The sequence below is a fragment of the Nicotiana tabacum genome, chromosome 15 (assembly GCF_000715075.1).
Source record: "Nicotiana tabacum cultivar K326 chromosome 15, ASM71507v2, whole genome shotgun sequence".
NCBI lineage: Eukaryota > Viridiplantae > Streptophyta > Magnoliopsida > Solanales > Solanaceae > Nicotiana > Nicotiana tabacum.
This window is the reverse complement of record NC_134094.1, coordinates 102564713-102636801: the sequence shown is the minus strand read 5'-3', so window position 1 is coordinate 102636801 and position 72089 is coordinate 102564713. Positions and strand designations below refer to the sequence as shown.

The window sequence follows — 72089 nt, the reverse complement described above, 5'->3', positions numbered from 1 at the left end:
TCCCCCGGCTCCCCGACCCAAACCTGTTATTCGTCCTACACCTCCTATTCTTGATAGCGATAATAGTTTATTACAATTTACCGAGAGTTAATTTTGCCATAATATTGCACCGGGTGGATAATTAAACCATGAATATATTAATATTCTTTATGGTAATCAAACTATTGATGAAAATGATGATGAAGAAATAGATTTTGATGAAACGTAATCGGATGACGATACATCGACTAGTCCTGCTCCTGAAGTTAACCCTCCTGTTACTGCCCCTACTTTTTCTAGACAACCTTCTAAACGGGCAGAAACATCTGTTGTTTAGCCATTGTTTACTCAACTAAGAGAAAAAAATAGGGCTAAGTGTAAAACTTGTGGTAAAGAGTTGGTTTTTAAATATGATGGAAGTCGGGGGGGAGGGGGAGACGGGAAGTTTGACTAGACACATATTGCTATACCCTCAAGATAAAGCTAGATATTTTCGTATGAAACCTTTGGCCGAGGGGACAAGTGCACCTAATCAAGCTGACCTTAGTACCGGCTCAAATCAATTTCAATTGGGAATTAACACTGTTACCGGTGGTATTTTATATTATGATCCAAAAAAAAATCGGGAAGAATTGGCAAAAATGGTTACTGTTATGTGCTTACCCTATAGTTTTCCTTCTAACCCTCACTTTGTGAATTATATTAGAAAAGTTTATAATCCTACTTATAAAGGTTTTCCTCGCACAACCGTAAAGAGCGATATTTATAAATATAAACATGAATATGAACAATATTTGCGCTATTTATTTACTCATATAAATTGTCGTGTTTCTATTACAACTGATATTGGTAGAAGTGGTAATGACTGTGATTACCTTACTGTTACCAGTCATTAAATTGATGAGGATTGGATAATGTAAAAATGCATTATTGATTATAGAATAATTAATTCACATCACACATGACAGTTTATTTCTAGCACGGTTACGAATATTTGTAGATATTTTTGCATTAGTGATAAAATAATGTCAGTTTCAATAGATAATGCTACTGGTAATACAAATGTTGTAGCCTTGCTTACCACTACACTAAGTCCTACATTTAGTAACATTTTTCATGTTAGATGTATTTGTCATATTTACCATTTAATTGTGGGTGACGGTATGCGAATTTTAAATGTTGAAATTAAAAAGGTTAAAATGGCTCTTAATTAGCTTTTTTATTCAAACCGTAGAAGTAGACTTAGAGAATATTTTAAAAGATGCGATGAATTTGGACTAAGAGAAAGAAAGGTTCCTAAACCTTGTCCAACTAGATAGAATTACATGTATGAAAGTTTAGTTGTTGCATATGAATATAGAAACCCCATAAACTCAATGTTTAATGCTCATGTAAGTGATGATGATGAGCACCTTACAAATGCGGATTAGGATAATGTTAAAATGCTTGTAGATTTTTTAGAAAACTTTCATATTGCTACAAATGAAATTTCTGGGAAATATTATCCTACTATTTCTAACTGTTTAGTTTATATTGTAGAACTTGCAAATTTGTTTGATCATTTTTCAGAGGGTGGAGAAATTTATCAACTTGCTATTGATTCTATGAGAAAAAGTTTAAAAAATATTTTTTTCCCTATTCCCCCTATTTATGGTGTTGCTGCATTGTTAAATCCTACTATGAAATTAGGAGGTCCTCAATTTTGGTATGAAACTGTTTATAATGATTTAAACTGTTTCTTTTTCTTCTCAATGGTGGTATTAGCACCTTGTTGTGCTCGTTCCATAGGGGGAGGAAGACTAAGAAAGATATTGCCATATTTTTTTAATGGTATAATAAAATTATAACGCATTGCTTTGAATCTCTTTAAAATATTTTTGTCTTTAAATTTAAATTAAAAAATTTAGGTCACAATTCTATAATATAATTTACAAGGAATTGCCTTAGATATTGTTATTATCATTTTTTTTCTAACTTCTATAAAAACAAATTAAAAAATAAAAAGTATCCATTGGGCCCACATAGGCCCACTTAGGCTCGGAACCGACCCACTTAACCCGGGACCGTTAGTTCGTGGTCCCGGTCCCGGGCCGGTTCCAACAAGAAGCCCGCGAAGACCGGGACCACTTAGGATCGGCCCACTTAGGACCAGCCCATTTAGGATCGGCCCACTTAGGACCGGGCCCACGAAGCCCACTTAGGACCGGGCCCGCCCCACATGCCACCCTTACTCAGGCACCACGTGCTCCACCGGGTCCTCAGGCTATGGTTACAGCACCAGCTACCACCCCACCTGTATAGCCAGCTCGAGGTGGAGGTCGGATAGGTAGAGGTCGCCCTAAATGGGGATGTCAGGCCAGATATTATGCCTTTCCTGCTAGGACAGAGGTAGTTGCATCCAATTCTGTCATCACAGGTATTGTTCCAGTCTGTCATAGAGATGCATCAATCTTATTTGATCCAGGGTCCACTTATTCCTATGTGTCATCTTATTTTGCTCTGTATTTGGATGTATCCCATGATTCTCTGAGTTCTCCTGTCTATGTGTCTACACCCGTGGGCGATTCTATTATTGTTGACCGTGTGTATCAGTCGTGTTTGATTTTTCTTAGTGGTTTTGAGACCAGAGGCGATTTATTATTGCTCAGTATGGTGGATTTAGATGTTATTTTGGGCATGGACTGGTTGCCGCCCTATCACGCTATCCTTGATTGTCATGCCAAGACGGTGACGTTGGCTATGCCAGGTCTACTGCGGCTAGACTGGAGAGGTACCTTAGATCATGTTCCTAACAGGGTTGTCTCATTTCTAAAGAGTCATTGGATGGTTGAGAAGGGGTGTGATGCGTATCTGGCATATGTAAGGGATGTTAGTATTGATACTCCTACCATCGAATCAGTTCCGGTAGTGAGGGACTATCCAGATGTATTCCCAGTGGATCTTCCGGACATGCGGCCCGACAGAGATATCGACGTTGGCATTGATTTGTTACTGGGCACTCAGCCCATTTCTATTCCACCTTATCGTATGGCCCCAACAGATTTGAAAGAATTAAAGGAATAGTTGCAAGAGTTGCTCGATAAGGGCTTCATTCGGCCTAGTGTGTCGTCTTGGGGTGCTCCTGTCCTGTTTCTAAAGAAGAAGGATGGTTCTATGCGAATGTGTATTGATTATCGTCAATTGAACAAGGTTACAGTGAAGACCAAGTATCCATTGCCACATATTGATGACCTATTTGATCAGCTTCAGGGTGCCAGAGTGTTCTCTAAGATCGACTTGCGTTCAGACTATCATCAGTTGAAGATTCGGGAGCCAGATATCCCGAAGACAGCTTTCAGGACTCGGTATGGTCATTACGAGTTCCTTGTGATGTCTTTTGGGCTGACCAACGCCCTAGCAATATTCATGCACTTGATGAACAATGTATTTCTGCCCTATCTTGACTCTTTCATCATTGTGTTTATTGACGACATTCTGGTGTACTCCCGAAGCTGGGAGGATCATGAGCAGCACCTGAGGACTATGCTTCAGACCTTGAGAGAAAAGAAGCTGTATGGAAAATTTTTGAAGTTGTGAATTCTGGCTCGAGTCAGTAGCATTTTTGGGTCATGTAGTATCGAATGAGGGGATCAAGGTAGATCCGAAGAAGATTGAAGCAATGGAGAGTTGGCCCAGACCGTCCTCAGCTACGGAGATCCGGAGTTTTCTTAGTTTGGAGGGGTATTACCGTCGATTCGTAGAGGGTTTCTCATCTATTGCAACACCTATGACCAGATTTACCCAGAAGCGTGCTCCATTCAGGTGGACCGAGGAGTGTGAAGAGAACTTTCAAAAGTCCAAGACTGCTTTGACTACAACCCCGGTGTTAGTATTGCCTACTGGTTTGGGGTCCTATACGGTGTATTGTGATGCGTCGTGCATTGGTCTCGATGCGATGTTGATGCAAAAAGGTAGGGTGATTGCCTAAGCATCTAGACAGTTGAAGGTGTATGAGAAGAACTATCCTATCCACGACCTTGAGTTAGCAGCTATTGTTCTTGCCTTGAAGATCTTGTGGCACTATTTGTATGGTGTCCCTTGTGAGGTTTTTACATCTATCACCGGAGTCTACGATATCTGTTTAAATAGAAGGATCTTAACTTGCGGTAGGTGAGATGGTTGGCACTGCTAAGGATTATGATATCACCATTTTCTATCATCCCAGGAGGGCCAATATGGTGGCCGATGACTTGAGTCGTAAGGCGGAGAGTTTGGGCAGTTTAGCATATCTACCAGTAACAGAGAGGTCTTTAGCCTTGGATGTTCGGGCCTTGGCCAACCAGTTTGTCAGATTGGATGTTTCCGAGCCGAGCAGAGTTTTGTCTTGTGTGGTTTCTTGGTCCTCTCTTTATGATCGTACCAGTATGATGACCCTCATCTTTTTGTCCTTAAGGACATGGTTTAACATGGTGATGCCAAGGAGTTCACTATTGGAGATGACGGTGTATTACGGATGCATGGCAGGCTATGTGTGCCCTAATGTAGATGGGTTGTGTGAGTTGATTCTCCAGGAGGCTCACAGTTTGGGGTATTCCATTTACCAAGGTGCCGCAAAGATGTATCAGGACCTGAGGCAGCATTATTGATGGAGGAGAATGAAGAAGGACATAGTGGAATATGTAGCTCGGTGCCTAAATTGTCAACAGGTGAAGTATGAACATCAGCGACCGAGTAGATTGCTTCAGAAGTTAGACATTTCATAGTGGAAATGAGAGTGGATCACTATGGATTTCGTTGTTGGGCTCCCACGGACTCAGAGGAAGTTCTATGTAGTTTGGGTGATTATGGATAGATTGACCAAGTGAGCTTATTTCATTCCTATGGTTACTACTTACTCTTCGGAGCAGCTGTCACAGGTTTACATTCGCGAGATTGTCAGGCTTCATGGCGTACCACTATCTATCATCTCAGACCGGGGTACACAGTTTATATTGCGGTTCTGGAGAGCCATACAACATGAGTTGGGTACTCAGGTGGAGTTGAGTATAACATTTCACCCTCAGACGGACGGACAGTCCGAGAGCACTATTCAGATATTAGAGAATATGCTTCGCGTGTGCGTGATAGATTTTGGGGGTGCTTGGGATCAGTTCTTGCCACTTGCGAAGTTTGCCTACAATAACAGTTATCAGGCGAGCATTCAGATGGCCCCGAATGAGGCTTTGTATGGTAGACGGTATCGGACTCCAGTGGGTTGGTTCGAGTCGGGCGAGGCTAGTTTATTGGGTACAAACTTGGTTCAGGATGCTTTGGAAAAGGTTAAATTGTTTCAGGATCAACTTCGTATAGCCCAGTCCAGGCAAAAGAGTTATGCGGATCGAAAGGTTCGCAACGTTGCATTCATGGTTGGGGAGCGGGTCTTGCTTCGGGTTTCGCCCATGAAGGGTGTTATGAGGTTCGGGAGGAATGACAAGTTAAGCCTTAGATATATCGGGCCTTTTGAGATTCTTGAGAGGGTTGGAGAGGTGGTTTACAGACTTGCACTACCACCTAGTCTCTATGCAGTTCATCCAGTATTCTATGTTTCCATGCTCCGGAAGTATCAAGGCGATCCGTCTCATGTGTTAGACTTCAGCTCAGTCCAGTTGGGCAAAGATCTATCTTATGTTGAGGAGCCGGTGGCCATTTTGAACAGGCAGGTCCGAAAGTTGAGGTCAAAGAACATTGCCTCAGTGAAAGTTCAATGGAGGGGTCATCCAGTCGATGAGGCGACTTGGGAGACCGAGCATATATGCGTAGCCGTTATCCTCATTTCTTCACCAATTAAGGTATGTCTCTATACTCATTCGAGGAGGAACATTTATTTTAAGAGGGGGAGGATGTAACGACCCGGCCGGTCATTTTGAGAGTATTAGCCCGAACCCCTATTTATTTCTCCTCTATTTCATTTTGGGCTTTGTGACTTATCGGGAGAATTTGTTTTTGGTTTCTGAGTAAAATAGGACACATAGTCCTTAAAATGGAAGATTAAGTCGCAAGAATTGACCGTAATTTGAATTGTGCGAAGACGACTCCGAGATGGAGTTTTGACGGTTCTAATAGCTCCGTAGGGTGATTTTGGTCTTAGGAGCGTGTCCGGATATTGATTTGGAGATTCGTAGGTCATTTCGGCGTCAATTGGCGAAAGTTGGAAAATTTGATGATTTTTGGGAAGTTTGACTGGTAGTGCACTTTTTGATATCGGGGTCGGATTACGATTCCGAAAGTTGGAGTAGGACCATAATGTCAATTATGACTTGTGTGCAAAATTTGAGGTCAATCGGACTCGATTTAATAGGTTTCAGTGTCAGATGTAGAAGTTGGAAGTGCTAAAGTTCATTAGGCTTGAATCGATGTGCAATTCTTGATTTTAGCATTGTTTGATATGATTTGAAGGCTCGACTAAGTTCATATTGTGTTTTAGGACTTGTTTTTAGGTTTGGTTGAGGTCCCGGGGGCCTTAGGGTGGGTTCAGATGGTTAACAGATCAAGTTGAAGCTTAAAGAATAGCTGAAGTGCAACAGCTCTGGTGCAACCGCAATTGTGCAAGTTTGACCGCAAATGCGAGCCCGCAGAAGCGTGAGGCCAAGCGCAGAAGCGGAACTGAAGAGGGTGGTCAGTGGTCCCATATGCGACGTGGAGTCCGCAGAAGTGGAGCTGCTTCTGTGGAAGGATGACCGCAGAAGCGGAGAGTGAGGGAACTGAGGTGGCCAAGGTTTCTGCAGAAGCGAGCGACCGGGTGCAGAAGCGCATCCGCAAATGTGGATGGATGTGCGTAGGTGCGATATCTGGGAGTTTAAGTGAGCTTCGCAGATGCGGAGATTTCACAGCAGAAGCGGATTTTGGACCGCAAAAGCAGAAGTGCTGGGCAGAATGGTTTAAATCGAGGGTTTGCCATTTTCTTCATATTTTGAGATATAGAGCTCGGATTGAGGTGAACTTTCGAGGGTTTTTCAGAGGAAGCATTTGAGTAAGGACTTTTGACTTGTTTTTGATTAATCTCCATTAAGATATCATGTATTCTTCATTTAATTAAGGATTTGGGTTGAGAAATTTGTGAAAAAGGTGAAAACATCCTTTGGCCGAATTTTGCGGTTTTGATCGAGAATTTTGTATCGGATTTGAGTAATTATGGTATGGGTGAACTCGATATTGAATGGGTGTTCGTATTTTGTGACTTTTATATGTTTCCGAGACGTGGGCCCGGGTCAACTTTTTGGGGCGATTTTTTGATTCTTTGCTATAGTCGTAGATTTATTATTTAAATTAGTTTCTTGTAGTTGTATTTATAGTATGTAATTGCTTTTGGCTAGATTTGGGCCGTTCGGAGTCAGAAAGTTGAGGGAAAGGCATTCTTCTCAATTGATTGAGCGAGATTTGAGGTAAGTGACTTATCTAACCTTGTGTGGGGGAAACTCCCCTTAGGTTTTGGTAGTGTTATGATATTTGAAATATGTGAAGGCTGCGTACGTGAGGTGACGAGTGCATACTCGGGTTGAATGTTAAAAAATTCGGTTCTTGCTGAGTAGTTTTCTTAATTTCCTTAACGGAGTTGTTCTAGCCTGTGTAGTTATCATGTTTAGCATAATGCTGCATGTCTACGTGTCTTAACTCTTACTTGCAATTTGTGCAATAAAATTAGTTGAATTACCTGCTTCCTTGATCTTGTATTCAGTCTTTAACTGTAGGATTCATTGTTGTAAATTCATTGTTCCATAGGTTATGAGTGCATATTTACTTTTGGGACTACGAGGGGGTATCTCGGGAGCGCCCCTATTGCATATTTACTTTGGGACTATGAGGCAGTACCTCGGGATCCCCCCTATTGTGTATTTACTTTTGGGACTACGAGGCGGTACCTCGAGAGCTCCCCCTGTTGTGTATTTATATTTGGGACTACGAGGCAGTACCTCGGGAGCACCCATGTTGTTTTACCTCTATTTGTTTTGTTGTACCTTTCTCTGATTTCTCATTGTTCAATTCTCAGCCATTTCATTATATTATTATATCTTCTGCCTTGTTTCCTTTTTAATCCAGTAGGGCCCTGATCTGACCCCGTCACTACTTTATCGAGGTTAGGCTTGGCACTTACTGGGTACCGTTGTGGTATACTCATACTACCTTCTATACATCTTTTTGTGCGGATCCAAGTTCTTCCTACCAGGCCAGATACCAGTGAGATAGCCGTGCGTGGAGACTTCAAGGTACTTCTGCCAGTGTCCGCAGACCTCGGAGTCCCCCTATATCTTTACTATGTCGTTTTCTTTCTTATTTTCCTTAGACTCTGATGTATAAAGACACTTACACTTTGAATGGGTAGAGTAGACATAATTTCTTAAGATATAATGTGATAAAGCAATTGCTTAGAGATGAGAATTTTTTCATACATATAATGTGTAGTCAAAAGAGGATTTGGCCGATCCTTTGACATACAAGTGAAACATCGAGGGGTTGAGACTTTTGCCAATTTGAGATATATCAACAATGATGGTAACCCAACATATGTGATTGAAAATACCATGAAGTAGGTTCATATGGGTAATAATAAGTCATTAGTTGATCAAATATGCACTATAAAATTATGTGTCTTCCTATGGTATGTGTATATAGTGCAAGACTGCAAGGAATGTGAGGCTGAGTTATGAAACTCTTAATCCAATAATTCATAGCCTTTTATAGGTAGTGTATTGCACTGTAGAATACACTTGATGGATGGACCTATATGAGTATGGAGTGGGGCCACTCCTATGAAATTTATGGCAGAATTTCTAGAGCACTCATAAAAATCATACGCACATGGTCTTTTAGTGCAAAATTGCGATAACGACAAAGATTGTGCTAGTATAATATGATAGATAAGACCCTAGGCTTACAAAAAAAATTTTGGTTCATAGAAGTTCTAAACTTCACCAATCGTTCTGTAAGCTTAATCTTATTTTTTTAAGGTCTGGTTCATAGTCTACCAGACACCAGATTCGATGCATTGTACTCATATATAGAAAATCCAGCAAAATATTCTATCCTTCTTTTCCTTTTGAGATATGTGGGGGATTGTTAGAAAAATAGTGGATATGATATCTCAAAAGAAAGTATCCAGATTCATATTTTCTGAAAGTGTCTAGGTTCATTTTATTGAACATTTAGTGTCTTTATTATTTCATAGAATAATAAATCATTATTCCACATTTGTAACCGTTGAACCATTACTCACCCACCATGACCTCTTGATTTTCTTTACCTACATATGCATACATTCTTCCCTTTTGTGAGTGAGACTAAGTATACAAAAAATACTCTCCTTCCTTCTGCTGGACTTTCTACTAAGAATAAATCTTTTCGAGTTTCTGTTCCTAGTTTTATACTAAAAGAGCTTGTTGAATCCAGGGGGATACACCCAAACCGGGTGAAATATTCTTAAGGATAGTGTCTTTGACATGCCTCAAGCTTTGAAGAATTTCCTACAAGTTTCGCGATCAAATATTTTCCGTAAGATTTACAACACCACCTTCTTTTATTTTTCTTCAAATTATATTTTATATCATAGTAGAAGGCTTCTTTTTGTCTATACTATTGTATGGACAAAGATAAATGGAGGACAAAAAGAAAAAGAAAAGTTCACATTCAATTTTCCGCATTTACACAAAAATAAACTTGAAAATTCAAAAACAACCTTAAGGTGGTATGTCATTCGAACAACTTAAATTTCACACTATACATATATAATACCCATGTAGAAAACAAAAATAGAAAATTTGGTCGAACTGTTCGAGTTTAATTATATGTCTAGAGCAATTTACAGTTAATGTAGATCAACCTAAAATTAATAGCTCGTATTATCTGAAAGATAAAACATATATATTGAGACTTTAGTTCTCTTGTATCTAAGAAAGCACTTAATTTGTGTGACTAGCTAGCGGTCAATGAAACTAAATGACACCAGTAAAGATAAATAACGGTCATTGATCTAAGGAAGTACACAGCCGATTAATCGAGCTACGTACAAACTAATTTGGACATCACCCTTACAGAAGAAAGAACACTACATTTATATGACAATACACTTCTTTATAAAGAGAAAGCTATAAAAGTTCATTACAGAATCATTTCATTACAGAATCATTTCAAGTTCCACAGCTAGCTTTCTAGGTTCCACTTAACCTTATTCTAATACATTACTTCTTTACGTCTATACTGGAAACCTAGAAAATTGTAAATAATAGCGTATTCTAATATTAAGTTAAAGAAATGTAGGAAAACAAGATATACGATTTTAAAAATTATTAGTAGTACACTACTCATTTCTAACGTGGCTCTTGCAATTGTTGAAACTTGAAAGTTGTGCATTCACACCCCCAACCCGGCTCTTCCCCTCCCCCCCACTCCTCCCCCTCTTCTTTTCTCGAGTAAAGCTCCGAGATGTACCAATTGTTGGGTTTTATTAATTAACACAAAAGAGGTGTGAATGGAAAAATAGTGGAAAAAGAAATGGAGGGAAATTAAATTTTGAACTAGTCCCTTTTACAAAGGAACTTTGTCCCTCATTGAATAAAAATAGAAAAATTCTTGTGGTTATATATAGAAGCACTTCTTTTAGCTCTTAAAGAGTTAAGAAACGAGCAAGACTCGCGCCGTCGACGTCGTCGCTTAGAAATTCAAATTTTTTGTCGAATAGATACCTCTTCAAACGAACAGACACATTTGCACATGTTGGGATTCAACATTATTGGCTATAAATAGAGAGGCTCAGCCTCATTTTATCACCACCGAATCTGAAAAATTTCTCCCCTCTATCTTCTCTATTGTTTTTCAAAGCAAAAATGTAAGCATTTTGTGTGATTTGCTCCGCCATTTGTTTTTCAAAGCAAAAATGTAAGCATTTTGTGTGATTTGCTCCGCCATTTGAGTTCGCCGAAATTTTGTGATTTGAAGTGGCGCTATCACATAATAGTTATTTCGTTCTATCCTAGGAGGAATTAATATGAAACCTTGGGAAACTATGAGGGGATTAAATTCTTTAAGGACACACAAGAAACTTGTGGGCTCGAAATTTTCTGTTTTTATTTTCTTAAACTAACGTCTTCTATTTTTTTAGTTTTGAATAAAGAATAATAACAAGTTTAAGGAATTTAATATTTATTTCTGTGTTCATCTTACTTTCTGATTTGGGAGACTAAAATCCTAGCGATTTTCTACTCCCGTTTTGGAGATTAAACTCTTCGAATTTTCTATTCCAGTTTGAGATTAAAGTGTAACGATCCGGCCGATCGTTTTGATTATTATAACCCCGTTACCTCATTATTGCTCAATTTATATCTTGCAATTGATTTATAACTTATCGAGTTAGTTGGTTCGGATACGGAAGGAACTCGAAGTGAAATAAGATACTTAGTCTCATAATTGAAAATTTAAGTTAGGAAAAGTGGACCGAATATGGACCTATATATAAACGACCTTGGATTTGAATTTTGATGATTCCAATAGTTCTCTATGGTGATTTTGGGCTTAGGAGTGTATTCGAAATATTTTTTTGAGGTCCGTAGAGAAATTAGGCTTGAAATGCCGAAAGTTTAATTTTTGAGAAATTTGACCGGGGGGATTAACTTTTTGATATCGGGGTCAGAATCCGATTCTAAAAATTAGAATACCTCTGTTATGTCATTTATAACTTGTGTGCAAAATCTGAGGTCAATCGGACGTGATCTGATAGGTTCCGGAGTCGTTTGTAGAAATTAGAAATTTTAAAGTTTATTAGGCTTGAATTGGGGTGTAATTCATGATTTTAGCGTTGTTTTAAGTGATTTGAGGGTTTGACTAAGTTCGTATGATGTTTTAGAACTTATTGGTATATTTGGTTGAGGTCCCGAGGGGCTCGGGTGAGTTTCAGGTGGTTAACAGGTTGGATTATGGACTTGGAACTCTGCTGGAATGTTTCTGATGCATCATCTGGTTTCCTTCATCGCATTCGCGAGTGGAGCCTCGCGTTCGCGAAGAGGAACTAAGAGGCTGGCAGTATTTTCTCTTCGCGTTCGCGAAGGGTGGACTGGGTGTGCATCGCGAATGCGAGAGGTGTTACGCGTTCGCGAAAAAGAAAGGAAGCAGCTGAGGACCCCATGCAATTGGTCTACGCGTTCACGTAGGGGGTGTCACATTCGTGTAGTGAGGGGAAATGAAGATCGCGTTCGCGATGGGTTGAACGCGTTCGCGTAGAAGGAATTGAGGCAGAGGAATTTTTTGCTTCGCGAACGCGAGGCACAGACCGTGTTCCGAAGAAGAAAAGCCTGGGCAGTGAGTTTAAGTTCTGAAAATGGGACTTAGTCCCATTTTCAGTTTTTGACGATTTAGAGCTCGGATTGAGGCGATTGTTTGGGTGATTTTCAGAGGAAAACAATGGGGTAAGTGTTCTTAAATCAATATTGGTTAAATTACCCGAATCCATAGTTGTTTTTATCATTTAATTGGCGAATTAAGTTGGAAAAGTTTTAAAACCCTCTTAGTTTAAATTGAAGATTTGAGGGTCGAGTTGGGGTCAGATTTTGATAAAATTAGTATGGTTAGACTCGTGGTTGAATGGACTTTCGGATTTTGTAACTTTTGTCGAGTTCCGAAACATGGGCCCCATAGGCGATTTTTGAGCAAAAATTCAAATTTTTATGGAAAATTTGCATTTTCTTATGAAGTTAATTCTAATAAATTTTATTGACTGAAATGAATTATTTGTGACTAGATTCGAGGCATTCGGAGGCCGCTTTGCGAGGCAAAGGCATAGCAGAGTAAAGAATTTCACGCTCTGAGGTAAGTAACAGTTTTAAATCTTGTCCTGAGGGTATTAAATCTCGGATTTTGGTATCATGTGATTATTTTGGAGGTGACGCACATGCTAGGTAACGGGCATAAGGACGTGGACCGAGAGGATTGTGACTTGGTTCGTTCCGGGAAACTGTAAAGTAGAATAATTTGTTGTTAGCTATATGCTCTCTATGTGTTGATAAATATTTGACTGTAAATCATATTAGAAATCATGCTTAAGCTATGTGATAGTACTGTTGGGACCCACAGAGATCGCGTACTTGTTGAATTGCCTGCTAAATGCTATATGTACTCAGTCTCAGCTTTTACTTGCACATTTTATCTCAGTCTCTGTTGTTATTATTGATACATCATATCATTGTTGTTTGGGCTGATTTCATGATTATTAAGTGCCCGAGAAACTGGAGAGATTTATGACTGAGTGAGGCCGAGGGCCTGATTGTGAGATATTGATACTATAGCACGTGAGTTGTCCGTACAGCACGTGAGTTGGCCGTGCAGATCCTTATATTATACTATAGCACGTGAGTTGGCCGTGCGGATCCTTATATTATACTATAGCACGTGAGTTGGCCGTGCGAATCCTTATATTATACTATAGCACGTGAGTTGGTAGTGTAGCACGTGAGTTGGCCGTGCGGATCCTTATATTATACTATAGCACGTGAGTTGGCCGTGAAACACGTGAGTTGGCCGTGCAGATCCAGATATTTATATTATGGCACGTGAGTTATCCGTGCAAATTATAGCTCTTGGGCTGTAGGAGCCCCTCCGGAGTCTGTACACCCCCAGTGAGCGCGGGTACCCATTGAGAGTGAGTGATGAGGGCTGGGAGCCCAGAGAATGATGAGGGCTGGGAGCCCAGGGAGTGATGAGGGTTGGGAGCCTAGTGAGTGATTGTTGTCCTAAGAGGTTGTACTTGATTTCCATTTGTTGTTGCAATTAGTTGCTATCTGTCATTGTGGTGAAATCTCAGAAAGATTGTTGATATATGGATTACATGAACAGGAACTGTATAAAAATTAATTTGACATTAAACTGCCAAATTTGATAGCATGTCTATTCTTTGCTGGAATTACTTGAAATGAACCATAACTGTGTAGCTCGTTACTATCTTCAGTTCCTTATTTATTATTGTTACTTGTTGAGTTGGTTGTAATCATACTACACCCTGCACTTCGTGTGCAGATCCAGGTGTTCCCGAATATAGTGGGTGTTGATCCTTTCGCGCGGTTGATTTTTAGGAGATTTTGAGGTGGTTGTCGTGTTCCACAGACCTTGTATCTCCTTCTCTATCTCTTTGTTTACTGTATTTGGTCTCAGACTATTATGGACTTTATTTTCCAAACTTGTATTCGTATTAGATGCTCATGTACTCAGTGACACCAGGTTTTGGGGAGGGTTTGTATTGTATTTAAATATTATATTTTCAACCTTAAAGAGAAGTTTTGGTTTATTGAGATTATCGGCTTGCCTAGTATCGAGATAGGCGCCATCATGACAGGTTGGAATTTTGGGTCGTGACACTCATTATCTGGATATGACCTATGAGTCCTTAGTTTCACCTGTTTGTGTATCTACACTGGTGGGCGATATTATTACTGTGGATCGTGTGTATCGGTCGTGTGTGGTAACTATTGGGGAACTGGAGACTAGAGTTGATCTCTTATTACTGGGTATTGTTAATTTCGATGTAATCCTGGGTATGGATTGGTTGTCTCCATGTCATGCTATTCTAGACTGTCACGCAAAAATCGTGACGTTGACAATGCCGGGGTTGCCAAATGTTGAATGGAAGGGTTCTCTAGATCTTGTTCCTAGTAGGGTAATTTCTTATTTGAAGGCCCAACGTATGGTTGGAAAGGGATGCTTGTCATATTTGGCCTTTGTGAGAGATGTTGATGCAGATACTCCTATTATTGATTCAGTACCAGTTGTGTGAGACTTTCCGAATGTATTTCCTGCAGACCTGCCGGGTATGCCACCCGACAGGGATATTGATTTCGGTATTGACTTGGTACAGGGCACTCAGCCCATTTCTATTCCTCTGTATCGTATGGCACCAGTTGAGTTAAAAGAATTGAAAGAACAACTTCAGGAACTCCTTGAAAAAAGGTTTATTAGGCCTAGTGTGTCGCCTGGGGTGCACCGGTTCTGTTTGTGAAAACGAAAGATGGTACTATACGGATGTGCATTGATTATAAGCAGTTGAACAAAGTTACAATCAAGAATAAATATCCATTGCCGTATATTGATGATTTATTTGACCAGCTTCAGGGAGCGAGGGTGTTCTCCAAAATTGATTTGAGGTCTGGGTATCACCAATTAAAAATTCGAGATTCGGATATTCTAAAAATGGCATTCAGGACTCGTTATGGCCACTATGAATTTCTTGTGATGTCTTTTGGGATAACCAATGCCCCAGCAGCATTTATGCATTTGATGAATAGTGTATTTCAGCCATATCTTGATTTATTTGTCGTGGTATTCATTGATAATATTCTGGTGTACTCATGTAGCCAGGAGGAGCATGTACAACACTTGGGTATTGTATTACAGAGGCTGAGAGAGAAGAAACTTTATGCCAAATTCTCTAAGTATGAGTTCTGGCTTAGTTCAGTGGCATTCTTGGGACATATAGTGTCCAGTGAAGGAATTAAGGTGGATCAGAAGAAAATAGAGGCAGTTCAGAATTGGCCCAGACCATCCTCAGTTATTGAGATTCGGAGTTTTCTTGGCTTGGCCGGTTATTATCGTCGTTTCGTGGAAGGTTTCTCGTCTATTGCATCGCCTATGACTAAATTAACCCAGAAAGGTGCTCCGTTCAGGTGGTCGGATGAATGTGAAGATAGCTTTCAGAAGCTCAAGATAGCTTTGACTACACCTCCAGTATTGATGTTGCCTATAGGTTAAGAATCTTATACTGTGTATTGTGATGCGTTGCGGATTGGTCTCGGTGCAGTACTTATGCAAGACGGTAGGGTGATTGCCTATGCGTCCAGACAACTAAAGGTACATGAGAAGAATTATCCAGTCAACGATCTTGAGTTAGCAGCTATCGTTCATGCCTTGAAAATTTGGCGGCATTACTTGTACGGTGTCCAGTGTGAGGTATATACCGATCATCGGAGTCTACAACATTTGTTTAAACAAAAGGATCTTAACTTGCGGCAGCGAAGGTGGTTGGAGTTGCTTAAGGATTATGATATCACCATTCTCTATCATCTTGGAAAGGCCAATGTGGTGGCTGATGCCTTGAGTCGTAAGGCAGAGAGTTTGGGCAGCTTAGCATACTTACCGGTAGCAGAGAGACCTTTAGCCTTGGAGATTCATGCCTTGGCTAATCAGTTTGTTAGATTGGATGGTTCCGAGCTGAATCGAGTTTTGGCCTGTGTGGTTTCTTGGTCTTCTTTATATGATCACATCAGAGAGTGCAGTATGATGATCCACATCTTCTTATCCTTAAGGACACGATTCAGCACGGTAATACAACGGAAGTCACTATTGGAGATGACGGTGTATTACGGATGCAGGGCAGGCTATGTGTACCTAATGTTGATGGTTTGTGTGAGCTGATTCTCCAGGAAGCTCACAGTTCGCGGTACTCTATTCATCCAGTCGCCGCGAAGATGTATCGGGATTTGAGACAACACTATTGGTGGAGGCGGATGAAGAAAGATATAGTTGGGTTTGTATCTCAGTGTTTAAATTGTCAACAGGTAAAGTACGAGCATCAGAGACCGGGCGGATTGCTACAGAGACTTGAAATTCCGGAGTGGAAGTGGGAGCGTACTACCATGGACTTCGCAGTTGGACTCCCATGGACTTTGAGAAAGTTTGATGTTGTTTGGGTGATAGTAGATCGGTTGACCAAATCTGCACATTTTATTCTAGTAGGTACTAATTATTCTTCGGAGCAGTTGGCTGGGATTTATATTCGCGAGATTGTTCGCCTACACGGTGTGCCGGTGTCCATTATTTCAGATCGGGGTACGCAGTTTACCTCATAGTTTTGGAGGGCAGTGCAACGAGAATTGGGCACACAGGTTCAGTTGAGTACAACATTTCATCCTCAGACAGACGGACAGTCCGAGCGCACTATTCAGATATTGGAGGATATGTTACGCACTTGTGTCATCGATTTTGGGGGTTCTTGGGATCCATTTCTGCCACTCCCAGAGTTTGCTTACAATAATAGCTACCAGTCAAGCATTCAGATGGCTCCGTATGAAGCTTTATATGGGAGACGGTGTCGGTCTCCGGTGGGTTGATTTGAGCCTGGTGAGGTTAGACTATTGGGTACTAACTCGGTTCAGGATGCTTTAGAGAAGGTCAAAGTAATTCAGGAACGGCTTCGCACGGCACAGTCTAGACAGAAGAGTTATGCCGACAAGAAGGTTCGTGATGTTGTTCATATGGTTGGGGAGAAGGTTCTGCTCAAGATTTCACCCATGAAGGGTATGTTGAGGTTCGGGAAAAACGGCAAGTTGAGCCCTCGGTATATTGGGCATTTTTAGATACTTAAGAAAATTGGGGAGGTGGCTTATGAACTTGCTTTGCCACCTAGTCTATTAGGTATTCATCTAGTGTTCCATGTATCCATGCTCCGAAAGTATGTCGGGGATCCGTCTCATATTCTGGGTTTCAGTACAGTACAGCTGGACGGTAATTTGACTTATGATGTGGAGTCGGTGGCTATTTTAGACCGGCAGGTTCGAAACCTGAGGTCAAAGAACATAACATCAGTAAAGGTGCAGTGGAGAGGTCAGCTAGCTAGAGAAGCTACTTGGGAGATTGAGCAGGAGATGCAGAGCAGATATCCACACTTATTTGAGACTCCAGGTATTATTCTAAACCCGTTCGAGGATGAACGTTTGTTTAAAAGGGGGAGAATGTAATGACCCGGCCGATCGTTATGAATATTATAACCCCGTTCCCCCATTATTGCTCAATTTAAGTCTTGCAATTGATTTATGACTTATCGAGTTAGTTGGTTCGGGTCCGGAAGGAACTCAGAGTGAAATAAGACACTTAGTCTCATAATTAAAAATTTAAGTTAGAAAAAATGGACCGGATATGGACCTATGTGTAAACGACCTCGGATTTGAATTTTGATGAATCCTATAGCTCCGTATGGTGATTTTGGGCTTAGGGGCGTGTCGGGAATATTTTTTGAGGGTCCGTAGAGGAATTAGGCTTGAAATGCCGAAAGTTTAATTTTTGAGAAGTTTGACCGGGGGGTTGAATTTTTGATATCGGGGTCAGAATCCGATTCTAAAAATTGGAATACCTCTGTTATGTCATTTATGACTTGTGTGCAAAATCTGAGGTCAATCGGACGTGATCTGAGAGGTTCCGGAGTCGTCTGTAGAAATTAGAAATTTTAAAGTTCATTAGGCTTGAATTGGGGTGTAATTCATGATTTTAGCATTGTTTTAAGTGATTTGAGGGTTCGACTAAGTTCGTATGATGTTTTAGAACTTGTTGGTATATTTGGTTGAGGTCCCGAGGGGCTCGGGTGAGTTTCGGGTGGTTTCAGACCATTTCGATTATGGACTTGGAACTCTACTGGAATTTTTCTGATGTACCATCTGGTTTCCTTCATCGCGTTCACGAGTGGAGCCTCGCGTTCGCGAAGAGGAACTAAGAAGTTGGCAGTATTTGCTCTTCGCATTCGCGAAGAGAAGGACGCATTCACAAAGGGTGGACTGGGTGTGCATCGCGAACGCGAGAGGTGTTACGCGTTCGCTAAGAAGAAAGGAAGCAGTTAAGGACCCCAGGCAATTGGTCTACGCGTTCGCGTAGGGGGTGTCGCGTTCGCTTAGTGAGGGGGAACGAAGCATCGTGTTCGCGATGGGTTGAACGCGTTCGCGTAGAAGGCATTGAGGCAGAGGCATTTTATGCTTCGCGAACGCGAGGCATTGACTGCGTTCGCGAAGAAGAAAAGCCTGGGCAGTGAGTTTAAGGACTTAGTCCCATTTTCAATTTTTGACGATTTGGAGCTCGGATTGATGCGATTTTTGGGTGATTTTTAGAGGAAAACAACGGGGTAAGTGTTCTTAACTCAATATTGGTTAAATTACCCGAATCTATGGTTGTTTTTATCATTTAATTGGCAAATTAAGTTGGAAAAGTTTGAAAACCCTCTTAGTTTAAATTGAAGATTTGAGGGTCGAGTTGGGGTCGGATTTTGATAAAATTGGTATGGTTAGACTCGTGGTTGAATGGACTTTTGGATTTTGTAACTTTTGTCGAGTTCCGAGATATGGGCCCTACATGCAATTTTTGAGCTAAAATTTGAATTTTTATGGAAAATTAGCATTTTCTTATGAAGTTAATTCCAATAAATTTTATTGACTGAAACTAATTATTTGTGACTAGATTCGAGCCATTCGGATGCTGATTTGCGAGGCAAAGGCATAGTAGAGTAAAGAATTTCACGCTCTGAGGTAAGTAACAGTTTTAAATCTTGTCCTGAGGGTATTAAACCCCGGATTTTGGTATCATGTGATTATTTTGGAGGTGACACACATGCTAGGTGACAGGCGTATGGGCATACACCGAGGGGATTGTGACTTGGTCTATCCCGGAAAACTGTAAAGTTGAATAATTTGTTGTTAGCTATATGCTCTATATGTGTTGATAAATATTTGACTATAAATCATGTTAGAAATCATGTTTAGGCTATGAGATAGTACTGTTGGGACCCACAGAGGTCGCGTACTTGTTGAATTACCTGCTAAATGCTATATGTACTCAGGCTCAGCTTTTACTTGCACATTTTATCTCAGTCTCTGTTGTTATTATTGATACATCATATCATTGTTGTTTGGGCTGATTTCATGATTATTAAGAGCCCGAGAGACTGGAGAGATTTATGACTGAGTGAGGCCGAGGGCCTGATTGTGAGATATTGATACTATAGCACATGAGTTGTCCGTGCAGATCCTTATATTATACTATAGCACGTGAGTTGTCCGCACGGATCCTTATATTATACTAGAGCACGTGAGTTGGCCATGCAGCACGTGAGTTGGCCGTGCGGATTCTTATATTATACTATAGCACGTGAGTTGGCCGTGCAACACGTGAGTTGGCCGTGCAGATCCAGATATTTATATTATGGCACGTGAGTTGTCCGTGCAGCACGTGAGTTGTCCGTGCAGATTATAGTGCTTGGGCTGTAAGAGCCCCTCCGGAGTTTGTACACCCCCAGTGAGCGCAGGTACCCATTGAGAGTGAGTGATGAGGGCTGGGAGCCCAGTGAGTGATTGTTGTCCTAAGAGGTTGTACTTGATTTTCATTTGTTGTTGCATTTAGTTGCTATCTGTCATTGTTGTGAAATCTCTGAAAGATTGTTGATATATGGATTACATGAACATGAACTGTATAAAAATTGATTTGACATTAAACTGCCAGATTTGATAGCATGTCTATTCTTTGCTGGAATTACTGGAAATGAACCATAACTGTGTAGCTTGTTACTATCTTCAGTTCCTTATTTATTCTTGTTACTTGCTGAGTTGGTTGTACTTATACTACACCCTGCACTTCGTGTGCAGATCCAGGTATTTCCGGACATAGCGGGTGTTGATCCTTTCGCGCGGTTGATTTTCAGGAGATTTTGAGGTAGCTACCGTGTTCCGCAGACCTTGTATCTCCTTCTCTATCTCTTTGTTTATTGTATTTGGTCTTAGACTATTATGGACTATATTTTCCAGACTTGTATTCATATTAGATGCTCATGTACTCAGTGACACCAGATTTTGGGGAGTGTTTGTATTGTATTTAAATATTATGTTTTCAACCTTAAAGAGAAGTTTTGGTTTATTGAGATTATTAGCTTACCTAGTATCGAGATAGGCGCCATCACGACAGGTTGGGATTTTGGGTCGTGACATAAAGTCTTTGTGACTTTCTACTCAATCCTAGATTAAAATCCTTGTGATTTTCTACTCGGTTGTTTGTATTTGGTTTGAAGATATAAAAACTTCACCGAGATACTAATTCTGTTTGTGTCAATTTGTTTTACATGACAAAAAGTACTGAACAACAAAATGGTTATGTTGGGACAACTACTGCTGCAATGACTACTGCTTCTTCAAGTCGAACAACGCCTGCGCCGGCGATGGCACTGGTAGAAAAGCCCGAAAATTAACTTCAAGCACTGGCAGCAAAAAATATTCTTCTACCTGACCATTCTCAGTTTGAAACGCATTATCAGCGAGGAAGTTCCAATCTTGGGAGAAGTAACGCCGGCTAATGAGCAATTTGTGGTCACGGAGGCATGAAAGCATTATGACTTCTTGTGAAAAAACTTATATATTGAGTTATTTGGAAGATGGTTTGTACAATGTTTACAGCGTCATGAAAACTTTGAAAGAGTTATGGAACTCTCTTGAAAAGATGTACAAGACGGAAGATGTTGGACTTAAGAAGTTTGTTGCCGCAAAGTTCTTGGACTTTAAAGTGGTTGACAATAAGTCTGTCATAACTCAAGTTCAAGAACTGCAAGTCATCGTTCATGACCTCCTGGCTGAAGGTATAAATTGAATCAATATTTTTATTGTGGTATTGATTATATTATTAGTTCTAAATTTATGATTGTAGGTATGGTCATAAATGAAGCGTTTCAAGTTGCGGCATTTATTGAAAAGTTGCCTCAAATGTGGAAAAACTTTAAAAACTACTTGAAATATAAGCGCAAGGAGATGATGTTGGAAGACCTTATTGTTTGCCTAAGGATTGAAGAGGACAATAAGGCTACAGAAAAGAAGTCAGGTGGAAATTCAAAAATAATGGATGAAAATATTGTTGAGGAAGCTTCAACGAGCAAAAAGAAAAAGAAGTTGTCTGGACCAAAGAATTACCCAAGTAAAAAGAAGTTCAAAGGTAATTGCCACAACTGTGGAAAGGTTAGATACAAGGTTGCTGACTGCCGTGCACCAAAGAAGGACAAAAAGAAAAGCCAAGTAAAAATGATTGAGAAGAATGACAAAATAGACCACTTGTGTGCCATTCTTTCTGAATGCAACATGGTCAGAAATCCTAGAGATTGGTAGATTGATTCTAGGGCCACTCGCCATGTTTGTGCTAACAAGGATATGTTTACTTCTTATGCTCTCGCTGGTCCCAACAAGACAGGTTTTATGGCAAATTCTGCTACTGCATAAATTGAAGGAACGAGCAAGATAGCTTTGAAGATGACTTCTGGCAAGATTGTGACTCTAAACGATGTCCTTCATGTTCCTGAAATGCAGAAGAATTGAGTCTCGACATCACTTCTAGTCAAAAATGACTTTAAGTGTGTTTTTGTTTCCGACAAGTTTGTAATTAGTAAGAATGAAATGTAAGTAGAAAAATGTTACTTTACTGAGGGCCTTTTCAAACTCAATGTAATTGCCATTGATATGAATAAAATTTCAGCTTCTTCTTACTTTCTTAAGTCAAATAATTTATGGCATGAACGTTTAGGTCACGTCAACTTTAAAACGTACAAAAAATGATTAATTTGAAAGTATTGCCTAAATTTTAATACAATAGCTCGAAATGTCAAATGTGTGGAATCAAAGTGTGTTAAATATCCTTATAAGTCAAATGAATGAAATTCAAATCCTTTAGACTTAATTCACACAAATATTTGTGACATGATGTCAATACCATCTCGCGATGGAAAAAAGTATTTCATAACTTTTATTGACGACAATACTAGATATTGCTATATTTACTTACTTAATAGTAAAGATGTAGTAATTGATGCATTCAAGAAATGGAAAAATGAAGTTGAAACGTAACTAAACAAAAAGATCAAAATGATAAGAAGTGATAGGGATGGCGAATATGGATCTCCTTTTGATGAAATATGTTTGGAACATGGCATTATTCAACCAACAACTGCCTCTTACTTACCACAATCTAATGGAATTGCGGAAAGAAAAAATAGAATGCTAAAAGAGATAATGAATGCCTTGTTAATAAGTACTGGTTTACCTCAGAACTTGCGGGGGAAGCTATTCTTACAACTAACAGAATACTCAATCGAGTTCCCCATAGCAAAATGCAATCCATTTTATACAAAAAATGGAAAGGAAGGAAACCTAACTTAAAATATTTTAAAGTATGGGGGTGTTTGGCTAAAGTGAAAGTCCCTAAACCCAAAAGGGTAAAGATTGGATCAAAAATCGTTGATTGTGTTTTCATAAGATATGCAACAAATAGTATGGCATATCATTTTCTGGTTTATTAATCAAAAAATCCCGACATTCATATTAATACGGTAATTGAATCAAATAATGCTGAATTCTTTGAGAATATTTATCCGTATAAAAAAGGAATGTGATTCGTCTATTGAAAGATCTAAGTGACCTTGGGAAGAAGCAAAGGAAATTACTTTTAATGAGGAAAATCCAAGACGTAGTAAACGTCAAAGGACAACTACTTCTTCTGGACCAGATTTTCTGGCATTCTTGTTGGAAAATGAGCCTCGAATATTCAAAGAAGCAATGTCTTTCTCGGTAGCACAATATTGAAAAGAGGCAGTCAATAGTGAGATAGAATCCATATTAAGTAATCATACTTGGGAATTAGTTGATCTTCCTCCAGGAAATATATATTTGGGTTTTAAGTGGATTTTCAAAAGGAAAATGAAAGTCGATGGCACTATTGGCAAATATAAGGAAAGAGTAGTTGTTAAAGGGTTTAGACAACGAGATGGTCTTGATTACTTTGATACATACTCGCCGGTAACGAGGATTATATCTATCCGGGTGTTAATAGCATTAGCCACCATATATGGCCTTCAAATCCATCGAATGGATGTGAAGACAACCTTCTTAAATGGAGATTTGGAGGAAGAAATTAATATGGAACAATTTGAAGGGTTCGTAGTTCCCAAAAAAGAAAAGAAGGTGGGTCGACATGTTAAGTCACTATACAGACTAAAACAAGCACCAAAATAATGACATGCAAAATTTGACCAAACAATGTTGTCAATTGGTTTCAAGATCAATGAATGTGACAAATGTGTTTACATTAAGAATACACCAAATTAAATAGTCATTGTTTGTTTATATGTGGATGATATGTTGATATGTTGATATTAAAGATTTAGGAGTTGCTGATTTAATTTTGGGAATTAAGATCCGTAAGACTCCTCAAGGTCTAGCTTTGTCTCAATCTCATTATATTAAAATGGTACATGAAAACTTCAAATATTTGGACTTTAAAGTTGCAAGAACGCCAATTGATTTAAACCATACTCTTAAAAAGAATAAAGGTCAAAGCAAGTCTCAATTGGAATATGCTCGAGTGTTGGGAAGTTTGATGTACATTATGAATTGTACACGACATGATATAGCTTGTGCGATAAGTAAGCTTAGTCGATGTACAAGTAATCCCGACCAAGCTCATTGTATAATAATGAAACGAGTTTTGGGGTATTTGAAATATACCCAAGTCTATCCATTACATTACAATAATTATCCCGCAGTTATTGTGGGGTATAGTGATGCAAATTGGATCACCGGAACAACAAAATCAAAATCCACACGTGGATACGTTTTTACCATTGGTGGAGAAGCATTTTCTTGGAAGTCGTCCAAACAGACATGCATCGCCCGGTCTCCAATGGAGTCTAAGTTTATAGCTTTATACAAGGTCGGTGAAGAAGCTGAATGGATCCGGAATTTCTTGGAAGATATTCCATTTTGGCCCAAATCTTTGGCACCTATATACATACGTTGCGACAGTCAAGCGGCAATATGAAGGGCTGGGAGTGTTATGTATAACGGGAAATCTCATCACATACGACGAAGACATAATACCATTAGACAACTACTCTGTAGTGGAATTATCACAATTGACTATGTAAAGTCAAAAGATAATGTATCGGATCTGCTTACAAAAGGCCTAACTAGAGAGGCAGTTAAGAAGTCATCAAAGGGAATAGGACTATGGCCGAGGACAAGTCACTGTGGCGGTAATTCTACCTAGAAGACTAGAGATCTCAAGATCTAGGTTCAAGGAGATCAAACAAAGTCATTAGTGACGGTTCAACATTGTCGAATAAAATTTGGTCCATTCTCATGATAAAGACAATGTTCAATAACAAGGATAAAGCGTTAAGTCTTTTTAATGGTTTCTAAGTTTGATACAGGGTATATTAAATAGTGTATCTACGGGATAACACACTTAGGAATCACCTATGTAAGTGTGAAGTGTAAGCCGTTTCAAGGATAATTTTGTAAGGCCAGTTCTCTACGCACTTATGAAACCAGGCAGTGTTCATGGCTGAAACGAACACAACAATGAGAACCAAAGACGATTAAGGGTTGATTATGTGACATATTGCTGTCTAGGTATACACCAAAGTTCGACAGTTCAAAGATATCAAATCTACCGATTGATCGAGTATATCCAACATATGTTCACTACGGAAAGTTCAAAGGGAAACCTACTTATCTAGATGCAATTAATCCTTACTTGCGAATCACACAGTTATTTTTTCATGCATATTTTTTCAGATAGCCATTCCCCATTCATGTGGGGTATTATTGAGTTTTATTAATTAACACAAAAAAGGCGTGAATGGAAAATGGTGGGAAAAAAAATGGAGGGAATACAATTTTAAATTAGTCCCTTTTACAAAGGAACTTTGTCCACATTAGATAGAAAGAGGAAAATTCTTGTGCTTATATATAGAAGAACTTCTTCTAACTCTAAAAGAGTTAAGAAGAGAGCAAGCCTCGCGCCGTCGTTGTCACTCGTTCGGCTCGGCTTTGGATTCAGATTCGAATTTGGATTTGAATTTGGTCAATTGATATGATTGATTGATAATTTTCCAACAGTCAAATTCGCGACCAAATATTCCGTTTAACAGAAATTCAAACTTTTTGTTGAATAGATACCTCTTCAAACGAACATGCACCTTTGCATCTGTTAGGACTCAACATTGTTGCTATAAATAGAGAGGCTCAGCCTCATTTTAGCACCTAGGAATCTCAAAAATCTCTACCCTCTATTTTCTGCATTCTGCATTGTTTTTCAAAACAAAAATTAAGCATTTTGTGTGATTTGCTCCGCCATTTGAGTTCACCAAAGTTCTGTGATTTGAGTGTCGCTATCACAGAATAGTTGTACCGTTCTATCCTGTGAGGAATTAATCTGAAACCTTGGGCAACTGTGAAGAGATTAAATTTCTTAAGGACACACAAGAAACTTGTGGGCTAGGAATTTTCTGTTTTTGTTTTCTTAAACTAACGTTTTCTAATTTTCTGGTTTTAACAAGCTTAAGGAATTAAATATTTATTTTTGTGTTCATCTTACTTTCTGGTTTAAGAGACTAAAATCCTAGCGATTTTTACTCCCGTTTTAGACATTAAAATCTTCGAATTTTCTACTCCAGTTTGAGGTTAAAGTCTTTGTGACTTTCTACTCAATCCGAGATTCAAATCCTTGTGGCTTTCTACTCTGTTGTATGTATTTGGTTTGAAGATATAAAAACTTCACTGAGATACTAATCATGTTTATGTCAATTTCTTTACAGAAAAATGACAACAAGTACGAAACAACAAAATAGTTCTGTTGGGACAACTATTGTTGCAATGCCTACTGCGTCATCAAGTCGCACAATGCCTGCGCCGGCGATGACATCGGCAGAAAAGTTCGAAACATTTTCTGGCATGGACTTCAAGAGCTGACAGTAGAAAACGTTCTTCTGCCTGACCACACTCAGTTTGTAGTGCTTTATCAGTGAGGACGTTCTAGTCTTGGGAGAAGAAACGCCGCCTGATGAGTAATTTGTGGTCACGGAGGCATGGAAGCATTTTGACTTCTTGTGCAAAAATTATATATTGAGTTGTTTGGAAGATGGCTTGTACAATTTTCACAGTGTCATGAAAACTTCGAAAAAGTTGTGGAACGCTCTTGAAAAGATGTACAAGATGGAAGATGTTGGACTTAAGAAGTTTGTTGCCGCAAAGTTCTTGGACTTTAAAATGGTTGACACTAAGTCTGTTATAACTCAAGTTCAAAAACTGTAAGTCATCATTCATGACCTCCTTGATGAAGGTATAAATCGAATCAATATTTTTATTAGAGATATTGATTATATTATTAATTATAAATTTATGATTGTAGGTATGGTCATAAATGAACAGTTTCAAGTTGCAGCATTTATTGAAAAGTTGCCTCCAATGTGGATGGACTTTAAAAACTACTTGAAACATAAGCGTAAGGAGATGACGTTGGAAGACCTTATTGTTCGCCTAAGAATTGAAGAGGAAAACAAGGCTGCAGAAAAGAAGTCTCGTGGAAATTCAACAATAATAGGTGCAATTATTGTTGAGGAAGCTTCAATGAGCAAAAACAAAGAGAAGTCGTCTGGACCAAAGAATTACCCAAGTAAAAAGAAGTTCAAAGGTAATTGCCACAACTGTGGAAAGGTTGGACACAAGGTTGCTGTATGCCGTGCACAAAAGAAGGACAACAAGAAAAGCCAAGCAAACATGATTGAGAAGAATGACGAAATAGACTTGTGTGCCATGCTTTCTGAATGCAACCTGGTCGGAAATCCTAGAGAATGCTGGATTGATTTTTGGGCCACTCGTCATGTTTGTGCTAACAAGGAGTTGTTTACTTCTTTTTCTCCCGCTGGTCCCGATGAGATAGATTTTATGACAAATTCCGCTACTACAAAAATTGAAGGAACGAGAAAGATAGCATTGAAGATGACTTCTGGCAAGATTGTGACTCTAAACGATGTCCTTCATGTTCCTGAAATGCGATAGAATTTAGTCTCGACATTACTTCTAGTGAAGAACAGGTTTAAATGTGTTTTTATTTCCGACAAGTTTGTAATTAGTAAGAATGAAATGTATGTAGGAAAAAGTTACTTTACTGAGGGCCTTTTCAAACTCAATGTAATTGCCATTGATATGTATAAAATTTCAGCTTCTTCTTACTTGCTTGAGTCAAATAATTTATGGCATGAACGTTTAGGTCACGTCAACTTCAAAACTTTGCAAAAAATAATTAATTTGGAAGTATTCCCTAAGTTTGAATACAATAACTCGAAACATCAAATATGTGTGGAATCAAAGTATATTAAACATCCTTATAAGTCTTGAATGGAATTCAAATCCTTTAGACTTAATTCACAAAGATATTTGCGACATGAAGTCAATACCATCTTGCGGTGAGAAAATGTATTTCATAACTTTTATTGACGACAATACTAGATATTGCTATACTTACTTAATTGTAAAGATGAAGCAACTGATGCATTTAAGCAATACAAAAAATGAAGTTGAAACGCAACTAAACAAAAAGATCAAAATGATAAGAAGTGATAGGAGTGGAAAATATGAATCTCCTTTAGAAGAAATATGTTTGGAACATGGTATTATTCACCAAACAACTTCCCTTTACTCACCGCAATCTAATGGAATTGCAGAAAGAAAGAATAGAACGCTAAATAAGATGATGAATGCCTTGTTAATAAGTTCTGGTTTACCTTAGAACTTGTGGGGGGAAGCCTATTCTTACAGCTAACCAAATACTCAATCGAGTGCCCCATGTCAAAATGCAATCCATTCCATACAAAAAATGGAAAGAAAGGAAACCCAACTTAAAATATTTGAAAGTGTGGGGGAGTTTGGTTAAAGTGCAAGTCCCTAAACCGTTGATTGCGTTTTCATAGGATATGCAATAAATAGTAAGGCATATCGTTTTCTGGATCATAAATTAGAAAATCCCGATATTCATATTAATACCGTAATTGAATCAGATAATGTTGAATTTTTTGAGAATATTTATCCGTATAAAAAGGAATGTGAGTCGTCTAGTGAAAGATCTAAATAAAAAAATCCCGACATTTATATCAAAGAAGCAATGTTTTTGTCGGTAACACAATATTAGAAAGAGGCAGCCAATAGTGAGATAAAATCTATATTAAGTAATCATACTTGGAAATTGGTTGATCTTCCTCCAGGAAATAAATATTTGGGTTCTAAGTGGATTTCAAAAGAAAAATGAAAGTTGATGGTATTATTGATAAATGTAAGGCAAGATTAATTGATAAAGGGTTTAGACAACGAGAAGGTCTGATTTTCCGGTGTGGACTTCAAGCGCTGACAATAGAAAATATTCTTCTATCTGACCACACTCAGTTTGCAGCACTTTATCAGAGAGGACGTTCCACGCTTTGGAGAAGAAACGCCGGCTAATGAGCGATTTGTGGTCACGGAGGTTTGGAAGCATTCTGACTTCTTGTGCAAAAATTATATATTGAGTTGTTTGGAAGATGGCTTGTACAACGTTTACAGTTTCATGAAAACTTCGAAAGAGTTGTGAAACGCTCTTGAAAAGAAGTACAAGATGGAAGATACTCGACTTAAGAAGTTTCGCAAAGTTCTTGGACTTTAAAATGGTTGACACTAAGTTTGTCATAACTCAAGTTCACGAACTGTAAGTCATCGTTCATGACCTCCTTGCCGAAGGTATAAATCGAATCAATATTTTTATTAGAGATATTGATTATACTATTAATTCTAAATTTATGATTGTAGGTATGGTCACAAATGAAGCATTTCAAGATGCGGCATTTATTGAAAAGTTGCCTCCAATGTGGAAGGACTTTAAAAACTACTTGAAACATAGGCACAAGGAGATGACGTTGGAAGATCTTATTGTTCACCTAAGGATTGAAGAGGACAACAAGGTTGTAGAAAAGAAGTCTCGTGGAAATTCAACAATAATGGGTGCATATATTGTTGAGGAAGCTTCAACGAGCAAAAAGAGAAAGAAGCTGTCTAGATCAAACAATTACCAAAGTAAAAAGAAGTTCAAAGGAAATTTCCACAACTGTGGAAAGCTTGGACATAAGGCTGCTGACTGCCGCACACCAAAAAAGGACAACAACAAAATCCAAGCAAACATGATTGTGAAGAATGACGAAATAGACGACTTGTGTGCCATGCTTTCTGAATGCAATCTAGTTGAAAATCCTAGAGAATGGTGGATTGATTCTGAGGCCACTCATCATGTTTGTGCTAACAAGGAGTTGTTTACTTCTTATGCCCCCGCTGGCCCCGACGAGACAGTTTTGATGGTAAATTCCGATACTGAAAAATTGAAGGAACGAGCAAGATAGCTTTGAATATGACTTCTGGCAGGATTGTAACTCTAAACGATGTCCTTCATGTTCCTGAAATGCAGAAGAATTTAGTCTCGACATTACTTCTAGTGAAGAACATGTTTAAGTATGTTTTTGTTTCCGACAAGGCTGTAATTAGTAATAATAAAATGTATGTAGGAAAAGGTTACCTTACTGAGGGCCATTTCAAACTCAATGTAATTGCCATTGATATGAATAAAATTTCAACTTCTTTTTACTTACTTGAGTCAAATAATTTATGGCATGAACGTTTAAGTCACATCAACTTCAAAACTTTGCGAAAAATGATTAATTTAGAAGTATTGCCTAACTTTGAGTGCAATAACTCGAAATGTCAAATATGTATAGAATCAAAGTATGTTAGACATCCTTATAAGTTAGTTGAAAGGAACTTAAATCGTTTAGACTTAATTCACATAGATATTTGCAACATGAAGTCAATACCATCTCGCGGTGGAAAAAAGTATTTCATAACTTTTATTGACGACAGTACTAGATATTGCTATATTTACTTACTTAATTATAAAGATGAAGCAATTGAAGCATTCAAGTAATACAAAAATGAAGTTGAAATGCAACTAAACAAAAATATCAAAATGATAAGAAGTAATAGGGGTGGGGAATATGAATCTCCTTTTGATAAAATCTGTTTGAAACATGGCATTATTCACCCAACAACGGCCCCTTACTCACCGCAATCTAATGAAATTGCGGAAAGAAAGAATAGTACGCTAAAGGAGATGATGAATGCCTTATTAATAAGTTCTAGTTTACCTCAGAACTTATGGGGGAAGCTATTCTTACAGCTAACAGAATACTCAATCGAGTTCCCCATAGACAAATGCAATCCATTTCATAAAAAAATGGAAAGGAAGGAAACCTAACTGAAAATATTTTAAAGTGTGGGGGTGTTTGGCTAAAGTACAAGTCCCTAAACCCAAAAGGGTAAAGATTGGACCAAAAACCATTTATTGCATTTTCATAGGATATGCAAAAAATAGTAAGGCATATCGTTTTCTGGTTCATAAATAAAAAAATTCCGACATTCATATTAATACGGTAATTGAATAAGATAATGTTGAATTATTTCAGAATATTTATCCGTATAAAAGGAAATATGAGTCGTCTAGTGAAAGATCTAAGCGACCTCGAGAAAAAGCAAAGGAAAGTACTTTTCATGAGGAAAATCCAAGATGTAGTAAACGTCAAAGGATAACTATATCCTTTGGACCAGATTTTCTAGCATTCGGGTTGGAAAATGAGCCTCAAACATTCAAAGAAGCAATGTCTTCCTCGGAAGCACAATATTGGAAAGAGACAGTCAATAGTGAGATAGAATCCATGTTAAGAAATCATACTTGGGAATTGGTTGATCTTCCTTCAGGAAATAAACCTTTGTGTTCTAAATGTATTTTCAAAAGGAAAATAAAAACTGATGGTACTATTGACAAATATAAGTCAAGATTAGTTGTTAGAGGGTTTAGACAACGAGAAGGTCTTGATTACTTTGACACATACTCGCCGATAACGAGGATTACATCTATCCGGGTGTTAATAGAGTTAGCCTTAATGTATGGCCTTCAAATCCATCAGATGGATGTGAAGACAACCTTCTTAAATGGAGATTTGGAGGAAGAAATTTATATGGAACAACCTAAATGTCACGATCCCAAACTCTCTCTATAGGATGTCGTGATGGAACCTAGTCTATAAGACTAGGTAAGCCAATTACTATAATAATTAAGGCAGTTTTAAACAATGTTAATTTGATAGAGAGCTTATTATGAATACAGAAACAAGTGTGAAATGAGCCTACACAGCAATAATCATAATAACCTCCCAAGACTGGTAATATAGAGTCACGAAATCAAGCTAAGTACATGGAAAGATCTTAAAGATCGAAATACAATACTTTTCAAATAACAAGCTGACAGTACAATGAAAGGAAAGAACTCCAAGGGACTGCGACGACCAAACAGCTCTGCCTTGAATCCTCGAGACCAATAAGCTAACTCTGCCCGAGTCTGATATCTCTAATACCTGGCTCTGCACAAAAATATGCAAAAGTGTAGTATGCGTACACCACGGTCGGTACCCAGTATGTATTAAGATTAACCTCGGTGGAGTAGTGACGAGGTACAAATCAAGACACCCACTAGACAAACTAACATGTGCAATATAGAAGTATAAAGCTAATAAAGGAAAGCAGGAATCAGTAAATGGCAACAAGAATCGACGTGTGATATAAATAGTAAAGCAATAAGAACACCATGAAAGTACCATTGAAACCAAAAAGGAACACAAATGACAATCAATTAATAAAGCCGTTCTAACACAATTTCGCAATGAAATTACCTAAGATACTTCATCTCCTAGTCACAAGTCAAGTGTCTTAACCTACCATCATATGATCATGGCACCTTGTGCCCACATCTCAAATCACAACCGCACGGACAACTCACGTGCCAATATCTCAATCCGCCCGGCATGATCACATGCTCACATTCACAATCCACCTGGCATGATCACAGGCTTACAATCACAATCTTCCTGGCATAGTCACAGGCTCACAATCACAATCCACCCGGCATGGTCACAGGCTCACAATCACATTCCACCCGGCATGGTCACAGGCTCACAATCATAATTCGCCCGGCATGATCACAGGCGCACAGTCACAATCTGCCCCGCATGGTCACAGGCTCAACAGCAACTTGAAAACAGATAATACAATAACATATGGGCATGATTAACAAATGTCAAGTTTCATACTCCTGAGCTAGTATAAGTGGCATGCTATAGTGTATGCTTGTGCGAGTGTACTACTGCAGCCCAAGTCAACAAGTAATATCAAAGATATGGAGTAGCTCATCAAAGCAACACAATAAGTCACGTAAGGTGTATGACATACACAAGGAAAAGCACACCATCACAAAAAAATCACCAACACAATGTCCCAAATCCATCACACATCATCCCTGACATTGCCACCCTTATCTCTCCGATAGCCACTTGTGTCACTCCGCCCTGACAATATCATTCGCCACCCGTATCATTCCGTATAATAGTCACCCTTATCACTCCGCCCGGACAATAACACAATAACCACCCATATCACTCTGTACATTCAACAACAGTGAGATGCCACCCTTATGCCCCGCATAAAAACAATGGTGAAATGTCACCCTCATACTCTGCATAACAACAACCAAATCACACAACAATTCACATTTCCTAACGTCACAACAACACGACATATCAACTCATACCACAAGTGCTCATAGGCCACGACCTTTTCAAAGATCCAACAATATCAATATTTCCACGACAAATAGCCCACGACTCAAACACAATGTGCATGGAATCTCAATAATAACAAAATGAACAGAAAAGTAACTCAACAAGGAACAACACCCCCTTTAAACACAACTTCAATTAAAATAGATTAATTCTTTCGATAATATCAAATCCAATTAATTGTTTAAGGATAAACTCGATAGTGAAAGTATTTCTATGAAATGGCAAACTTCAGATTCTAATGTATGAATTAGGATAACAATGAAAGAGATAGAATGAACTAGTTTTACGTCTAAATGCATGAGAATAATCCAGCAACAAAAGGATATCATGTAACAGCAATTTCAACTAAGAGTAACTTCACTAAAAAAATCACATAATGATAAAAATGATAACAACTTCAAATAAAGCATATAAGAGAAAACTTGACAAGTAAAGAATGTGACATGTAACGACAACTTCAAAGAAAGCATGTGATAGTAGACATGATGAATAAAAGATATAACATGTGCTAACAATTTCAAATAAGTACATGAAAGAAGCCTAAGAGTCTAAGCCGGTCAATTTTTCACATATAAGCCCGAGTACGTACTCGTCACCTCACGTACACGGCTTTCACGAGACACAAATAACACTAACGACTCAAATCATAAGGGGGTAGTTACCCCACATAAAGTTAAACAAGATACTTACCTCAAAGAAGCTAAACCAATACTCTAAAATGACCTTCTCGTGTGAAACAACCTCCGGACGGCTCAAATCTAGCCAAAATAACTTAATATCATAAATAAAAACCATAGAAAATAACTCAGGATAATAAAGTTTCGATCTTTAATGAAAACTAAAAAGCCAGCCCAAAAGGTCAATCCCTGGCTCGCACCTCGGAACCCGACAAAATTTATAAAATCCGAACGCCATTCCGATACAAGTCCAACCATATCAAAATTATCCAATTCCGACATCAAATCGGGCTTCAAATCCTCATTTTATATTTTTGAAAGTTTATACAAAAATTCTCATTTTTCTCCCATTCAAATCACTAATTTAATGTTAAAAATAAAGAAGAAATCACGAAATATAATTAAATCCTGATAAAAAACACTTACCCCAATCCAAAATGTGAAAATCCTCTTCAAAATCGCCCAAATCCGAGCTACATAGCTCAAAATATGATAAAATGACTAACACCTTCGAAATAGAGTATCTTAAACATTGCTCTAGAGGTACCCTTCATGATCACGGTCACCAACCTCGCGATCGCAATTCAAAAGTTTTTTAGCACAAATTTTACCCTTCGCGATCGCGATGAACAAATTCCGATTACCCTTCCCAAAATCTTCTCAGATAGTCTGTTGTTTAATAGCCATAACCTTTTGTACAAAACTCAAACTGGCAAATGGTTTGATTTTCTGAAAAGTAAACTCAAAGGGCTACAACTTTTATTTTTGGATCATCTCCAAATTTCTTATAGATTGCAAGATATGAGCTTCCAAAATCGGGATAGTGACAATAGAATTTCCTCTACTCGATCGTGAAAAGACTTCCGCGATCGCAATTCACAGTGCCCAGACAACAAATTTTCTCTACGCGAACGCGACCCAGAGTCCGCGATCGAAATGCATACCCCTGTGGCCAAAAAACAGCAGTTACAAATGGCTTAGAAATGGTCCAAAACTTACCCGAGCCCCTCGGGACTTCGTCCGAACATACCAACAAGTTCCGTAACATAACGTGGACCTGCTTGAGGCCTCAAATCACATCGAACAATATCAAAACTACGAATCACACCTCAAATCGAAATTAATAAACTTATAAACTTTTAACTTCTACAATCCGCGCCGAATTATATTAAATCAACTTGGAATAACCTCAAATTTTGAATGCAAGTCCCAAATGACATAAGTGAGATATTCCAACTCTGAAAATCACAATCCGAGCCCGATATTCATAGATTCAACTCCCGGTTAAACCTCTTAACCTTTCAAACCTTCAACTTTTCAATTTTTGCCAAAATGCATCAATCAACCTACAGACCTCCAAATCCAAAAGCCGGGCATACGTCTAAGTTCAAAATCACCATACGAAGCTATTGAAATCATCCGAATCGTCTACACAAAAGTCAAACTCCGATCAACTCTGACCGCTTAAGCTTCTAAGACAAGAATCATCCTTCCAAATCAATCCTGAATCATCCGAAAATCAAACTCGACCACATATGCAAGTAATAATGCATAACACAAAACTACTCGAGACCTTAAGCCATCGAACGAGATGCTAATTCTCAAAATGACTGATCAGGTCGTTACATTGAAGGGTTCGTAGTTCTCGAAAAAGAAAAGAAGGTGGGTCGACTTGTTAAGTCACTATGCGGACTAAAACAAGCACCAAAATATTGGCATGCAAAATTTGACCAAACAATGTTGTCAAATGATTTCAAGATCAATGAGTGTGACAAATGTGTTTACATAAAGAATACTCCAAATCAAATAGTCATTGTTTGTTTATATGTTGATGATATGTTGATAATGAGTAACGACATTGCTAACATAAATGCTACTAAGCGCATGCTTACTAGTAAGTTTGGTATGAAAAACTTAGGAGTTACTAATTTAATTTTGTGAATTAAGATTCTTAAGACTCCTCAAGGTCTAGCTTTGTCTCAATCTCATTATATTAAAATGGTACTTGAAAATTTCAAATATTTGGACTTTAAAGTTGCAAGAATGCCAATTGATGTAAACCATACTCTTGTAAGGAATAAAGGTCAAAGCAAGTCTCAATTGGAATATGCTAGAGTGTTGGAAAGTTTGATGTACATTATGAATTGTACACGACCTGATATACCTTGTGCGATAAGTAAGCTTAGTCGATATACAAGTAATCCCGACCAAGCTCATTGGATAGAAATGAAACCAGTTTTGGGATATTTGAAATATACCCAAGACTATGCATTGCATTACAATAATTATCCCGCAGTTATTGAGGTATATAGTGATACAAATTGGATCACCAGATCAACAAAATCAAAATCCACAAGTGAATACGTTTTTACCATTGGTGGATGAGCAGTGTCTTGGAAGTCTTCCAAACAGACATGCATCGCCCGCTCTACAATGGAGTCTAAGTTTATAGCTTTAGACAAGGCCGATGAAGAAGGTGAATGGCTCCGGAATTTCTTGGAAGATATTCCATTTTGGCCCAAACCTTTGGCACCTATATGCATACACTGCGACAGTCAAGCGGCAATATGAAGGGCTGGGAGCGTTATGTATAACAGTAAATCTCATCACATACGACAAAGGCATAATACCATTAGACAACTACTCTGTAGTGGAATTATCACAATTGACTATGTAAAGTCAAAAGATAATGTATCGGATCCGCTTACAAAAGGCCTAACTAGAGAGGCGGTTGGGAAGTCATCAAAGGGAATAGGACTATGGCCGAGGACAAGTCACTGTGGTGGTAACTCTACCTAGAAGACTAGAGATCCCAAGATCTAGATTCAAGGAGATCAAACAAAATCATTAGTGACGGTTCAACATTATCGAATAAAATTTGGTCCATTCTCATGATAAAGACAATGTTCAGTAACAAGGATAAAACGTTAAGGATTTTTAATAGTTTTTAAGTTTGATATGGGGTATATCAAATAGTGTATCTACGGGATAACACGTTTAGAAGTCACATATGCAGTGTGAAGTGTAAGCCGCTTCAATGAGAATTTTGTAAGGCCAGTTCTCTACGCACTTATGAAACCAGGCGGTGTTCATGGATGGAACGAACACAACAATGAGAACCAAAGACGGTTAAGCATTGATTGTGTGACGTATGGCTGTCTAGGTATAAACCAAAGTTCGACGGTTCAAAGATATCAAATCTACCGATTGATATATCCGACATATGTTCACTACGGAAAGTTCAAAGGGAAACCTACTTATCCAGATGCGATTAATCCTTACTTGCGAATCAAACCATTATTTCATGCATATTTTTCTGAATAGCCATTCCCCATTCGTGTGGGGGATTGTTGGATTTTATTAATTAACACAAAAGAGGTGTGAATAAAAAATAGTTGAAAAAGAAATTGAGGGAAATAAAATTTTGAATTAGTCCCTTTTACAAAGGAACTTTGTCCCTCATTGGATAGAAAGAGGAAAATTTTTGTGCTTTTATATAGAAGCACTTCTTCTAACTCTTAAAGAGTTAAGAAGAAAGCAAGCCTCGCGCCATAATCGTCGCTCGCTCCGCTCGGCTTCGGCTTCGGCTTCGGATTTAGATTTGGTCAATTGATATGATTGATTAATAATTTTTTGGACCAAATTTATTTTCCTTTTGCGTCAATTAATATTTCATTTCCTAATATTTTTGCGTGAAAAGTATTAATTGGAATTTTGCGGTATTATTTTCCAACGGTCAAATTCGCGTCCAAATATTCTGTTTAATAGAAATTCAAACTTTTTGTCGAATAAATACCTCTTCAAACGAACATGCACCTTTGCACCTGTTGGGACTCAACGTTGTTGGCTATAAATAGAGAGGCTCAGCCTCATTTTACCACTACCGAATCTGAAAAATCTCTCCCCTCTATCTTTTGCATTCTGTATTGTTTTTCAAAGCAAAAACGAAAGCATTTTCTGTGATTTGCTCTGCCATTTGAGTTCGCCGAAGTTTTGTGATTTGAAGTGCCGCTGTCACAGAAAGTTATTCCGTTCTATCCTGGGAGGAATTAATCCGAAACCTTGGGCAACTGTGAGGGTATTAAATTCCTTAAGGACATACAAGAAACTTGTGGGCTCGGAATTTTCTGTTTTTATTTTCTTATACTAACGGCTTCTGATTCTCTGATTTTGAATACAAAATAATAACACCAACAGTATTGGTATTCTCCTTTTTTTTTTGCGGGTGGAGGGGGAAGGAGGGGGGAAGTCTATACTGAACGTAGCTAAAATATTACAAATTGTAAAATAAACTTTTTAGGTAAATACAAATTATGAATAACTGAAAGAGAGGATAATTAATATAAAGGATCTTTATACAAGTAGATGACTGGATTTATTATTTACTTTTCGTAGCCGGTATACAACTGTAAATTTATATTTTTAATAACTTAATTGTACAAATTATATATATATATATATATATATATATATATATATATATATATATATATATATATATATATATATATATATATATATATATATATATATGTTATATTTTAGTTTATTTGATTTTTTAAATGGTTGAGTGGATAGTTGTTTAGGTTTGTTCTTCTTAATATATAAAGCATGTTTAAAAAGGCATCATTTTTAATAGTACCAGTTTCCAAGTAGAAAAATAATTTCTGAGAAGGCATGCTAAGCAGAATTTTCTTTCCCGAAAATAAACTGGTACCCTTATCGAATGTTGATTTGTTTAACAATATCTGGAGAGATGAGAAGAATTCTCATTTTTGTTAGAAATGCTAAAGATTGCTTGAATTAGCAGCAAACTTCAAAAGTGTAATAACATAATATGAAGCACAGAAAATCCTCGATAATCTTCCTCGATGCTAATTTGTTGTGCAATAATTAGCAAATATAGCAGCAAATGGATATTACTATGTAGTGCACCAGAATTTCAGTGTTTTTTTTCTTTTCTTAGAGAAGCAGCAAGACAATGTGCACAAAAACATTTATTTTACCTGCTCTTCATTTGTATAAGCTATCCTTAGAAAAGTCTTACATAAGTTAATAGTATGCTTTGGAGTCTTACGTAAGTCAGTTTCAAAAATGATTTGATACTTTTCGAATTACGAGTTGTCAAGGAATTGTTCGTTGATCATGACTTTTTTATATACCTTTTAAATAGTTTAAATTGTTTCTTACTGTGAATTATATTATTGTCTATGTAATTTTTAAATATATAAATTTTTATTTAAAAGAACTTAAAAATTCTATGTCCGAATTCATGGTCAAAATTGGAGGATATTAATCTTCTCACATTATCCTTTCAGTCAGAAAAATTTAAGTATTTTAATATGTAAGTATTTCGTATAAAATTCATGTCATCGCTTCTATTGTTAACTTGGAGTAATTGTGAGCTATGGCGGATCAAACGAGAAAGAAAACCCTAGTGGTTGAAGAAGAGAGAGATAAACGTGAGAAATGAGAAAATAAAATCTGACCAATCTGATCTTTATTCATATTTGTTGTCTCTATATACTTACAAGTATAGAAAAGAAAAAAGATACAAATAATATGAGTTGCAAAGTACAAAGTAAATATGTACAATTTGGGTCGGGTCTCTAACTACAGATTAGTGGGCCAACTGTTTTTCTTTGTTGGACTGGGCTTGAGTAGTAATCAGTTCCCTCCCCCCTCCCCCCCCCCCAAGCTTGAGAGTGATACCACACCAAGCTTGCAAAGAATCTCACGATGAGGCGGTCCTGTGAGGCCTTAGTCATAATGTCCGCTAATTGATTTGATGAAGAGATGTAATGGGGGGTAAGTAGGCCGGAAGACAAACATTCACGGACATAGTGGCAATCAATCTCAATATGCATGGTACGCTCGTGAAAAACAAGGTTCTTAGCCATGTGAAAAGCAGCCTGTGAGTCACAGAAAACAGAAACTGGGCTGGTAATATACAAGCCAAGATCACCCAAAAGCCTAACCAGCTAAGACATTTCAGCAGCCACTTATCTAAGAGCCCGATATTCAGCTTCAGCAGAGGACAAGGATATAGTAGGTTGTTTCTTACTCTTCCAAGAAACAGGGCTGCCACCAAGAGTAATATAATATCCACTAACAGACATGCGAGTGTAATAACCCGGCCGATCATTTTGAGAATTAGCGTCCCATTCGGTGGCTTAAGGCCTCAAGTAGCTTCGTGTTATGTATTATGACTTGCGTGTGTGGCCGTGTTCGGTTTTCGGATGATTCGGGATCAATTTGGAAGAATAATTCTTGTTTTAGAAGCTTAAGTTGTAAGAGTTAACCGAAATTTAACTTTTGTGTAGACAACTCTGAAATGGTATTTTGATGATTTCAATAGCTTCGTATGTTGATTTTGGACTTAGGCGTGTGTCCGAATTTGGATTTGGAGGTCCGTAGGCTAATTTGATGTATTTTGGCAAAAGTTAGAAAGTTGAAGGTTTGAAAAGTTGAGAGGTTTGACCGGGAGTTAACCTTGTTAATAACGGACTTAGATTTTGATTCTGAGAGTTGGATTAACTCTGTTATATCACTTAGGATTTGCATGCAAAATTTGAAGTTATTCCGGGTTGATTTGATGTGAATCGGCGCGAGCTGTAGAAGTTGAAAGTTCATAAGTTCATTAAGTTCGATTTGAGGTGCGATTCATTATTTCGATATTGTTTGATGTGATTTGGGGCCTCGAGCGGGTCTGCGTTATGTTTTGGAACTTGTTGGTATATTTGGACGGGGTCGCGGGTACGTTTCGGACTAGTTTCGGATGGTTTCTATGTCTTTGGGCAAGCCTGGTTCTGGTGGGCCGCACCCTGCGCATTTTTGGAGCGCAGGCGCGTGGACGCTTCTACATGATTTTGGTTGCTTCTACGATGTTGGTGCATGCCTTGTTGCTTCGCTTCTGCTGATGGGGGACCGCAGGTGCGAGATCATATCTGCGGAAGAATAATCGTAGATGCGAAATGGAGACTCCAGTTGGTCGTCCGCTTCTGCAGAATTGCAGATGTGATGGGTGGCTCGCAGGTGCTATCTCTGGGCTGTTAAGTGAAGGTCGATGGTGCGAGTGTTGGTTCGCAAAAGCAAGAGAGCATGTGCGCAAATTTTGTCCGCAAATGCCGAAGGCCTGGGCAGACTGTATATTATCGAGGGTTTGATTTTCATTACTCATATTTGGACCTAGGGAGCTCGGTTAGAAGCGAGTTTTCGTGAGTTTTTCAAGAAATTCATTGGGATAAGTATTCTTTACCCAAATCTTATTATATTTTTCATGAATCCATGATTATTTTCATCATCTAATTAGTGCTTTAAGTGAAAAATTTGGGGAACATTGTGAAAACTTCTTAGACTAACTTTGGAGATTTGAAAGGCGATTTGAGGTCGGATTTGAGTCATTCTTGTATGGTTGGACTCGTTACCGAGTGGGTGTTCGGATTTTATAATTTTGATCGGGTTCTGAGACGTGGGCCCGAGGTTAACTTTTTGAGTTGACTTTTTATTTCTCTTTCAAGATCGAAACTTTATTATTTGGAATCATTTCCTATGGGTTTTATTTATGATATTAAGTTATTTTGGCTAGATTTGAGCCGTCTGGAGGTTGTTTCACACGAGAAGGTCATTTTAGAGTATCGATCTAGCTTCTTTGAGGTAAGTATCTTGCTTAACTTTGTGTGGGGGAACTACCCCTTAGGATTTGAGTCAGTTGTGCTAATTGTGTCAAGTGAAGGCCGTGTACGCGAGGTGACGAGTACGTACTCGGGTTTATTTGTGAGAATTTGACCGTTTTAGGCTCTTAGGTTCTTATGTTCATTAAAAATGAAGTTGTCTTATCATGTTAAATCCTTCATTTACTAAATTCACCCTTACGTGTCTTATTTGGAGTTGATTGATTCGTTTTCTACCCTTGTTGCCAATAAACTCTTAAGTGCCTTAATTGAAGTTGTCACCTCTTTTATTGTCATGCTGTCTTTTCTGTACTTGCTTACCCTTAATTGAAGTTATCATTATTTTTTCCATAATTTTTTAACCTTAATCAAAATTATCATTATCCTTCCCATAATTTCTTAACCTTGATTGAAGTTATTATTATATTTTCCATAATTGTTTAATCTTAATTGAAGTTATTATTATTATCTCTCCCGTAATTACTTAACCTTAATTGAAGTTTTGTTATCCCATTCATGGTTGACTTATCCTTATTTGGAATCATTAATTTATGCTATCTCTCTTATCGTTGAATTCTACTTATGTGAAATCGTTGTTATACATTATCTCTCTCCTTGTTGAGCTATTCTTGTTGGAACCATTAATACCTGTGTTGTCTTTCATTGTGAGCTCGTTCTTCTATTTCCTTGTGTTCTGTAGTTCTTGTGTTGATTTACTTGTCGTACTCTCGTATTATTATTGTTGTTATTGTACTCAGTGTTATTGACCCGAGGGATATGCGTGGTTGCGGTATTGAAATTTGTTTTGAGGGAAAGTTGTGGCATATGGGCACATGTGGTGAAAGACCTTATATTGTATTGTTATGTTTGTGGCACTCGTGGTATTGTTGAGAGGATTGTCAGGGTGTTCGCACGTGAGTTGTCCGTGCTTTTGTTACTATTGATATTTGCACATGCGGTGTAACAAGGCGGGCTATATATGTGAGTTTGCGCATGTGGCGAGACAAGGTGGGAATATTATTATGCGCGTACGGCGAGACAAGGCGGACATTTACTTTACTGTTGCGCACATGGCGAGACAAGGTGGGCTATGTCGGGGAATAATTTGTGATGAGTTGTGATGGCCTGGGGGCATTGTTAGTGACGATGTTTGTGTAGTGGTGTGCCAACCTTGTGTGAGTTATACATTGCACATTTTTTGGTGATTGTTCCCTATGTGCCATTCATTGTCTCTACTCTTACTTATTGACTTGAGTTGTGATAGAACGCTTACACAAGCATACAAGTAATTAATCGCCCATATCATTTAAAAAAGGCGAATCCTGATGTTACGAACCATTTACATGTACTCTCGTTTACTTGCCTTCTCTGTGAGAGTTGTTAAATTGGCATGTGAGTTGTCTGTACGATCAAAGGTCATTATTATTGCTGGCATGTGAGTTGTCCGTGAGGGTATGAAATATTATCACTCCCTTGGCATGTGAGTCATCCGAGCGGTTATGAATTATAATGTGGGCACAAGATGCCAAGTGATTAGGATTCATGAATTGGGACCCGTGAAATATAACTATGAGGTGAAGTACCTCGAAAAAATCCTTGAATAAATCTTGTGTGAAAGCGGTTGCTCTTATTGAGTTATTACTTGTTTTAATTACTTGGTCTCACCGGACTTACACTGTGTTCAGCTCACTTTACGACATTATTGTTTGTTTGTTCCCTGTTGCTAATCGTTGTTTCTAGTATTTTTATTGCGAGTAATGTTTTGTCACCTTTACCATGCTTAGTCTTATATTGACATAGCTTTTCTTGTTAGTTTCACATTCACACTTGTACATGTTGCTTATTCTAGTAGTTGTCTTGACTGTCCTTCGTTACTACTCCACCGAGGTTAGTCTTGATACTTATTGGGTACCGATGTGGTGTACTCATGCTACGCTTTTTGCATATTTTTGTGCGGACTTAGGTACTTCGGAGTTGGTTGATCACTAGCTAGCTGTTCGGATTTTGCTACGGAGACTCAAGATATACCTGTCGTCGCATTCGCAGGCCTCAGAGTCACCTTCTGATATTGTACTTGTACTGTCTATTTCTATTCCATAACAATTGTACTTAGCTGATTTTTCTAGTAAACTCAGTAGAGCTTATGACTTGTACTATCGGTTTTGGGTATTGAATTGCACTCAGGATTATTGGTTTACTATAGAAATTTTAGTATCATGCTTAATGGTTGTTTCTGGTTAAATTCTATCTTTTAGTTCAGTAAGTGTTAGGCTTACCTAGTCTTAGGACTAGGTGTCATCACGACATACTACGGAGGAAAATTGGGATTGTGACAATGAGATATAGCACAAGATGCCCAATCAGAATCAGAATATGCTAGAAGGGAAAAATCAGAAGAACTTGAAAGTAAAACACCTTGGGCAGGGTCATTCATGAGATATCTAAGTACATGCAAAGCAGCCATCATGTGGGGAACCTGAGGTTTCTGTAAAAACTGACTTAAATGTTGTACTGGAAATGAGATGTCAGGTCTAGCATATTGCAAAAAATTCAGCTTCCCAACCAATCTCTTATACAAGCTAGGATTAGAGAAATGCTCCCCCATATCCACAGTGAGCTTGGCAGAAGGATCCAATGGAGTCAACATAGAGGAGAAATGCTGACAATTGAACTTAGGGAGAAGGTCAGTCTATTGACTCATGATGTACCCTTGAGGATGAAGATAGATCTCCAAACCCAAAAAACAGTGCACTGAACCCAAATCTTTGATCTTAAATGTAGCATCTAAATAAGATTTTAGAGATTACATTTCATAGAGATCATTACCAGTCAATAGAATATCATCAACATACACAGCCAAGATAACTAGAGAATCAGAAGAAGACTTGGTGAATAAAGAGTAATCATTAAGACTTGAAGTGTAGCCTTTAGAAAGTAGAGCTTCAGACAGTTTTGAAAATCACTGCCTGAAAGATTGCCTAAGGCAACAGAGGGACTTCTTGAGTTTGCAAACCAAAGAAGAAGAAGAAGAAGAAGAAGAAGAAGAAGAAGAAGAAGAAGAAGAAGAATAGACACAAATATCAAGACCAGGTGGGACCTTCATGTAGACCTCATCATGGAGATCACCATGGAGGAAGGCATTATTAACATCAAGCTGGAAAACAATCCACATTTTCTTAGCAGCCAGAGTTAGTAAGAATTTGATGGTTGTGAGCTTAACAACATGAGAAAATATTTTTGTAAAGTTAATTCCTTCCTGCTGAGATTCACCCTTAATAACTAGTCTTGCTTTATATCTTTCAATGGATCCATCAACCTTCTGCTTTATTTTATAAACCCGCTTATAAGGAATAGCTTTCTTATGAGGGGGAGGAGGCACAATGTCCCATGTCTAATTTGCCTCAAGAGCCTGAAATTCCTTTAGCATGACCTCTTTCCAAGCAGAATTGGAAGCAAGCTGCTGGTAGAACTCAACATGAATATGCAAATCAACAGCGGATACCTTGGAAGGTAAAATGGATGTAGGTGAAAGAACATAAGAGCAAATATAATCTTTAAGGTGGATACGTTGTTGGACTGGTCTGGAATATCTTCTCAAAGGAAGAATAGAAGGAGGAGAGGAAGAATCATAGGGAAGAAGGATCAAGCAGAGAAACTGGAGAATGATAAACAGGAGAAGTAGAGGGTGGAGTAGAAGGACTAGGAGTTGGATTGAAAGGAGGAATATCAGAAGGGAAAGTATCATTGCTAGGGATAAAAGAGGCAGGAGGAGGTATGGAATCTATAGGATCAGAAAGAGGAGAAGGAGACAAAATAGGAGAAGAATCAGACTTATAAGGAAACATATGTTCATAGAAAACTACATCCCTAGAGAAGAAAATAGAATGATTGGAAATGTTAGGAAGCTTGTAACCCTTTTTGCCACAAGGGTACCCCAAAAAAAATAAAAGGTATGACCCTAGACTAAAATTTATCTCTGCCTACCTTGGGAGAGGTAGCAAAACATAAACACCCAAAAGACTTGAGGTGGTCATAGGACGGAGGAATCCCATGTAATTTTTCATAGGGTGATAGATTCTTAATAACAACTGAAGGAATTCTATTGATGAGATAGGTGGTAGTTAGGATACAGTCGTCCCATCTTTGGAGAGTATGTGGAATAGTAGTTTGGTGTAAAATCTCTTCACTATTGAAAAAAGTGATGCCCCTAGGGCTACTACCAAGTTCAAGAGAATTATCTAATATAAAAGTTTGGATAAAGGATTTAAAATGCACTTTGACCATAGCAGTGAAAGCTTTAATGATGAAAAGTGCATTGCTTTTACAAAAGAAAGAAGATGGGTCCAGATAGCCTTTGTATAATCATCTACTAGAGTCAAGAAATATCTGAATCCGTTGTAAGTTTTAGTATTATATGAACCCCAAATATCAACGTGGACTATTTGAAATGGGACAGTGGAATGTATTACACTTTCAAGAAAAGGTAATCTTTATCGTCTAGCCATTAGACACACAGGACAAAAGAAAGTTTGTTTAGATGAAACTTTGTCATACAAGTACATAATAGACTTCATTTTGTGAAAAGGCATATGCCCCAGTCTTTGATGCCAAAACAAATTCACTTTATTAGAAATAGATGAGTGATTACAGAAAACAACATCAACAACATGATCTATTACATTACTAGCTTTAACAGAAGGAACAGAAACATGCAAAGAAGTACATGAAGTAGAAATAGACATAGAAGTGGATGTAGTAGGAAAAAGGTCAGCATCTGGATAGAGATAGTATAGCCTTCATGCAGTCTTACTAATTTCCAGTGGCCTCTTCAGAGAAGGGCTTTGTAAAGAGCAGAGTGATTTGGTAAATAAAACTAAACAATCTAGCTGACAGATGAGTTGATACACATAAATCAAATTGAAATGAAAAGATGGAACAAGAAGGACATGAAGCAAAACTATATCATGTCTGAGATGTAATGAGCTAGTGAAAATAACTTTGGCTTTATATCCATTAGGCAAGGTGACAAGGAATGATTTGGTTAATGGTTGTACATTAAAGAGTAGGTGTCTATGTGGAGTCATATGATTAGTGACACATGTATCTAATATCCAAGGATTTACATCTAACTATGATGAAGCACATACATGAGAATCCACATAACCTACATCATAACTACTAAACAAACCTGCACAATATGCAAAAGATGTGTTGTCCACAGTGGAACCATCATGAGTAGACCCAGAGGATAAATGAGCCTGCTGAAACAAGGTCAGAAGGTTTTGGTACTGCTCTCTAGTGAATCCATGAACTGATGGCTCAAAAAATTGTGTAGTTGGCGATGCACATGCATGTGTAGAAGAAGTAAAAGAAGGTTCAGTCTGGACACATGAAGCAGACTTCTTGTTCTTTGTGAACTTGAAGTCTAGAGGAAATCCAAGGAGTCTATAATATTTATCCGCAGTGTATCCAGGTTTCTTGTAATACTTTCAAGAAACAGGTTTGTTAGTCCTCCCGGATTCAAAATTCACCTTCTGACTAAAAGTCTTGTTCCCATTGGATAAACTAGGAGAAACCAAGAAATAAGCTATATTTCCAGAAAAATTTAGAGCAGAAAAATGAGCTTCCATTTGACTCTCATCTTGTTGAAGAAGGGAATATGCCTTGCTCATGGGTGGAATGGGATTCATCATCATAATAACACTCTTTACAGTTGAGTATGAGTCATTTAGGCCATTTAGGAATTGAAATAATTATTGATCTTCTATGAACTTAGGAAAGGCTCCACAAGAGCATACAGGTCCTACATAGGAGGAATGCATCTCATCTCAGAGGCTTATTATTTTTGTCAAATAGGAGGCCTCTGAGTAGTGAAATGGACTTCCCTTTGAATTTGAATGTATTTGGGCCCGTTTGACTGCCCAAACCTATTATTCCTTGGCAGTATTAAAGCACATCACACTGGTAGCAATCTCTCTAGATACTGAACTTGTTATTCAGGCCTTGACCATGTTATTACATCTTTCCCAATATGCATAATAAGGGGAATCTGATGTAGGCTTGGAGATTCTACCATCTACAAGGCCTAACTTATTCTTTGCAGAGAGAGATGTAATCATACTACTTCTCCAAAGCACCAAACTAGGCCTATTGAATGGTACAGACGCCAATAGACTATCAGGGTTATCAGACGGATGAATATATAGAGGGTGAGATAGATCCAATGAGAAGGGAGTGAAACTATCAGAAGTGAGAGACACATCATTATTATCCAGTATACTACCCATTTTACATCCAGTCATAACAAATACACAACATAGAAGTTAAATTGAGTTGAGAACAATAGAGACAAACAGAGATACAACACATGCAATAGGAGAGAGTAAATTACCAGCCTTCTTCTGAAAACTCGAAAAAGTAAGGTCTCGTTTAATCGCAAACTCTAGAAAGAGTTGTTCTTCACAAATTTGATGATACTTCCGTGAAAATCAAAATTTCAGAAGAGATATACCTCAAGCAAGGATCGATGTTGAAAAACCCCAAATTTCTCTGATGGAAAGAATATGAACACTGTTTCGACCACCGCCGTCGTCGATCGAAACCAAAACGACAAAAACTTCTGGCAAGGGTACAACCGGAAGAAAGCTCACGATGAGAGGAGTCTAGATTCTCGCTCTGATACCATGTTAACTTGGAGCAATTGTGAGTTATGGCGGATCAAACGAGAGAAAACTCTAGTGGTCGAAGAAGAAGAGAGAGATAAACGTGAGAAAAATTAGTTGGTCAAAATAAAATCTGACCAATTTGATCGCTATTCATATTTGTTGTCTTTATATATTTACAAGTATAGAAAAGAAAAAGATACAAATAATATGAGTTGTAAAGTATTAAGTAAATGTGTAGAATTTGGGTCGGGTCTCTAACTAAAGATTAGTGGGCCTGCTGTTTTCCTTTGTTGGACTGGGCTTGAGTAGTAGTCTGGTTAACATCTGTTACTTAAAACTAACTTTATGCTTGAATTTGTATAACTTCTCAATTTAGTTAGTTCTCTTTCTTCTAAGATCGGGAACAGATAATTAACTAAAAGCTTCAACACTTATATTTAAATATAGTTTATTCTTCTTCTATGCTCAGAAAATGACACGATTGAAGGATCTTGTAACGGGTTGTTCTACAAATGAGGCGCAATGTTAGATATGAAACCGGCAGCAGGCAGCTCTAGGCTTTAAATTGGACAATATAATAGGTAAAGGAAGAAGAGGAATAGATATTAGTTTGATCAAATTAATTTAATATTTCAATAATTAATATAACAAAAGGGTAATTCTGGAGTATCATAAATTTATTATTATAAAAAATACAAAAGTAACACTTGCTACATAAAAATTAAAATAGGAGAAGTGAGCATAATATCACAAATCACAAAGAAGGTGAATAAAGTCAAACGTCTCTCAAATTATCCATTACGAAAATTATTCAAAATTATAACTGTACTATCAAATACAACTGGTTCCATTCTCCATCCTAATGAAAATGGAGGAGTCAGAATTCCTCCACCTTAAACACATAATTAAGATTGCACTTGGGCTTCCAATATTTTCAGCCATTGTTTGCACACCCAACAAATTTTAATGAGAAGGCCATATAAATGGGGAGTTTTTTCCTCACTCTATTAATTTCAGAAGACGCCTAATTCCTCTCTCAACTCGTTTTTAAACCGTTCAATTTGATCTTCAGGCAAAACCAAATTCACTATCCTTCCACCTTCTTTACCATTCAAATTTTCAGGCCCTGCTAACACCAAAACAACACCTTCCTCACCAACCTCACTAATATTATAACTGGCAAAAAGTGGTTTTTTACCCCTAAGTTCAAACCCATAAATATTTGCCTTTTCAAGATTCACAAATGTAAGGTTTGCACCATACACAACAAAGTCTAATGTGCCATTCTCTTTCTCCATTAATTCTTCAACAACTTTAGTCTCATCCACACCCTTTTCAGCTATCAACTTTGCCAATTCCAAAACATTTGCCTCTGAAACTTTAACGTTATTAGCTTCAACTATGCTAATCATTTGACCGTTGTTAGACACTTGAGTTATTTCTCTGTCACAAGAGTTGTCCTTACTTATAATTGTCACAATCCCAGGCTCTGCTGATTCCCCCCTTACCTTTGCCAAAATTTTCCACATTGTAGCAGAAATTACATCAAAAGGCTTCACTTTAGCTGATTGTTTAGGTCCAAAAATCTTGGAAATGTGTTGGTTTAGTTCCTTTTCTGTAATGTGAAAAGAATGTGATATCATTTTGCAACTGTTGGTGATTCTCCAATGATCACCAACTGGATCAACCTTCTTTAGAGAAAATGGTAACTTGTCAACTGTAGATAATAATGGATTGATGAATTTATTGTTGGTTCTTGAGTTGTTAAGAGACTGAGGTGGGAGTTGACCACCCATGATTTGTGCCCAAATATTGATGAAATTTGAAGCTGAAAATACATCTCCAAGAACATGAGCCCAGCTTAGCCCTATTGACATCCCTCCACATTTGAACCAAGTGAACTGGACACAAAATATCCAATGTGAAAAAGAAAAGAAAAAAGTAATCAAGTCACATATCGAGTAATTACAAGCAAATTTCTATTATTATTATTATTATTATGAAGAAGAAGATGATGTAACCCGATAAAAAGGGAACTTACACACTATAATAAGTGAAGCTTTGTTGATCGCTCGTTTAAATAATCTTTACAATACAACAATAACAATAACAACAACAAACACAGTACAGTTTCACAGGGGGGTTTGGGGAGGGTAAATAGTACGCAGACCTTACCCTTACAATAAATGTGGAGAGACTGTTTCCAGTAGATCCTCGGCACGAGAAAAAAAATAAGAATATAGCAGTAAATAATCTTTATATTATCGGTGCATATAACTTAAATGATGTTATGTACAAAAACTAGAATTTTTAATTTGCAACTCAATAATAACAAAAGAAGCGGTGATAAATCATGATTTTGCATAAGATTAATTACACAAGGAAAGGGACTGAAGTTGTTCTTTTGTCAGGAAAAGATATTTAGGCTGATACTTTTTTGGAATATTCAGGAGAGGTCGATTCAGAAACCAAGTTTTATAAGTTAGGCAAGGCTTTGGTAACTTGTAAATGCACGTAAATGCTTTCATAAAAGCATATCATGGTACAAAGTACCAAATTCGATCTTGAAAAAGATAAGGGTCCTGTCCAGCTACCTTTTTCCCTCCGTACCAAATCAACTTCATATTTCAACGTAGGGTTGGTCATATATTAATGAACTACTTACAAAAAAATAAAATAAAATATTGATATATAAAAAAAAAGGAGACTTGTTACTTTTGGTACTTCAAGAAATGCAGGGCTTATAGCAAGAGTCAATTCTTGATTTTTATATGAGATAAAATTAAAAAGCCACGTAGCATAATGAAGCGATCTCAGGTTCAGATTCCAGTGGATACAAAAAAACTAGTAGATAATTTCTTCTCATTTATCCAAGCTTTAGTGGATAGAGTTACCTAACATGTGTTACTGGTGGGAGATGATAAATATCCCGTGAAATTAGTCGAGGTGCGAATGATGTGATCGTACAAAAATTAAAAGCCAAATCATGTCGCGGTCAATTTCGCCCCTTTCAAACTTCAAGCTGGTTGCCCCGGGGCAAGGGCGAATACTAACAAAATTAAATTTGACTTTCATCTTCACTAATAAATACTCCTATAGGAAGTTAATAACGTCCCATCTATTAGGAAAGAGACCTATTCTCTATAATTTAATTTCGTATAATTTAATATTTTATAACCACGGTGAGTTTTATCCCTCTTTTAATAGGCTCGTTAAAAATAAATGGCGGACTCTTTCTTTCGTTGATAGGTACATAAATTGTAATATGCTGAAGAACGATGAAGTCCACCACTTAATCATCAATAAAAGAGAAGTCTAGCTTCTTTCTGTCGATCCTACTTCACATCTTTAAAGTACTTCGTTTACTATCTCTGAATAATACTTCATTTTAGAGTGTAAAAAACAAAAAGATTTTAGTATAGCAATAGAATTGGAGATAAAAAATAAAATCGAATAGCTAGCAAGCGCCATTGCAAATTTTTTATACTCCCTCCGTTTCAAACTATGTGAACCTATTTGACTGAGCACGGAGTTTAAGAAAAAAAAGAAAACTTTTGAACTTGTGGGTAAAATGAAGCACATATATTTTGTATGTCTATAAATCATTGCATAAAAGTAAATTGTTTCTAAATAGTGAAATTGATCATTCTTTTTGGCACGTACTAAAAAGAAAATAGGTTCACATAACTTGAAATTCATCATCATCATCATCATCATCATCATCATCATCATCATCATCATCATCATTATTATTATTATTATTATTATTATTATTATTATTATTATTATTATTATTATTATTATTATTATTATTATTATTATTAATTTTTCTATGTATTATTTCAACTAGTGCAGAATCTAGAATATCTATATTATATTAAAATGAGGGTAGTATGCATTGTGGTTAAGCCAAGTGACAAGCTAAAATGAAGTCACTTGGCAATTTTAGGAGAACATTAATAATTAGAAATTTTAAATGGAAACATAATTAATGGAAGTAGTTTAATAAATCTTATACATAATCTAAATAGATCTTAAACAAATCTAATCTATATATCTATATTTATATTTATATGTATATTTGTATCTATATCTATATCAATATCTATATTTATATCTATATATTGATCTACTCATAGATATTCTTCTATATTAGCTAGAAATATGAAGGTAAAACATTAATTAAAAAACTATAGTAGAAAAAAATAAAAAATATAGAAAGACGTAAATTGAGATAACCTATGACTATTTATACTTTGGAGTAAGTTAAAATATAAAATAAACCTAAAATTTACTTAAGATATTAAAGATTTATTGAGTTTAAAAAATTAAGTAAATTCAAGCAGCAAAATAAGATCTTACATAAAGTATACAAATTATTTATAAGGTAAGAAAAATATTAAATAGTTGGTAAAAAATATTTAATAACAAGAATAAAAAAGTCATATTAATATTGATAAATCGGGTAAACGAATATTTTATACATAAATATTACTACAACATTTAGATATAATGTGTTCAAACAATTAAGAAAATATGTTTCTCTGATTAATATTTGAATTGAGTGCAATTAATTTAAGTTTTAAAGCATAACATATTTTTTTTGAAAATGCGATCCAATTTAGAATATAGAATTATAAGAATTATTTGAATTTGAGATGAGATTTTTTATATTTCGTAATGTTTTTTTATTTTTGAAAATATTACGTAAAGAAATAAAATAACAGTAAAAATATTACTAAATATTTAGATATAATGTGTTCAAACAATTAAGAAAATATTTTTCTATGATTAAAATAAAATTTTAACAATACAAAATAAATTTCTAATATAGGTAATTTTACTAATGAAAATTAAAAATTAAATTTGTATCTTAAAGCTAAAAAACAAAGAAAATTTAATTGCATCTACTACAAAAATAATGATGAGAGAGCTCAATACATTTGGAACATAATAATCAAATAGCTTATGTACTAATATTTTAGACTAATTCAAAGTTAAATTTAAAATAAAATAAAATAAAATATGATATTATTTTGGTTATAGATAAAACATTAATATAAAAACTACTTAAAATTTATAGTAGGGAAGAGAATGTATAAGAAAATAGAGGTAATGTGATGATACTTATACTTTAAATCAATTTAAAAACAAATAAATTAAATTATATTTACAAATATTACTGATAAATTTAAATGATTATAAAATTCTGAATAAGAGGATACAAGCATAAAAATATACCAAATTGCAAGAATAAAATATTTATATTTATTAAATACTATTAAAAGAATAATAAGAAAGACATTAATTTAATTATTAAGCTAATAAAAAATTATATAATAGTATAATAATATTAAATAATAAATAATATAATAACTATAAGAAAAGAACAAAAAGAAAAAAGAAATTGCATAAAAATGATGTGATAAATAAGACATATTTGACTTTCTACATCACAATTTATTTGCACATGATTCAAATAATCTACATCACAATTTGATATCATTTGTGTCCGCGCATCACGCCGGATACTAATACTAGTTTGTATTTAATAATCAACATGCAAAACTAACTGACAACTGTAAATCTAGAGAATTAAATATAGTACAGCAGTTCATGAAATAAATTCGACCGTGACCTCTTCCAATACAGTCACCGCTAGGTCATCCCATCACGGGACCTTAATGAACGTGCACTAATTCAAGCTTGCGTTCTTGTATCATTAATAATTGCATGCAATTTTTCCTTATATACCAGACCTGATTCTCTCTCTCACATACACACACGTAGTCACGGGCGGATACAGAATTTAAGTTTAGTATAAAATTCATTATATTTTTAAAATTATAATTTCATATTATTTGTTATAATGTCAATGAATTTTATATATAAATTTATCTACCGCATCAAAAATATTGAGCTCAAATGAATCCGATAACAAAAGTTTACGTCGGATCTGCGCGCACAAAGAGAAATACATAGCGATCACAGGGAATATTATTCTTTAGAGCAAAATTTTCTCTCTTTAACCACCTTAACATCTTCAAAAACCCAATATTATTAGAAGAGTTTAAATTCTGCGATGATGCCGTAAAAAAAAGTTATAGAATCAAGTCACTTAAAAAAGTAATTACAAGTAACTCTATTTAAGAAGCATTGACTCATAATCTAGAATGAACCGTAAAAAAAAAACTACTGTATATATTACACTAATAATGTAAAATTTAATAAAAGTGTTAGATGTAGATAACTTAAATCCTCATAAGAATTAGTTTAGAAGAGGAAGAAAATTTAGTTAATTACCTGAATGAATACAAGAGGTGCAAAGCCCAACTCAGGACCAAGAACTTGATCATAAACAAGCTGATCATTAACAGAAGAATCATTCATAACCAGCCACTCCTCAATTGTTTTGCTACTCTTAGCTTCGATAATCCTAACACCACCGTCATTACATTTTATGAACGGCCGGCCGCCGCCGTCCTCCGACCTCCTAATCCTGCCGGAGGTCTCATAATATAGCTCAAGAAAATGAAACATGGGCTTTTTAAAGTCATATATATTCAAATCTTCAACTGCATCACTGCTGAAAAAATAAAGACCCTTAATGTAATGCAACTTCATGACTAAGTCCATGTTAGTAAATTCATGAACTTTATCCGCTCCGGTGATTTTCGCCGGTACGACGGACGATGACTTTATGTCGGAGATTAATTTCTCGACGTCCATGAATACCAAGATAGAGATTAATTAAAGATAGAAATGGTAAGGACTAGAAAATGAAGATAATATTTTGTGGGAGGGGAGAAGGTACCAAAAAGGGAAGAAAAGGGAGTGAATTTATAAGTTAGTAGAATAAATAAAATAATGTGAAAACGAAATAAATCATTAAAATGTAGGGGAAACGTTGGGAGATAAGTAATAAATAAGGGACCAAGTGATTTAATTTTCAAGCATTACCTATCTATTGGAATGCCAAGCAGTGAACCCACAAGTAACACTGATATTTGATAAAGACTTCTACACCCTCCTTCCAATTGATACGTCACTCTTTTCTTGTTAGTTATTAATCTCAAATATAATAACATATTTTAGACAACAAATTTCATAAAAAAAATTTTGTTATATATTAATCTTCATACTGTATCATATATAATGGAGAAGGGAATATTATACAGAGATTGCAAAAGCAAATTGTTAGGCCACATGCGGCCATTTAATCAAAGGTAGCTACGTATTTGGGGTTGCCCAATAAATGATAAGTGGAATTTTTTATATATATACAAAATTAGGATAATATTTCCTCAGTTTAGTTAGATTTTTCTATTTATAAAAAGAAATTAGAGTACTTATAAGTTATATACAAATTCGTTCAAAAGTTATAATTTATATACAACTTGTATATAATTTTTGATTGTATAGAATCCGATAAAAAGCTACAATTTACATACAACTTATATATAACTTGTATACAATTTTTTGTTGTACAAAATTCGGCCAAAATTTCATCCGTATGCTCTTGCTTGAAGGCCAATATTTCATCTTGCAAAGGTTCTTTAGGCTCTTGCTTGAAGGCCAATATTTCATCCCGTAGAGTAGCCATATGCCCCGGAGAGAAGAACTTAGAAATAAACTATGGCGCCAATTTACCCCATGTATGAAAAGAATGATTAGGTAAGCATTCCAACCAATCCAATGCCTTCCCCCTTAGTGAGAAGGGAAAAAGCCTTAACCGTAATGCATCTTCCGAAGCATTTGCTTATTTGCTTCCCCAACACGCATCCACAAAACCTCTCAAATTCTTGTAAGTATTTTGATGCGGCGCCCTGGTGAAATAACCTCGTTGCTCGAGCAAAGTGAGCACCATATTGGTGATTTAAATGTTGTCCGCTCTAATGCGAGGGGGAATTATGGTACTTGCATACCTTCATTAGGCAAATTCTGGTATTGTACCGCTTGGGGTTTGTGGTGTTGGTGGAGATGAGGGAGGTGGAGGCACATTGTCTTGTTGCCCACAGCCTCAGCGATTTTATTGTGGAACTTGTGGAATTTCATCAAGTTGTTCTTCTTTGCCATTCACCTCTCCGAGTGGTACGTTTTCAAGTTCGTTGTTTGTCATTAGAAACCTATAATAACTTCAACAAGTTAGAATCACAAAAGTAAAGGAAGATACCCAAGAAACAAACTCAGGTATATAGCTAACATCGTAAACTCCTCGGCAACGGAGCTAAAAATTATTCACATCCAAGTCACACCCCAAATAAGGGAATATGAGACAGTCGTTATAATAATAATAATCCAACGCGAGTCGGGGTCGAACCTCAAGGAGTTTAGTATGGGTGTTATGGTAAACACTTAACTGAGAAACTTGAATAACACAATTTAATCAAATAAAAGTGGGTATTAATTTTACTAATTAAACTAATAAGATTTGTGACTAAGCTAGCAAACAAGTAATAATTAAAATATATTTGAAATTTTATCAAATAGAGAAAAGTCTAGGGTTGTAATCTTAACCTAGGTGTAAGCCTAATGGGTAAAGTCAATTTATGCTTGCTTGATAGATCAGGGTTGTTATGACTCTCAATACTCAAGTACTCATTCAATACCTCTCGGATAAGGAGTGATTATGCACAATTTAGCTTTCTAAAGTTCAAATGGGTAGCTATAAGTGCAATTGAATATGAGTCCAAGTTAGATTATCCCTATCTCTAGTTCAAATATATTAATTAAACTAATCAATAACTCTACTAGTTCAATTTCTTGTTAGCTAAGTTTTCCTAGACTAAGTTCCTCTTTCTCAAGTAAGAACAAGGTCAAAAAGGCATGAATCAATATTTGCAACCATCAATTCTAACTTTAAAACATAAACAAGGTTAAATAACACTAACCCAAGCAATAGCAAGCATAATATTAATAACCCATAAGATTTACACAATAGAGTTGGATCACAACCCTAGATAAAAGTCTAGCTACTCATACTAAGAGTCATGAAAAGATAAAAATAAGAAGAAGTTAAAGACATAAAACAAAAATTAAATGAAAGAGTAGATGATCTTCTCCAATTATAGCTCAAACTTGCTTCAAATAACTAAAAATAATTGACTCTTAGCTGCTACAATGAAAATATGCCCTGAAAAAGTCATAAAGTTCTATTTATAGAGCTCCCAAAATCTTCGACAAAAATGCCCTTCGGAGGATTCTGCGGCTGCACGTCAGCTTTTACGGTCTGCACTTTGCTGGATTGATATTACTTGTGCTTTCAGTAGGAGAAGTAGGGGCGTACATGGACCGGGTTGGTTCGAGTTTTATCAAAACCAAACCAAACCAATTATATCGGTTTGCATTGGTTCGCTGTTGTCGAGTTTTCAGGTTTTTTTGTTACATGAATATTATTTCAATTTTACTTTGTTCAAGTTATAGATAAAGTTTTGATAAGTGAATATATGTTTAGTAAAAATTGACAATCATATGATCTTTTAAAATATTCTTAAGAGAAAATACTTTTAGTAACACGCGATAGTTATTTTCTTAGCCGTCTAACAATAATTTTTTGTTGATGTATGCTTTCAAGGTTAACCGAATTTAATAATTAAACATAAATATCAATATGATACCTAACTAATGATATGTTCTATTTAATTTTAAATTATCGAAATACCATTTCAAATTTGAAAAAGATATAAGAAATCTTGGCATATGAATATGAAAGAACAAAGGGATGATTGATGCATTTCAATAACACTTGATAAGAAAGTGATACAAGCCATTATTTAAGGTAAATAAAAATGAATGCACTACATAGTTCTATTCAATAATATATCCCATGAGAGGATCCCAAATATTTCTAGACACTTTTTACAGAAAATTCTATATAAAGTTTTAAAAGTATAAAATATATATATATATATATATATATATATATATATATATATATATATATATCGGTTTGGTTCGGATTTGTTTTACTCAATACCAAATCTAATCGGATTTTTTAATTGGTTTGTTTTGACTTTTCTATTTGGTACAGTTTTCTAGTTCGGTTTGAACACCTCTAAGGAGAAGTCTGCGGTCGCACTTCAGCTTTTGTGGCCGTACTTTAATTTCTGCGGACCGGATTTGAGGAGGCTTCAAACTTGCTCAACTGCTCATTCTGATCTTTCAAGCTTGTCAGTGCGAACCTGTTTTGCGGACCAAGTGCGACCGCACATTTTACTTTATGGACCGCACTTCTGCCAAGTGTCTTTGAAGCTTCAGTTCTTCCTCTACAGCTGGATTCCTTCTTTTACGGATTGCACTTGCTTTGCGGATCGCACTTGCTTTTGCGAATCACACTTGCTTTTGCAGTTGCAGGTGTAATTTTGCGGATTACACTTTTATCATCACTTCTCCTCTTTACTAAATTTGGCTAAAACATCTCTTTTTTGAGTCATTTTTCTTTTTTGAACTTACATTTTCCAGCACACCTGCAATTCAACTATTTTTATTAGATTAGGAGACAAAATCCGTATTTTCGGACTAAAAACTATAACAAGAAGGTACTAATAAAAGGTTAAAATCTATACTTATCAGGGTCCTTCTCTGAAGAGGCTATTGGAAATTGGTAGAGTGGATCATGGTCTTTATATTCTTCACATGCCTCCCACTATATCTATTACCGCCTCTGTTTCTCTTGATAATTTAGTTACTACTGTAGCACCTATTGCTTTTGCTTTTCCATCAGTTTCTCTTAATGTTTCAAATAATGATGTGTCACCTAGCGCTTGCTCTTTACATACTAGTGTTAATGATGTTTCTTCATCTTCTGTGTTTTCAACCTCATGTAATTCTACAACTATTAATAAAAATGATATTTTGTGGTATTAATGAATGGTTACATTCCTTTTGTAAAAATAATTTCTATCCCACATATGTTTTCTAAGTTTTCAGCAAAATAATCATTTACTTGTCCAATATGTCCCATGGTAAGACAACAGGGAACACCTTTCTCTGATAGTACTACTCATTCTTCCAGAATTTTTCAACTAGTTCACATTGACTTGTGGGGATCCTACCATATTGCTACTTACAATGGTTTTAAATATTTTTTAACCATTGTAGATGGCTACAGTAGGGTAACCTAGTTTCATTTACTCTCATGTAAAGGAAATGCATGTTCCACTATCAAGGCTTTCATAAACATGGTGTCCACTCATTATGGTACTATTGTCCAGACTATAAGGGCAGATAATGCTTTTGAACTAGGATCCTTTTCTTCCTATGCTAAGTATATTTCTTTCATTGGGGTGGTCTCTCACCAAACCACTTGCTCACACACCCCACAATAGAATAGTATTGTGGAAAGGAAACACAAACACTTATTGAAAACTATTAGAGCCCTCTTGTTTCAGTCCAGACTACCCACTAAATACTGGGGTGAGTGCATTCTTACTCCACTTACCTAGTTAATAGATTTCTCTCTACTGTTATTTCTAATAAAACTCCATATTGGGTGTGTAAATGGTCAACCTCCTTCTTATAATCATCTAAGATCTGTTGGTTGTTTGGCCAATGCATCTGTTCCCATACCTCATGACAGGGATAAGTTACAATCCAAAGTTATCCCTTCTATATTTTTGGGATAAAGGGATATAAACTACTCCACTTATATACTAAATCCATTTTCTATTCGAGAGATGTCTCCTTTGTTGAGCATATCTTTCCCTCTACCTCTTCTCCTTCTGTGTTTTTCCCTCCTTCCTCTCAACCTTCCTCTGAGTCTTTTGATATTCCTTCCTTCTCCTTTCCTTTTTCTTCTTTACCCACTACTTATGCTTCCTTTCCTACTCCCCCTGGTCCTGCTACACCTTCTCCTTTTTTCCTTCCTTCTCTTCCTCCTATTAGAAGATCTTCTAGGCCTTCTAATCCTCCGGTACACTTAAAGGATTATGTGTGCAACTCTGTCCCACACTCTGTCACTTCTTTACCTCACCTTCCTTCTTCTGATTCTAATAACTCTACTGTAACATGCATGTAAGAGCCTCAATATTATCCATATGTTGTATCAAACCCTACTTGGCAGGAAGCCATGCTTAAGGAGTTGCAAGCTCTAGATGCTAATCAGACTTGGGATATTGTTCCCCTATTGCTCGAAAGAAAGCCATTCCATGCAAATACGTCTACAAAATTAAACAAAAATCTGATGGTAGTATTTAGAGGTACAAGGCCAGGCATGTCATTAGGCATGATACTCAAACAACTGATACTAACTATAATGAAACTTTCTCCCTTGTTGTCAAATTAACTAATATCAAGTGCCTCCTTGCTATTGCACCCAAAAGGTCTTAGATTGTTTACCAACTTGATGTAAACAATGACTTCTTATATGGGGATTATTTAGAAGAAGTTTATATAAAAGTCCTCCTTGGATTGTTTGCTTTTGCTCCTGCCACTGCTTCTTCTGGGTCATATCTTGTGTGCAGACTCAAGAGTCGCTTTATGGACTTAAGCAAGCATCAAGATAATGGGTTTCCAAACTATCTACTGCTCTTATCTCTAAGGGATGTCATTCTGGTCTCAATAACTATTCGCTTTTTATTAGATCTTCATCAGTTTGTACAGTTGTTCTTGCAGTTTATGTGGATGATATATTATAGGTTGGGGATGATGTTGAGGAATTATATTCTATTATATCTTTCTTGGTTGATCAATTCAAAATTAAAGACCTTGGTGATGTGCACTACTTCTTGGGTCTTGAAGTTTTCAGAGTTAGCACAAATACACTAAGGAGTTGCTTGATGAATTTCACTGTTCAGATTGTTTTTCTATTGTGGATCCATTGGATTTGAACCGCAAGCTTAACAATGAACCTGTGGAGTTACTTTCTGATCCTTCTCCCTTTAGGAGATTGGTGGAAAAAATGAATTTTCTTCAGTATACAAGACCTGACTTGGCTTTCTCAGTTCAATATTTGAGTCAATTTTGCATGCCACCGGGTCTACACATATGATGGCTGCTCTGCACGTCCTCATGCTAAGGGTATTCTTCTTAATAACTCTTTGGATTTCTCTCTTAAACCTTACTCGAATTCGGATTGGGTTGCTTGCTATTCTTTTAGGAAGTCTGTTACTCGGTATTTTGTTTCTTTGGGTGGTAGCCTTATTTGTTGGAAGTCTAAGAAACAGCCTATTATTTTCCTCTCTTCTGCAAAGGCTGAATATCGAGCTTGGAGAAAAACAATGGTTGAATTGACTTGACTTGTCCGCTTATTACATATTCTTTGTGTCATTGTTTCCATCCCTGTGCCTGTTTACTGTGATAATCAAGCAGCCATTAGTATTACTAAGAATCTTGTACAGCATGAGAGGACCAAACATATAGAAGTTGATTGTCACTTTGTATGGGAGAAGCTTACAGATGGGTTGATTTCTCTTCATTTCATTTCCTCCTCTTCTCAACTAGTTGATATTTTTAGTAAATCCCTATCTGGTATTCCACAATATCTTCCGTTGGGCAAGCTGGGAGTTCTCTCACCCCACAGCTTGAGGAGGGGTGTTAGCATAGATGGCTCAATTGATAGACTTGCTGAAGGCCCAGCATAGTATAGTCTTACTGTAATAGCTAGCCCAATACTGAAAAGACCCAATTATTTATTTATTTGTACTAGTTTTGTATAAGTATAGGATATTACATTTGTACAGTTGACTTTCTTCAATAATGATAATTAAGCTCATGTTTTTCCTCTCAGATATTCCTCTCTCTTGAACATTCTAGGGTTCGTCCAAACTGAGATTCTTCAATTTCTCTCGTTTCATTTGCAAATCTCGCAGTTTTTACCAAATAAGATGCCCAAAATATGGAAATGTTGAAGTCGTAGTCTTTGTATATCCAATGCCATGTTTTCATTTCTGAAACATCTTCCGGATATACAAAGTACCAAAGATAATGAAAAAATGCAAGAAACTTTCCCAGTCTAAAATAAAAATCATCTTTCTATTAATTGTATATTCCTCGTACTTCCATTTGATGTTTTAGTTTTTTTTTTCATAGCTAGCCTTCAAAATCTAGAATGCGGTAAGAAGAAGAGGAAGAGAAAACCAGGAAGATTGGAGTCTAATACATTACTTTGTATATAAATGGTAAATATGTATATGAAATTATATAATCTTTTTCTTTTGCTATTTTGTGGAGCTTTTTCAGCTGAAACTAATAAATTAAAAGAGTTTAACTTTCATATGTTGACAATGTAAAGTAATTTTAATACTATCGATCACTAACAAGTAATTATACATAACTGCTCATAATTAATGAAGTTAGTAACATGAAAAATAAAGTAAGTAACTTGCTATATGTAACAACTAAATTTATATTGATAGTAACAAAAATTCTTTACACTATAATTATTTATATTGATCGTGTGAAAAAACTAGGAAGAACCCCATTATATGAGACAATTCATGTTAAACCCAATTATAAACCATAAAGCGTCTTAAAAGTCGGAGCCTAGGCTTGAAATCTTTTGCACATGCTAGTGAAATCTACAAAAGAAATTTAGGAGTAGCATTGATCACCACACAAAAATTGCCAACGACAAGCCACAATCAATTACATAGAGGACTGAATTATGTCAGGTTAATTAGTCATTCGTATATGCAATAAAGTTAATGCACCTCTATATATTGTTGGAGTGAATATTTTGATCTACTACCAAACAATTAAAAGGATAATTTCAAAGTGACCAATATGTACAACATTATTCATATTTATTTTAGAGAAAAACCTCAGCTACCTATCTCAGGTTTGGTTATGGATATTGACCAATGTTTATACAAAATTTATACTAAAATGATAGAATTAACTAACACATATTGACTGTGGAATAACAATCTCAAAATCATTACCCTGAAATTATTAATCTCTAAATAAATCTGTCGGAACCAAACCACCCCTTAAGAATTGGCTTAACCTCAACATTTCTATAACTTTTTGTCTAATATATCCCTTCTGTTTTAATTTATGTGGCGTGGTTTAACAAAAAAAATATTTTTGGAACTTGCAATATTAAGCATGTAATGAATTTTTAATTGTTATAAAAGCATGCCATTAATTAAGGACAAAATAAATTAAAATTAAATTATTTTAAATATGAAATGGTGCCATGCATTCTTTTAAAATTAAATAAGGAGATTCCATCACATAAACTGAAATTGAGGAAGTAATATACTTATATAAGTTGATTTATAAAATAACTACGTATTAGCGACTGGAATATATTAACTATAGTAATATATTATTGCACTCAATAACGTTATTTTCTGCTGCAGATTAAAAATACAAAGCAACAGAAGTACCAAAAAGTCAGAGTAGTACCCAATAAAGGGGTTGAAAGTGAAGCTAGAACTACATCCGTGCTCATTGCTGAAGCAAATTGGTTGGTCATCTTAATTAATATAGCTGATCTTCATTTACAGTTGGAAAGAGGCATATTTCTTCTGAAAATTTGTTATGAAAATGTCGCGAATCACTATTCATTGACCATTATACCCCTCGACTAAAGAGCCATTCAACATGTACCATGCACGTACAATTTACTCTACTCTCTATTCCTTCCCCCAAAAGTGTTACTCCTCCGTTTCAATTTAGATTTGCTTTTGTATATCGAAAGTTAAATTGTGTGAAATTTAATCAATATTTAAAGTATATTTTATTATCATATTGACATGAGAAAATTACAACTTACAGTATTTTTTGGGTAGTTTTTAAATATCTAAATTTTAATTTTAAAATATTAAGTTTAACTAATTTAATTTAGTTTTAAAATTTAGTTAATTTGACTCTCGATAAGCAAAATAAGTTAACTAAATTGAAACAGAGGGAATATATACTTCATTGCCTTATCTTTTCTTCCCTTCCGAAAGTGTTACTTCAGTCCCTGACTCGTTTGGATTTCCTTGCAAAGGTGACTTCACCTTCTCAAATACCAAAAAAAAAAAAAAAAAATTGTTATTATATTAGTATGTCTATTCATCCATAGTATAAGAGAAAGACATAATCTTTTTTCCCTCAAAATTCAGTGTTGATACTTAGCTTCTTGCTGCCCATGTAGTGAATCTGTACTAGAAAATAAGACCAGCTTTCAGTCCTACAAATTTTAATAATGGAGGTGACAACATATACATAACTACGGAAGGGATGAAAATGTTATTAAGTTTTCCGTCTTTGTAAAAACATGTCACGTTATGTTATAAGTAGGGGTGTACAAACCGAATCGAAAAACCGCACCAAACCGAAAAGTCAAACCAAACCGATTAAAAAATTCGATTTGGTTTGGTATTGAGTAAAAACAACCGAACCAACCCGACATATAAATATATAATTTTTATATATACTTTTAAGATTTTATATAGAGTTTTCTTTAAAAAATGTCTAGAAATATTTGGGATTCTCTTGCGGGATATAAATTTTAATAGAATATGAAGTGCTCCATATTTTATTGACCTTAAATAATGGATTGTATGATCACTTTCTTATTAAGTGTTACTGAAATGCGTCTATCTCTTTGTTCTTCCATATTCATATCATATGTTAAGATCTATTAAATTTTTATATCTTTTTCGAATGAGTGATTATTAATATTTAGGTATCATATTGATTTTTATGTTTAATTACTAAATTCGGTTAACCTGAAAGTGTATATCAACGAAAAATTATTGCCAGACGACTAAAAAATAACTATTATGTGTTACTAATAGAATTCTTCCATAAGAATATTTTAATCGATAACATGTTTGTTAATTTTTTAATATTTTTACTAAATATATATTTACTTATCAAATATTTAACAAAGTAAGATTGAAATAATATGTAAGTAACAAAAACCCGAAAACCCGACAAAACCGAACCAATCAAAATCGATATAGTTGGTTTGGTTTGATTTTGATAAAAACCGAACTAACCCGGTCCATATACACCCCAGCTATAAGGGTACGAACCACTCGTCATTTGAGATAATAGTACATCTAACATGTAAGTAGAAAATAATAAGCTACCATTAAGATTTGTGGTTATGCTTCCCCTTTAGTGGACTTTAAAAGGTGCAAATCCAAATTAGCCGGAGACCAATGCAGATATTATTACCAAACAAGAATTACAAATAAAATCATCTTGTAAACAATACAATATAACCACCCAATATAATATAACCAATATACAAGACTAGCAAAATATAAGCAAAACAAGTAATCATGCCCCTAATTAAGGACAATTGAGCTCAAAATCTTGAGGTTGTTGAACTCAAAGCCTCATTGGTGAAAAGCTAGCACCTTAATTAAGTTGTAGTAGCATGCTATTATATCAAAAAATAGATACTGAACAATATAGGGTTTACTCCCCCCCAAAAAAACAACCAAATGATGAAATTGTTTTATATAGCATTCACGATAACGTGGAATGGACCTGGGGTTTGACTAAAAAATATATAACTAACAAAGTAAACAATTCTGAAAAAAAATGAGTCACAACATATGTGCTCCTACAGATGAGAGCTTTACACTTAGAGAAGATAAAACCATAAAGATTAGTGAAGCATCTATCCACAACATCCTATTGGATGCTTTTGAAAGAAAAACTAGTGTGACACATAAACTGATGAGAAGCGCTTTCTTGTTTAATGGACCTTATACATAGCGAATCGAATTAATCAGGCCGGAGTACACTTGGGTGGGAAAAATATGATGCCTTTGAAAGGAAAATTACTGTACCACATGAAATTGCATATCTTCCACCTACTTCACTCATATGTACTTGGGCTTGGCAACGGCAAAATGATCCCAATTCAATAACTGTTGATAAGGCATACATCATTATCACCTAGCACAAGTGAATAGGTAGGAACTACGATATTTTTCACAATTTTCTTGCCGGACCCTAAAAGTATGTAACCTCTATTTATATCACTTGCTAACCAATATCCATGTGAAGGAACATGAAAAGTTACAATCACCAGGAGAGTTGAATTAAGCATGATTAGACGAGTGCACCTAAAGGTGTGACCTTAGTGGTCCATGACGTGGGTTGAGAATCATAAGCCCCAGGTTTAAATCTCAATAATGGTAAAAATATTAGGTGATTTCTTCACATCTATCCAAGCCTTGATGGACAGATCGAGTTATCCGATAACTGTGTTTATGGGAGGTAATAGATATCCTGTGGAATTAATCGATGTGCACGCAAGTTGGACCGGACACATGGTTAGAAAAACAGGACTAGAAAAGTTACTAAATGGAAGGTGGGAGCACCAAATTAAACGTCTTAACTTTGCATGCCTACCCCAACACCAAAACAATGTTTGTTTCAAGAACAAATGCGGTGATGCCATGCTACAACAGCATAATTAAAGTGACTAGGAAATGAAATTTATTAAGCTTACATTAAGTCAAAACTCCTTAACTACTGCTAATAATGAAATTAACGTTAGTACAGACTTAAAAGTTTTAACACAGTGAGGAATCACAAAATAGTATGTGCCAAATTCATCACTCATAGCCTCCTCGCCAGCTGCTTCATTAAATGAGGCACTCCAATATTCAGCAACGCTTTGCTGAGGCAGTATTCCGAGTTTTCCCGGGGTTGGTAACGTCAAATGGGACCACGTGAGTCCATTGATAGCTTGTCTGACTTACTGGCCAATTCGGATATGGACGGGTTGAAAAAGATAATGCAACAACGAATAAATTATTCGACTCGAGCCATATTGAATACGGATAGAAAATGGGTTACCCGACGAATAATATTGGTATCTATATTATCCATAACTCATTGAATATGAACACTTTTGGGAGATTTCCTAATTGGCTTTTTTCACTTTTAGCCCCTGAAGAACCCCCAATTTGAATTTTTACAAATGTAAAAGTTAAACCTATTGGTTATCCATTTTTTAAGTAGATAAAATAAATCTTATCTATATTAGACACATTTTTAAAAAGTTCATTATCCAACCCATTTTTTTTAGCTCATAATATAAATGAATAACTTCTTTTAAATCCATTTTGCCACACAATTAGTGCTGATCAGTATTTTATAAAGAGTTGATTCGTATCCTTATCTGACAGTTAGCTAAGAGAGAACTGAGAAGCCGTGATTAAGGAAGGCCGCCTAGTACTGCCTGTACTCTATTAATCCTAGCTAAGGAGTGGATTTAACTAGAGCGTCTGCCTATTAGGCTTCAATTTTTATTTTTTATTTTTTTACCTGGAAGCCAGGAGTTTAGAGATTTGGGGTTATGTAAACTGTCTCAGGGACCCTTTAATGGGAAACTGGCTTTAACAAAAAATGAGAAAATCTTTGTAACATATCAAATGAAGATTGAAGAAATCCTTATGCTATATATTTCATATAGAAGATTTGTACAAAAGAAAAGGACATCCAAGATTCATCTTACGTAAGAAATGGAAGGAGGTATTTCACTAAATGACAAGTATGGGTTGTTTAGTAAATGATCCCTTAGTTCAATTCTTTGAAAGCACAACAGGACGAGTATAAAATAGACACAAGAGAGCTGTCAAAACAATCACTCGATACTTCCTGTTGATTCATGATAATACTGAACTCAGATGTTTGTTCCAATATATAACAAGGGAAACAGACTGAAAATTTGTCGATCATTACAATTTTGCTCTTACATGAGCGCTCGGCATTCTAAAGCGCTAATATGTCGCCATAAACACTGGTGGAGCATTCATCCACAACATAAAACCTGATTTTGTATTACTACATGAAACCGCAGATCCTGCACCAATATACTCAGATGTTGGCAAATACAAATACGCGCAACTGATAAATAAATAAAAAAAACATACATCATTCACCTATAACAACATAAAGCAGGAACACTCTGTTTTTCATAATTTCCTAGCCAAATCCTAAAATTATGTGATATCCATGTAAAGAACATGCAAGTTACAAAAGAGCTACCACGAGAGTTGAGTTTGGCATGACTTGACAAGTCCCAAGGATCAAATTGAAGCAGGGAGCAGCGAACCTGTTAGTTAACTTTGGATACTCCCACAAAACCAAGAAAATCTTTTTTTTTCTTCAAGATTTACAGGGTAATGGCATACTACAACAACAGAATTCCAGGTCATGAAACACCGAATGGAACTTAGTAGCTGTCGATATTAACTTACAATAAAAATTAAAAAAACTCAACTGCTGCTAAACTTGCAATTTGACAATATTAGGAGAGTAAGAGAAATCATAAGTAAGACTCTGAGGCATCACATGGCAATCATGTGCCAGATCCATCTTTCCCAGACTCATTGCCGGCCGCTTCATTAAATGAGGCGGACAAATACTCAGCAAGGCTTTGCTGAGGAGTAGATTTTAGTGGAGCATCTGGGATTTTAGCCTTTTTTGCGCTAATGGATTTTGGCAGCCAGGAAGATTTCTCAGATTCGGGGGTATCTAAATTGTTTGATGGAGCATTTAATGGCTTCCAGATAACTGGCTTCATCTCTTTCCATGGATCTTCTACCATTGACTTATTATAATACAAATCCGGTCTAGACTCCGCTGATGTGCATCCATGGGAACCTAATCCCCTTCTACCACGTTGAACCGAAACAGGACTTGAACTATTACCCATCCATTGGCTCCTGCCTTGCGCCGAACCCTGATAAGGGCTGCCTCTGTGCCCCGGACCTTGGTAAGGGCTGCCTCTATATCCTGAACCTTGGTTAGGGCTGCCTCTATATCCTGAACCTTGGCTAGGGCTGCCTCTATATCCTGAACCAGGATTACCCCTACCTTGTCCATAATGAAAACCAGGTCTTCCACCTCGATGAATGCCAGGACTGGCAAAGTTACCACCTATTGAAGAATTAGGTGGAAAGTAGTTGTTAGGTGTGCCAAAAGAGCTACCCCACGCATTAGGGGAGCTTCTTTGTGGTGTGCCAAAAGGACTATTTTGCCCAGGGTTTCCAAGAGGATTAAAGGTATGATGGACTCCTTGTGACTGTGATCTTTGATCTAGAGAATAGTTGTCTTGAGCAGTATAAATTGGAGACTGAGGGTTTCTTGGTCCTGAAAAAAATCATGAGACAAAGGTCTTTTTATACTACAATATGTGACGAAAAATAGCACAAAGAGACAATTCAAAACGATGGCATTACCAGATCCAAGCTAATCAGAGCAAACTACTGCCACCATGATATCAATATTTTACATAACATACTATATACTCTTCTGTCTGCTATGGACAATTGGACGTATGAAAATCATCCCTTTATCAGATTGAAATCCCTAGTTGTCACTAATAGGTTGTATCTTGTACGCAATAATCGTGCAGCACACGTCTATTGTCCAGTATGGCATTAGAAGTTAGACCGGACTAGACAACCTCTATCCAACAGAAATCCATATCCAACTTAGATCTTGGTGCTCCCAGACACGGATCCCGAGATCTCTCTCTCCTACTTTCTTTTCCGGTGGATTCTTTCGCCGGAAATTAACCTTTTCTTCTTAAAATTCTTCCTATACTAGTCTTCACCCACTGTGAAGACTACTACTCCAACACCCTTTATTGTTCTTATAGCAGGAAACAAAACTTGTAATGGGGGAAAGCAGAATCTATTTTAATGCTGGTTTCAAATTCTTTGACATTACCAGATGGTATTCCAACAAAGACACGTGGTTTGACTGGGTGGAGAGTCGATACATGATGACACGATCAACAATGAGCAAAAAGATTATGGAATGGATCTGTTTTGTACTCAAAGAGGCCTCGAAAGACCAAAAGAATATGGTAAGGAGATGGAAAACAAAAGACAGGATTTCATACAATGAACACGGAAGGTATATGAGCATCCACTACAAGAGGTAGCTAAATCAGTTATTATCATACCTGAGTCAGTCATAAATGCAGGATGGAAGGATGTAGCATTCAAGATAGAAAGCTTTATTATATGCGATTCTTAATTGAATATCCCAGTACCACCCAGAGTTACTGAAGCGAACTACCCATATGCTGAAGCAGTCCAAGAGAGTAAATGGCAATCCAACACTCCCTGTGGAGTAAATGGCAACTCATTAAATGGAGTTATAAAGATTGCGAAAATACCTGGAGTGAAGGACACTGGACTTTTGAAAAGATGCATCATTGGATATTTTGGGAAGGAAGTCAGGGAGAGACCCACTTTAGCAGATATCAGGAGATGGGTCTCTGCCTCATGAAGCAAAGTCTTTGGGGTGAATATGTACGACATGACTGGGAATTTGTATCTTTTCGAATTTCCAAACAGGAACATGGCTTAACAGATCATCCAAGGAGAATGGAGATGGAAGAAACATAGGTTTTACCTGGAATGGTGGAACCCCATTGCTAGATGTATACCCAACTCCCTTTCAGTCAAGACCACCTGGATCAGAGCCATGGGAGTGCATCTGCATCTGTGGTCACAAAAGATCTTCAGAGAAATTGGAGAACTATGCGGTGGGTGGATAGCTACCGAGGAAGAGACGGAACTTAGGAATCATCTTAAATGGGCTAGGATTGAAATAGCAGGCAATGGACGGAATATACCATCTGAGGTTACCATTGAGAGAGACGGGGTAAAAAAAATATATCCCAATCTGGGCGGAAAAACATACTCGTTTTGAATTAGGGTTGCCGGGGAAGACGGAGTTGTCGGAGATGCTGAAGACCATCGGAGAATACAATGGGTCGAAGCTACTGAAAAACCATAGGGCAAAGACTTCCTACGTAGTAGGGGAGCAGGACAGTCAAACAGTGGACCACGTGGGGTGTAATGACATTTGTTTTAAAATAAATGAGAAGGCACGTGCTAGGCATGCAGATGGATTGGGGGAAGGGAAATTATTGGGCTCCTTTGGTGAAACCAACGCTGGCTCTGTAACTCCAATTGGACTAGATTTTTCGGCCCAAGTCATTTTTAGTGACTTTCAACTAAGGCCCACGGAAGATAAAAGGATTGACTCATGTTTAGAAGAACTGGGGGCATCTTCTTACTCGAACCAGAAGGAATATCTACACAGTCAACCACTAAACTTCGAGAAAATCGAAAGAATTGGTAGTTACGCTGTGAATTCAATAATTTGCATGGGGCCAGAAGAAGAAATTGGGGCAGGGATACAGGGAGGCAAAATATGCTATGGCCATAATAAAAGTGGGGGAAGACCGGCCAAGGGACGAACCTGGGCAACAACAATTGAGCCTATTCAACTCGGAGATTAATGGTGAAGATTGGGGAGTCGAAAATGTTATTCCTATCTTAGTTCAGCATCACAATTCACTCCCAGAAAAAGGGATGAATGCAACACTTTGGGTGCACCAGAATTTAGTTAGGGGTTTGAACAATTTGGCTAAGAGGAAAATTATAAAAAGTTTAGTACTGGAGTGGAAGGCAAATATTATTTGCTTTCAGGAAACAAAATTAGAGGGGGATATAAAGAAGGTTATTAGCAAGATTTAGGGAGGAAGATGGGTGAGGTATACATGCCCGGAAGCTAGTGGTACTAGAGGGGGTATTGCAATGCTATGGGATTGCAGAGTTTGGAGAGGAGAGGTGCTACAGATAGGAGCCTACACTTTGACCTGTAAATTCAAGGCTTTTTTGCAGAATTTCACATGTCATGTCACAGGGGTATATGCTCCTAATTGCAACATTGAAAGGAGAGCTATTTGGGAGGAAATATGAGCAATAAGAAGATGGATGGAAGGGCCTTGGGCTGTATGTGCTGATTTCAATGTCACTAGGTTTCCTTCTGAAAAAAGGAATTGTAACAGAAGATCTAGAGCTATGGT

The 72089-nt window shown here is 36.7% G+C and overlaps 3 protein-coding genes across 3 annotated transcripts in view; 1 reads left to right on the top strand and 2 right to left on the bottom strand.

The window, feature by feature from the left end:
- The first annotated feature begins 21102 nt into the window (after window positions 1-21102).
- LOC142169771 (uncharacterized) lies at window positions 21103-21866 on the top strand. Its single transcript, XM_075231675.1, has 2 exons — window positions 21103-21346; window positions 21415-21866. The coding sequence occupies exons 1-2, from the start codon at window positions 21103-21105 to the stop codon at window positions 21864-21866; spliced, it is 696 nt and encodes a 231-aa protein (XP_075087776.1).
- Window positions 21867-49064: 27198 nt separating this feature from the next.
- Window positions 49065-55190, bottom strand: LOC107772305 (protein ECERIFERUM 2). The gene is made up of 2 exons (XM_016591803.2): window positions 54596-55190; window positions 49065-50193 (listed from the first exon to the last, which is right to left on the bottom strand). Exons 1-2 carry the CDS (start codon window positions 55019-55021, stop codon window positions 49306-49308), a joined length of 1314 nt encoding a protein of 437 aa, XP_016447289.1. The 5' UTR covers window positions 55022-55190; the 3' UTR covers window positions 49065-49305.
- Window positions 55191-68078: 12888 nt separating this feature from the next.
- The window catches only part of LOC107796534 (protein SICKLE), a 9358-nt gene continuing 5347 nt past the window's right edge, over window positions 68079-72089 (bottom strand). Inside the window, exon 2 of the mRNA XM_016619321.2 lies at window positions 68079-69349. Coding sequence (XP_016474807.1) covers window positions 68556-69349 — 794 coding nt within the window. The 3' untranslated portion in view covers window positions 68079-68555. The remainder of the gene's footprint in view (window positions 69350-72089) is intronic.

What these genes read in the sequence shown, in the direction of transcription:
- LOC142169771 (XM_075231675.1), top strand. Translation starts at nt 21,103, where the DNA reads ATGACTTCTTGTGAAAAAACTTATATATTGAGTTATTTGGAAGATGGT. An exon ending in TCATGACCTCCTGGCTGAAG is followed by an intron (nt 21,347 to 21,414) that starts GTATAAATTGAA and finishes TTATGATTGTAG; the next exon opens with GTATGGTCATAAATGAAGCG.
- LOC107772305 (XM_016591803.2), bottom strand. Translation starts at nt 55,021, where the DNA reads ATGGACGTCGAGAAATTAATCTCCGACATAAAGTCATCGTCCGTCGTA. An exon ending in CACCTCTTGTATTCATTCAG is followed by an intron (nt 50,194 to 54,595) that starts GTAATTAACTAA and finishes TTTTGTGTCCAG; the next exon opens with TTCACTTGGTTCAAATGTGG.